Raw genomic sequence first — 72089 nt, 5'->3', positions numbered from 1 at the left:
ACATAGATAGATCTAGTGGTGAACTGGTGCCTTTTGATAGTTTGGGATTTTTAAAAAAGTTATTTTTTGAGTTTCCATGGCAACGACTTTGATTTAGACTGAAATTGGCAGTATTCCTCGTTTCCGGAGCAGATTTTGAAAACCTACCATTTTTCTTCACCATATTTTGCACATTGATAGGTCTAGTGGTGAACTGGTGCCTTTGGATAGTTTAGGATTTTTTTTTAAAGTTATTTTTCGAGTTTCCATGGCAACGACTTTGATTTAGACTGAAAATGGCAGTAGTCCTCGTTTCCGGAGCAGATCTTGAAAAACGTACTATATTTCTTTACAAAAAGGCCCAGTGAACATAGTTCACAGGAGCTAATGCATTGCACACACCCGACATGTCATATTGGCGGGGGATGTGAGTATTTCATGCTTGTTGAGAATGGTTTGGTGAATTCTGTGTGTGATGGAGAGAGTGTTGGTCATGAGTAGAAGTGTGTTGTATGATGTACCAATCCTGGGGCCAGTTGCTATTTTGAGTGCTTTATAGTGTATGGATTTTATTTTATTATAGTTAGTGGTTGAAATGCCGCTTAAGACCGGAGCGGCATAGTCAATTTTAGATTGTATAAGTGTTTTGTAGATATTTAGTAGGGTTTGCTTGTCCGATCCCCAGTCGTTACCTTTAATTGATCTCATTAAATTTAAGTCTTTTGCACAAGAGGCGACCAGATTTGAAATATGGGGACTCCATGTTAGATGTTGGTCAAATGTTATCCCTAGAAATTTGGCTTGTTTTGGGAAAGTGATTATTTCGTTGTTAAGATAGGGTTTGGGGGAGTAGTTTTGCATGTGTGGTTTTTTTAATAATATGCCGATTGTTTTTATGGTGTTTATTTGGAACCCCCATTTGGATGCCCAGTTTTGAATATTATTTAGTGCAGATTGTAATTTAGCTTTAAGTAGCGTTATTGAATATGATGAGGCCCAGAAGGAGATGTCATCTGCGAATTTGGCTGTAGTGATTTTGTCTGTTTTAGTGTAGTTTGGGAATATATCATCGATCATGAAATTAAAAAGAGTGGGCGATAGTATGCTCCCTTGGGGGGTTCCGTTTTGAATGGGGAATGAATCCGATAGCGTGTGGTGGGATTTGACTGTAATTTTTCTGTCCTTAAGAAAAGAGTGTATGAAATTTAACATTCTACCACTGATATTTGAATTTTGAAGTTTTTGAAGTAGGCCGTCATGCCAATTAAACCATGTCGAAAGCTTTGCTGAAGTCATTTACTACCTTGATATAGCTTTCTAAGCCATATGAAATTTTGTAAAGAGAGTAACTTTGGGATTTAGTGCTAGATGAAACAGCTGCATGCCAATCTTGCTCAGACGAGGCTTTTAAACGGTTTACAAATTCCAAGATAAAACTTCTACTATTATTACTAAATTGCATCACCCATATGTAGCCAAAACCAAACGAACAGAGAATGTGTTTGATTTTAGAGACCCAGTTGATCTTACCATTATTAACATCCAGTAATAATAATCTATAACATTTCTTAACTACGGTAATCTATTTTCAGGCAAATGTAAAATTCTGTACCAATCAGTAACTACAGGCTTATAAGCACATATGTACATAGGATACCTTCCGCATTCCCCCCTAACCACATGATTTGATGAAGATTCTTTAACCCCAAGAAAGCGTTTACATGCTAGTATCTGGATTTGCTCTAATTCTTTGTAGGTATCTACACCCCAAATCTTGTCACCGTATAAAAGAATTGGAGATATTTTAGAATAAATTTTTTTGAAAAACAAGTCATAAGGAAGAGGTTGAAGCATTTTTTTAGATTTAATGACGCCAAATAGGACCTTTTTAGCTTGTAAAGCAGCACTATTAACATGCAAAGACCAGGAGAGAGTTTTTGAAAGAATGGTACCGAGATATTTATAAGAACTTACACACTGAAGTTTTTGACCCTTGAAATACCACTTTTCATATTTTGATAAAATACCCCCAATTTTTAAATACCACTACCTTAGTTTTATCCAAGTTGACTGTTAGATGATAGTTACTACAAAAACTTTCCAGAGCTTTTATGCATTTTTGAAGGCCATACACAGTATCAGCAATAAGTGCAACATCATCAGCAAACAACAATAAAAAAATCTGTCCAGTGTCAGGGTGTAGCTGTACACCTGGAGGGCATGTTGATTCTCTATACAAAGCTAAGTCGTTTATAAAAATAGAAAATAAAAATGGACTCATTACGCAGCCTTGCTGAAGTCTTAGAGGGCAATCAAAACATTCTGTAAAACAATTTCTGATCTGAACACAGCTTTTAACACAGGAATAGATAAGATAGACACAATATTTTTATGGATGACAACTTCTTTAATACTGTGAAAAGCGACGTTTCGGTATAGATCCTTATACCGTTGTCAAGCAAGACTGTCTTGCTTGACAACGGTATAAGGATCGATTTTCACAGTATTAAAGAAGTTGTTATCCATAAAAATATTGTGTCTTTCTTGTCATCCGTCAACTTCTAAGTAATGCCTATCAAACAAGTTACAGGAATAGATGGATTCTAATGCATTTAACATTTTTGGGGACACACCTCTGGATTTAAGAACTAGCCATAGTTTAGATCTATTTACAAAACCGAAAGCCTTTTAAAGTCAACAAAAAGAACATATAATTTACCACGCTTCTTAGACAGATAATGCTGGATTACAGACTGCAGAATAAATATATTATCAATAGTACTATAACCTTTCCTAAAACCAGCTTGAGAGTCACAAATATATCATACGCATCAGACCAGAACGTAAGTCTTGAATTAAGTACAGATACATAAAGTTTACAAAAAGTGCTGAGCAAGGAGATACCACGGTAGTTTTTGGGGTTTGAGTAATCGCCCTTCTTATGCAGAGGTATGATAACACCAGTACACCACGACTCGGGAAACGAAACATTTTCAAATAAAATGTTAAACAAGGTTGTTAGGTATGGTACTATTAAATCACTTGATGCTTTGAAAAATTCAGAAAGAAGAGAATCATTTCCTGGCGACTAACAGTTTTTTAATTGATTGATAGCTTGCAACACCTCGTCTTCAGTTATACGGCTGTCAAGGATAGAACATGTGACATCATCAAAAGGATAATCTACACCATCTTTTGTAGTATCACGAGAGAAAACGGTATGCATATCTTGGAATAAGTTTTTAAAATGCGAAAACCAGTCACTAATGGGGATAGACGATTTCCTTTCTTCAACACCAGTTTATTTTCTTAACATTTCCCAAAATGTTTTGCAATTATTGATATTGGATGAAAGACTCTCACGAATCAAATCATTAAAAGCTCTTTTCTTACACCTTACGATATCCATATATGTTTTACGCTGCAGTGAATAGGCTTGTAATGAAACATTATCCCTTTTCCTATTAAAAACATCTAGTAGTCGGAAGGCTTCTCTTCTGTGATAACCACATTCTTTATCAAACCACGGCCTGTCGCGTCCATGACGCTGAACAATCATACGCTTTGTAAAATCTGCTGCCTTCAACAAAGCGTCCGTAAATTTACTAATTGCTGCATTTATGTCTGTTAATGCTAACGTAATACAATCATCAAACAAATGCTTAATTTCATCACATGAGACATTTTCTCTTAACCGATCACCAAAGTTATCACGCCAAGTATACTTAATACAAACTTCCGGCTTCACATTCTCACCCAACATAGCATTGTCAATTTCAGTATCACGTGACTGAAAGGTACAATTGATTGGCGCGTGCGGAGACTCGATCCGAGATCCGATGTTACAAATTCTTACACAATGTAAACAAATCACCTGCTGTGATAGCATAGTCAATAACGCTTGCACCTGTAGGGGAAACAAACGTAAAATCTCCCACACTGGCATCAGATCCACAACGACCATTAAATATCGACAAGTTTAGAGAAGCACACATATTAAGCAAAATTCGCCCAAATTTGTTCACAGTCTTATCGGATGAAAATCGCTGTGTGCAAATACCCTCACAGAGAAAATGACACTTGTCAATGTGCAGAGCTCTCATTATATTGTCCTCAACAAAATCAAAGTTTAGTTAAGCCGTTTAGATCTTCAATATTGAAGGGATTAGTTTTGGTGTGGTAAGCGTTTATGATTCTGAGGTTAATATTGTTAATGCTGGTATCAATGGCTAGTGTTTGAAGATTGGGAGTGGGTATAGAAATAGTGGTATAGTAGGGGGAGTCGGCGATGTAGATGCCCAGTCCTCCATGCGGGGGGCCGGGTTGGTTGGGCAATTTGGGCCTGTCTTTACGGGATTGTGAAGGCTTTTTGGGGAGATAGACGAGTTTCTTGGAGGGCTATGTTTTGGGGTTGAATTTTACGTGTAGAAATTAGTGCTTTTAGTTCATGCCCATTGGGTCTGAGTCCGTTGCAGTTCCACTGGATTATAGTCATGATAGAGGTTGAAGGTTAGTGGATGTCGGCTGTGGTTGTTGTTTTGGTAGTTGTTTTGGTAGTTGTTTGGGTTTGGGGATTGTTGATTTGTGGTTTGTTTCTGGTTGGTCTTTGTTTGGAGGGTAGGGGTGCGGGTGCGGGGGGAGGGGCGACTGAGTTGAGGGATGAGTTTAGTGAGTGGTCTGAGTACGGGTAGGGCGAGTCCTCCTGGTCATCTGAGTAGTATTGAAGTAGGGGGATGATGGCGGGTTTGGGGAGGTCTGATTGTTTAAGATTTTTGTTGAATTTAAGAATATGTTTTTGTTTGGTGGGGCAAGTGTTCTGGTTTGATGTGTGACCTGCATTGCAGTTTAAAACAGTAAGGTGACCAGGAGCATTCTTGGATGGTGTGGTTTTCTGAGCCACATCTGGGGCAGAGTTTTTTTCGCATGTTTTGGGGGACTTTGTTGGTGTTCTGCTGGAGAGTTGTAAGTTCTTTTGTCGTTTTTGGCAGGGTAAGGCTGTGGGGTGGGTTGGGCTTGGCCAAAATTGGGGGGAATGATGTTGATGTTGTGTGATTTGGGGAGTCCGGGGAACTCTTTTGGGTCGTGAGTGGAAAAAATAGAAGTTGAGAGTAAGGGTGATGTGAGGTCCATGTTTGGGGAGTATGAACAATGGCTTGTGTTCAAATGTCCGAATACCAATGTGGTTGAGTGCTGGTGGATGGTGACGATCGAGGAGTTTGTTGGTTAGGGGTGACTATTGAGGCATTTTTTACTATTGCGATACTATTGCGATAGTTAAAACAACTATTGCGATACTATTGCGATAGTGGCCCTACTATTGCGATAGTTTTCACTTGCAATTATAGCAGGCTTTAGCAGCATATATTTCAGCATTTTGACTGACACCATCAAAATAATTATAACTTTCTGATACTATTTGTAAAGAAAACAAGATATGAGAAGAAAACAAGTTCAAATTGACCTCTCAAAAACATTTTAATACAAAATTTCACTTCATGTAACTGGTAAAGTCTTAGGTTACTGCAGTGTTTTAGCACCAATGTGAATGAATGTGATTGAATGACTAGTATTTGACTATACAAAGTGTCAACCTCTTTAATTGTCACATTGGCATTCCCTGAATGACTAAATGCGATTCAACATATCAATTAGGAAACAAAGTTGACAAAAACTGACATGAGGCGTCCGCCATCGTGTCAATGTTGCCTAGCAACGAGTAGCTAAGGGACGTAATTCTAAATCAAGCAGACAAAGTAGTGCAATCAAAACGAAAGCACGACAGAGGTTAGATGATCATAGGAGTTGTTTCTATGTTTTTTAAGAAAGTATATGTACCAAACAAATTAACTATCGAAACTATCGATAGTTAGACAAACTATCACCAATAGTATCGATTGTTTCAAGTTGCAATCGATAGTGTACTATCGTGAGACAAGCAATCGCAATCAATCGATAGTTCGATGTATCGTTACACCACTATTGTTGGTGGTTTATGAAATCAGCTCATCAGGTTGTATGCCTCAGGGGGTGTTGTTACCTTGCCGGAAAGAAGATACGTGCTCTCATCTCCAACTCTGATAATTGAATGACCAGACTCTGAAAATTGAATGACGACGAGAATGTCAGTGTTGTTGTTCTTGTTGCATTGAGTGTTTAAGAGTTGAGAGGGTTTCCAACACAGCTCCACCTGTTGCCCTTGGTCCGATAATTGTGTTTATTCGTATAGAATATTGTTGACTGTGTTTGGCCTGGAGTTTGAGTTTCTGCCACTGATGGCCTGAAGTGCGCTTAGCAAGTCTGATAGGACGACTGCTTTTGCTTCCAGGAGTTCCGGTATGAGTTTGAGTGCATGATGAATTGCCTCCCATTCAGCCGTGAATACTGACTGACCATCAGGCAAGCGAATGTCAGTGTTGTTGTTGCATTAAGTGTTTAAGAGGTCGCCTTCTGCCTACGCAATTTCGGCTGACCTGTCCCTCTTTGGGACTCCTGTGTGTGAGAAGGGTACACATATCTATTGTGAGTTCAGTGTTCACATAATTTCTGTTTTTGCATTGATATGATTTCTATTTTCTTATATTGATATGATTTCATTTTTATCCTTGGCTGCTCTGTTTATATACGTTCGAGTAGCTGTCCATCTCTCAGAGAAATAGAGTTTGTTTGGCCTTCGCTATTGCATCTCTTGGCTTTAGGAGATCTATGACAGATAGCGGATCTAACTGCAATTCTTGTTTTAACCTAGCCAGGGCTGGGGCATGGTCTTGACATTCTAGTAACGCGTGGTCAATGGTTTCAGCCTGATTGCAAGATGAACAAACCTTGTCATAGTGCTTTTTGTGACCAAGTCTGAGGCGTGAGATAGCAATTTCAATTTTCCTTTCATTTGAGTATGAGTTTGGCTTTTGTTGGACCTTGGGTTGAATTTTGTATAGCCATCTGCCAATCTTACTTGCGTCCCATTGGGCTTGCCATCTTTCTGCTATGGAGGCTTTGATTTTGCTTTTATATCTCTAGTTTACTAAAGGGAATAGGCTGTATATCCGCTTTGTCTAGAGCTAGAGTCTGCTTTTTCATTTCCATGAATATCTATGTGAGAGGGTATCCAACACAGCTCCACCTGTTGCCCTTGGTCCGATAATTGTGTTTATCGTATAGAATATTGTTGTGATATTGTATAGAATTTTGTAGTGATATTGTGTTTGGCCTGGAGTTTGAGTTTCTGCCACTGATGGCCTGAAGTGCGCTTAGCGAGTCTGATAGGACGACTGCTTTTGCTTCCGGGAGTTCCGGTATGAGTTTGAGTGCATGATGAATTGCCTCCAATTCAGCCGTGAATACTGACTGACCATCAGGCAAGCGAACTGAATGTGCTTGGGGTTTGGAGCTGTGGATATGGATCCTGAAACCAGCACTGTTGTTGATAGGATTCTTGGATCCATCAGTGTATATATGGGCCCAGCTGTCCCAGGTAGTTCGAATTTTAGTGATAGCTACTGATTGTAGTGGGGTTGGGTTTTCTCTTTTAGTGACTTCTGATGTTAAAGCAGTGTCAACTTTGGGAGTTTTAAAAGTCCAGGGAGGGTGTAACCCTTTGTAGTGACTTTCTGGAAGCTGAATGTCATCGCAATTGTGACTTCGAATGAGTTCACGTACTAATATCCCAAATGGCTTTAGTGAGGGATTTTTTCGAGCTAGGGCTTCATCTCGAGTGTTTTTGTCTTGCCATATCTTTTTAACCAAAGGGTTTGATGTTCGTCCCCAGAACGATAATATTGCCTGCTCTCTTCTTAGTTTCAATGGGAGTTCTCCCGTTTCTACTTGTAGTGCTTCTAGAGAGGTGCCTGTTGCTGCGCCTGTGGCCAGCATTAGGGCTTTGTATTGTATTCTGTCTAGGCGCCTCAAGACAGTATTTGATGCTGAATGAAAAGCCTCACAACCATAGTCAATTTTTGATCTGATAAGAGATTGGCAGAGGTCCAGCTGAGTGTGCCTCGATGTGCCCCAAGATGTGCCTGAAATTGCCCGTAATACGTTCAGGTCTTTTTGACATCTGTTTTCCACATATTCTATATGCTTGCGCCAAGTGAGGTGTTGATCAAGGATCACCCCAAGAAATCTTGCAGATTTTTCGAATTTGATAGGTTTGCCTTTTATGGAGACACGGGGTATCATAGCATCTTTCCCCCGGCGTTTGAATAGAACTCCAACAGTTTTTTCACTTGAAAGGGTGAATCCCCATTTATTGCACCATTGATGTACTCCGTCCAGTGCTGACTGGAGTTTTTTTCTGATTTGTGAAATATCTCTGTGCTTTACCCATATTGTTCCGTCATCAGCGAATTTAGAAGTTTGGGTAGGAGAGCTGACATGGTCAAAAAGATCATTGATCATGATATTAAACAGGGTTCGGCTTATAATGCTGCCTTGTGGCGTGCCATTGTCCAGTGCCATAGGATCGGATCGATTGTTCCCTATTTTAACTGATAGCGACCTGTCTTGCAGGAAGCTGTCTATGAAGTTTGCCATGTTCCCTTCTACTCCATTTTGTGCTAGTTTTGAGAATGTCAGTAAAAATATACCAACTTTTATACCCCCCTTTATACCACTATTGTATGTTAATCCAATTGAATTAAATAAACTATAAACACATTGAATGACCATCACTTACTCACAGGCTTGTCCAGTTTATTAAACTAATCCCTCGAAAACAAAGGAATTAAGACCCTACTCCAAACACGATCGCTAAGCACCTACAACTTGAAAATGTTTGTGTAAACAACATGACAATACCAATCGGCCCGTTATTATCTGTGCTCATTTCCTTGTGTACCGTGTTGCTTTTTAAACAACAGGAAGCAATCACAGTGGTCACCGTTTGTGACGTCACAGGAAACAGCTGATCACATGTTTTTGCAAATGGCGAATGGAATAACTTGCCGTTACAGTTGTTTATTTGCCTCTTTCAATAAGGTAGACACTTGTTAACTATCAATTTATGAACTTTGCAAAACGTACATAAAAGCTATTGGCGATTTCATCTGGGGATTAAATATTATAGCTGTGAATTACGTGTATTGTTACATGTAATTGAAAACTTATCATCGGAAGTAGTAACATACATAACATTTTTTTAATATTGACAACATCGGTGTATAATAACAACTTTATTGATAATTTATAACAATAATGGCTCTGGTCGTGTCAACTTCCAAACTTTCGGGAAGTTGTATTCGATCGGACCGTCATTCAGGCGATATCTGATGGATCACAATCTGAAAAATACTATCATGAAAGTGTATCCCGTGGATAAGCCGACCCCTTTCTACAGAATATATTTTCTGGTCCTCAAGTTGCCACTTGCCTCAGTTGCCACTGGCCTCAGTTGCCACCGGCCTTAGTTGCCACCCTCCTCAGTTGCTGCTAGCCTAAGTTGCCACCGGCCTCAGTTGCTGCCAGCCTAAGTTGCCATCGGCCTCAGATGCCAACGTCCTCTTTTGCCACCTGCCCCAGTTGCCACTTGCCTCATTTGCCACAGCCTAAGTTGCCGTCAGCCTCTGCTGCCACCCTCCTCAGTTGCTGCCAGCCTAAGTAGCCACCAGCCTTAGTTGCCACCTGCCTCTTTTGCCACCTGCCTCAGTTGCCATTTGTCTCAGTTGCCACCAGCTTCAGTTTCCACAGCCTCAGTTGCTGCCGGCCTCAATTGCCACTTGCCTCAGTTGCAACCAGCTTCAGTTGCCGCTAGCCTCATTTGCTGCCAACCTCAGCTGCAGCCAGCATCTATTGCAACCATCAAGTTGACGACGATGACATTTAACACATCCAATCCATAGTGGAATTGGTTGTTTTGTTTAGCTACAACCTGGTCTGTATGTAAATGAAAGCCACAAAAACCATTTCATAATCACACAAAATCTTTACTAAAAGCAGAATTGATTGTATGTATTTAGTGATTCATAAACACATGCTTTTGATATGGTCCGAAATATGAAATGGACTCTTCTTTTAGTAGAGATTTCTTATGATTATGGAATTGATTTTGTTGCTGTTATTTACATTCAAGTCATCAACACATCAGGGTCCCTCCACATTGTAATTTCGCCGGTGGAGGGAGTTCCATGAAGGTGTGTTGATGTCTTGACATCACCTCAGGGGTCCCTCCACGTTGTAATTTCGACCGTGGAGGGAGTCCCATAAAGGGGTGATGACAATAACTTGAATGATCCAGGTCTCCTCCACAATGTAATTTCAATGGCGTAGTAAGTCTCTTCCCACCTGTCTCAGTTTCTACCAGCTGCCTTCCTCAGTTGCAACCAGCCACCGCCTCAGTTGCCACCAGCTTCAGTTGCCACAGTCTCAGTTGCCGCCTGCCAGCTGCCTCAATTGCCACCGGCCTCAGTTGCCACCAGCTTCAGTTGCCACAGCCTAAGTTGCCTCCAGCTTCAGTTGCTGCCTTAGTTGCCACTTGCCTCAGTTGCAACCAGCTTCAGTTGCCACTAGCCTCATTAGCTGCCAACCTCAGTTGCAGCCAGCATCTATTGCAACCAACAAGTTGATGACAATGATATTTCACACATCCAATCCATACTGGAATTGGTTGTTTTGTTTTCGTTTCGCTACAACCTGGTCTGTATGTAAATGAAAGCCACAAAACCATTTCATAATCACACAAAATCTTTACGAAAAGCAGAATTGATTGTATGTATTTAGTGATTCATAAACACATGCTTTTGATATGGTCCGAAATATGAAATGGACTCTTCTTTTAGTAGAGATTTCTTATGATTATGGAATTGATTTTGTTGCTGTTATTTACATTCAAGTCATCAACACATCAGGGTCCCTCCACATTGTAATTTCGCCGGTGGAGGGAGTTCCATGAAGGTGTGTTGATGTCTTGACATCACCTCAGGGGTCCCTCCACGTTGTAATTTCGACCGTGGAGGGAGTCCCATAAAGGGGTGATGACAATAACTTGAATGATCCAGGTCTCCTCCACAATGTAATTTCAATGGCGTAGTAAGTCTCTTCCCACCTGTCTCAGTTTCTACCAGCTGCCTTCCTCAGTTGCAACCAGCCACCGCCTCAGTTGCCACAGTCTCAGTTGCCGCCTGCCAGCTGCCTCAATTGCCACCGGCCTCAGTTGCCACCAGCTTCAGTTGCCACAGCCTAAGTTGCCTCCAGCTTCTGTTGCTGCCTTAGTTGCCACTTGCCTCAGTTGCAACCAGCTTCAGTTGCCGCTAGCCTCATTTGCTGCCAACCTCAGCTGCAGCCAGCATCTATTGCAACCATCAAGTTGACGACGATGACATTTAACACATCCAATCCATACTGGAATTGGTTGTTTTGTTTTCGTTTCGCTACAACCTGGTCTGTATGTAAATGAAAGCCACAAAAACCATTTCATAATCACACAAAATCTTTACTAAAAGCAGAATTGATTGTATGTATTTAGTGATTCATAAACACATGCTTTTGATATGGTCCGAAATATGAAATGGACTCTTCTTTTAGTAGAGATTTCTTATGATTATGGAATTGATTTTGTTGCTGTTATTTACATTCAAGTCATCAACACATCAGGGTCCCTCCACATTGTAATTTCGCCGGTGGAGGGAGTTCCATGAAGGTGTGTTGATGTCTTGACATCACCTCAGGGGTCCCTCCACGTTGTAATTTCGACCGTGGAGGGAGTCCCATAAAGGGGTGATGACAATAACTTGAATGATCCAGGTCTCCTCCACAATGTAATTTCAATGGCGTAGTAAGTCTCTTCCCACCTGTCTCAGTTTCTACCAGCTGCCTTCCTCAGTTGCAACCAGCCACCGCCTCAGTTGCCACCAGCTTCAGTTGCCACAGTCTCAGTTGCCGCCTGCCAGCTGCCTCAATTGCCACCGGCCTCAGTTGCCACCAGCTTCAGTTGCCACAGCCTAAGTTGCCTCCAGCTTCAGTTGCTGCCTTAGTTGCCACTTGCCTCAGTTGCAACCAGCTTCAGTTGCCACTAGCCTCATTAGCTGCCAACCTCAGTTGCAGCCAGCATCTATTGCAACCAACAAGTTGATGACAATGATATTTCACACATCCAATCCATACTGGAATTGGTTGTTTTGTTTCCGTTTCGCTACAACCTGGTCTGTATGTAAATGAAAGCCACAAAACCATTTCATAATCACACAAAATCTTTACGAAAAGCAGAATTGATTGTATGTATTTAGTGATTCATAAACACATGCTTTTGATATGGTCCGAAATATGAAATGGACTCTTCTTTTAGTAGAGATTTCTTATGATTATGGAATTGATTTTGTTGCTGTTATTTACATTCAAGTCATCAACACATCAGGGTCCCTCCACATTGTAATTTCGCCGGTGGAGGGAGTTCCATGAAGGTGTGTTGATGTCTTGACATCACCTCAGGGGTCCCTCCACGTTGTAATTTCGACCGTGGAGGGAGTCCCATAAAGGGGTGATGACAATAACTTGAATGATCCAGGTCTCCTCCACAATGTAATTTCAATGGCGTAGTAAGTCTCTTCCCACCTGTCTCAGTTTCTACCAGCTGCCTTCCTCAGTTGCAACCAGCCACCGCCTCAGTTGCCACCAGCTTCAGTTGCCACAGTCTCAGTTGCCGCCTGCCAGCTGCCTCAATTGCCACCGGCCTCAGTTGCCACCAGCTTCAGTTGCCACAGCCTAATTTGCCTCCAGCTTCAGTTGCTGCCTTAGTTGCCACTTGCCTCAGTTGCAACCAGCTTCAGTTGCCACTAGCCTCATTAGCTGCCAACCTCAGTTGCAGCCAGCATCTATTGCAACCAACAAGTTGATGACAATGATATTTCACACATCCAATCCATACTGGAATTGGTTGTTTTGTTTTCGTTTCGCTACAACCTGGTCTGTATGTAAATGAAAGCCACAAAACCATTTCATAATCACACAAAATCTTTACTAAAAGCAGAATTGATTGTATGTATTTAGTGATTCATAAACACATGCTTTTGATATGGTCCGAAATATGAAATGGACTCTTCTTTTAGTAGAGATTTCTTATGATTATGGAATTGATTTTGTTGCTGTTATTTACATTCAAGTCATCAACACATCAGGGTCCCTCCACATTTTAATTTCGCCGGTGGAGGGAGTTCCATGAAGGTGTGTCGATGACTTGACATCACCTCAGGGGTCCCTCCACGTTGTAATTTTGACCGTGGAGGGAGTCCCATAAAGGGGTGATGACAATAACTTGAATGATCCAGGTCTCCTCCACAATGTAATTTCAATGGCGTAGTAAGTCTCTTCCCACCTGTCTCAGTTTCTACCAGCTGCCTTCCTCAGTTGCAACCAGCCACCGCCTCAGTTGCCACAGTCTCAGTTGCCGCCTGCCAGCTGCCTCAATTGCCACCGGCCTCAGTTGCCACCAGCTTCAGTTGCCACAGCCTAATTTGCCTCCAGCTTCAGTTGCTGCCTTAGTTGCCACTTGCCTCAGTTGCAACCAGCTTCAGTTGCCGCTAGCCTCATTTGCTGCCAACCTCAGCTGCAGCCAGCATCTATTGCAACCATCAAGTTGACGACGATGACATTTAACACATCCAATCCATAATGGAATTGGTTGTTTTGTTTTCGTTTCGCTACAACCTGGTCTGTATGTAAATGAAAGCCACAGAACCATTTCATAATCACACAAAATCTTTACTAAAAGCAGAATTGATTGTATGTATTTAGTGATTCATAAACACATGCTTTTGATATGGTCCGAAATATGAAATGGACTCTTCTTTTAGTAGAGATTTCTTATGATTATGGAATTGATTTTGTTGCTGTTATTTACATTCAAGTCATCAACACATCAGGGTCCCTCCACATTGTAATTTCGCCGGTGGAGGGAGTTCCATGAAGGTGTGTTGATGACTTGACATCACCTCAGGGGTCCCTCCACGTTGTAATTTCGACCGTGGAGGGAGTCCCATAAAGGGGTGATGACAATAACTTGAATGATCCAGGTCTCCTCCACAATGTAATTTCAATGGCGTAGTAAGTCTCTTCCCACCTGTCTCAGTTTCTACCAGCTGCCTTCCTCAGTTGCAACCAGCCACCGCCTCAGTTGCCACCAGCTTCAGTTGCCACAGTCTCAGTTGCCGCCTGCCAGCTGCCTCAATTGCCACCGGCCTCAGTTGCCACCAGCTTCAGTTGCCACAGCCTAAGTTGCCTCCAGCTTCTGTTGCTGCCTTAGTTGCCACTTGCCTCAGTTGCAACCAGCTTCAGTTGCCGCTAGCCTCATTTGCTGCCAACCTCAGCTGCAGCCAGCATCTATTGCAACCATCAAGTTGACGACGATGACATTTAACACATCCAATCCATACTGGAATTGCCCTGTTGAAAATTTGATGAATACTTCATGAAATATTCACGAACATTTCGTGAACACTTCACGAACAGTTTTCATGAACTTTTCATGAAGTTTTCGTGAACACTAAATGGCCACTTTTCACTTCACGAACTTTTTCGTGAACTAAGTTAACGAACAAGTTCATGAACTAGTTCACGATTTGTTCGTGAATAAGTTCATGAACTTTTCACGAACGAATGCATGAACAATTTCATGAACTTTTCATGAAGTCAAATGGCCATTTAGTCTTCACAAACATTATTCGTGAAGAGTTGACGAATCTTTCATGAAGAGTTCCTGAACTTTTCACGAACTCTGCAGCTGTAAAGAAACACAGTTCTGTACCATTTTCAAAACAGAAGTGTGTCTAACAATAATTTAACCAGTTGAGGGATGAAACAAGTGGCAACTTGGTTTTGCCAAGAATGATTTAAAGTGCACTTTCAAGACATCTAAAAAAGACAAACAAAAGGTATAAAATACAATCATTTATATTGTCAGCAGTACTTCAAACTCTGACATCAAGTGAGCTAATTAAGGATTGACTGTATATTTGTTTCGGTTCATTGAGGTATGAATCGAAAAACCGATGTGCAAACTGTATGAATCTGCGTAGCGGAATTTTTACAAAAGTTTGCACATCGGTTTTTCGATTCATACCTCAATGAACCGAAACAAATATACAGTCAATGCTTATAATTAAATTCGACAACGTAAAACATGTTTAATCTGCAATAGTTTAACCCAAAACAGTTGCATATATCAAAACAGACAAAAATGACGACATTGATAAACATTCCAGGTGTAGTTATACATACAGTGGCGTGACATGAAACATGTGATCGTTAATTTATGCACATAACTTGACACGCCTACAGTCAGTAGCCAATCAACGGAGAGTGGGATTAAAATAATGTTCATTGGACCTGTCAATTAAGGCAAGAGGCAAAAAGAACTGGAACAGTCAGACTGTAACGAACCGGAAGAAATATGTCCGAAATATGTCCGAGAGAAGGCGGCTGTTTCAAATAACATGGTCATTTACTGGTCATTTACTGTGTGATTCAAACATTCCTTCCCTGATTACGGTAAAACACAGATGGAGAAATGCTAGTTATAAATGAAACCCGAAGACATGAAAGTTAAACCGAGGCGAGCGGGGAAAAAAACAGTCGGGCGAGCTTGCACGTTTTTCTGTTTCATTCATTCTCGGCCTTCGGTTTCAAAGGGTAGTTTGGACAATGAATATGCATGAAGTTTCTCAATGTCCTGTGCATGACGATACACTTGAGCAGAAAGGGAATTCCCTCGACTGTAATATTGGCATTCCCCGACATTCTGCAGTAATAAAAGTAGTGCGCCGCGGTGGGCGTGGCTTATTTTTTTACATTCATTGGGAAATGAATGCAATAACACGTGACCAATTCAGCTAATCATACTGCAGGAATTTCAATGAACACAAGGAAAAGTTAAGTCACATAAACTTGGTTTTGATGGCCATTAAAATGTCACAGAAAAGTATATCACAAAAGTGTTGCATTTAAAAATATTCTTTACACAATACATTGGGAGATGATTATTTTGACGATCCCCACATTCCAAAGTTTAGATTTAAAATTGATATAAAATAAATTTATCAAAGTTCACAACTTTACTATCATATGAGAATAAAAAAATCAAGAAAACATTCTGAGTGGTCCAGATATTTACAAAGTTGATAGTTATTGAGACATTTATCAATACAAATAACTGTGAAATGGTTTCCAAAAATCTTAACTTTATTTTAATAGCCAAATGTTAAAAATGTCACTCCATACTAAATTTCTTTATAAAAATTGCCTAGGTTGACTTTGATTTTTGACTTCTTTTTTGTTTTTGCACGTTCTGAAATTTTTCCCTTATTTGGTTCCACTCGGTACCTGGCATGTGCTTCATTGCAGCTTGCTTAAATGCGTCAACCTTTGTATTATCTAACGGAGGTCTAGCAATTTCTTTGGAATGTGGGGACTTTTTCCCACTCAAAGAGCAGTCCCTCAGTTCTTCCTCAGTGAAGACAAGATGAGCCAGCTCTTTCACACACAGCTGTACATTTGTCTTTGGTAAATGTGAGATGCTGGTCACCAGTGAGTTGACTTGTGAGTTGACTGCTTCACATGGGGCACATGGGGAGGGTGTAACGGCCGACAGGTTTGCTCCTGGACTGGCCACTGGCGAAGCTAGGGGTGAAGACATTGGCGATGCCACAGGAGACACAAGTTGGGCAGATGTCTTCTGCTTCTCTGCCTGAAGCTTCTTGAAGGCTTCCTCAAGATGTCTCACTCTTTCCTTTAGTCTTGAAATGTCTTTGCACCTGTAATTGAAAAGAAAGACATGTTAATACTTTACTTTAAAAAATAGTCAAGTGAAGTATTAATTGCTCTTTCATAAATTGAAAGTGTCCTATTTTTTAATAGGACTAAATTAATATACAAGCAGAACTAAAATTGCAAGAAAAGTAAAATTTAAATTCATTCACTTACATTGTTCTTTTGAAGTAATACTGATAAGATAAATACTTAGCATATCATTTTTTCTTTTCTTTCTGAGACAAAGTTTGCTCACATTTTGAACAATTTCCAATGGATGCTTTAGAATCTAGTAGTTGTGACATACACATTTGCCACGATACAATACATATTGTGATACATGCTTTACGATATGATTCCATTATATACGTATCATGATACACATTTCAATGCTGAACATGCCTGTAAGTTGAGAAATAAAATCAAATATGCAAAATTATGCAGTTTGTTTTTTGTTTGACATTTACTGTCATGTTCATTACTTCATATCAGTAGGAAAAAATGAACAAGATCTCAATTCTGTTTTATTGTGGATAATTAAAACGAGTTTATAACCAAATATTACGCATCAAAACAGGTAGATTCAATTAATGTAATGTATCGTAAATATATCGATAAATAGAAAACGTATGGTTGTATCGTATCGCATGTTCTTGGATCGTGATACGAATACATATCGATCTAACGTCACAACTCTATTTAGAAGACCATTTCTTTTTCAAAATCTGCATGATCTATTCACTATTTGACATCCCTATTATATTGCTAGTAATTATGCATACTTTTATCCAGGTTTGTTAATGAAAATCAAAATTAATACTTTTAATAGTAAAGCTTCACCTACCGACATTGATATCTACATCTGGAACATTTTCCTGTCATGTCCAGAGATCCTTGAACACCTGAAAACAAAAAAATCCATGAATTCCAATGTAAACAACTGAGTCAGACAACACAAAGGGTTTACTGTAATACCAGGTTCTGCAACATTTTGATATTAAACCAACTGCAATGATAAAAGATAAGTTAAGGACCAAAGTCTCCGACATAAATTTTGAATGCTGAGTTTAAATAAATTATCTCAGTGCTAACCTATCAGCACTACTATCCAAAATCACTGTGCTGTTTTATTAGTTCATTTAGCCAAATATAATTTTAGCATGCAAGACACTAACAGTACTTTACACAGTGGTGCATTATATGTGATTTTATATACATTTCAGGTCATCATTTCATGATTTGGCTGCGGTTATATTCTGCTACAAAAAGCAGAATCATGGTTTCAAATTACATACATATTCTGTACATCTAAGTTTATAATCAGAGGGACAATTAGATTGCTCCTGATATCTGAATATTGATGTCATTCCACTGACTGTCTCAGGGGTAATTTAAATTAAAATCTCACCAAATGGAATCATGACTATTGCACAAAATTCGACAATGACAGTTACTGTTGCTATTACAGATAAAGATAAAAATAATGTAACTTTTATCTCCTGGTTTCATTAAGTTTAAGAGTTAAAAAGTAGGCAGCAGAATAATTTATTAATTAATTATCAATGGGTTCTCTTGTTCCAAAAGTAGGCAACTAAAACTCATCAAGAAATGACAAGTAGGTAATAATCTGTTTTGCTGGCTGCTTGTGCTTATTGAAGTCGCTGCCCATGGACTGATAATAATACTGAATTTCATCATAATTTTGACTCAACTCACCTTGGGTACTTCCAAGACTTGTTGCTTCTTGTGTGTGCGAGTCTGTCATCTAGAAGAAATGAGGTGGAAAGATAAGATACTTGGTATCTTTGCAATAATTTTATTTAAATTAAAGAATTAGTAACTGACCACATTATAGAGAATATAAGACTGTGTGTCACATTATGTAACAATATCATGATATATCAGATAGTCGTTGAAACCGCTTCCCTATTCCAATCCATTATGAACTTAATATAAATTACTGTCAAGTGATGTGTAATTGCCCATTAATTATGATGCAACGATGAACCCACCTAATGCCAGCTACAGACGTAGACTGATTTATAACTGCAGTTAGTGGCAACATCTGGTGTATTTGAAATATTCTCGCCAGAAAATTATCTAAAAATAGTTCCATGGGAATTGTAGCGACACCTGGAATACTGTGTAGTATGATACTAAACATAACAAATTTGACTTCATCTTTGCAAGCTTTCAAAATCATATAGCTGCCGTATCGGCCATTTTGAATTAATAGATAACAACAAAATAAGCAGTATAGACTTAAAGTTGTTGCCTTCATTATCCTTACAAAGTTTCAATTTCACTGCAGAATTTTCCAAGAAAAAAAAGGTCCATATTACAATATACATGTGAAATTGTGAGTGCGGCTAAGTACCAAATCATTGTAAAATTTCAAAATACACCGAACAACATCAGATATATGTTGCTTCTCAGTACAAACAAACCATGTACCAAATTACACATTATTTTCTACAAAAATGGCAAGAAATAGACTTTCCAATATGTTCAATATGGTTGCTATTGGCAACCACTTTTAATTATCTGACTGCAATTATATTCAGCATATGGCTAAACTGTTGCATCCTTGCAAAGTTTGAGCTTCATAGCATTTTGATAGCTGCAGAAACTTCCAAGAAAATGTACTTAAGGGGCTGCTTATTGGAGCAGGGTGTTTATTATGTTGAATACGGTAGGCGATTTTGAGAGCAAGGCCAAAGTGCAAAGGTCAAAATTACAGAAACCATTTGATATATGTTTAGCCCAACTACTTACTACCCAGATGCTAAATTTCACTTCAGTAGCTGCCAAATTAGCAGACTAATGCCCTAGCTTGGATTTTCAATATGGCTGCTGTGGCGGCCATATGGAAAATCGGATCTGAACCTCTTGAACAAATCTAGGTGTCATCATTGCTCGAACATGCATGCCAAGTTCTAGCTCCATTGGCCCAGTAGTTTCGGAGAAACTGTTTAAACACGACAACAGACAAGCAGACCATGGCATAAGCCCACCGGACCTTTGGTCCAGGTGAGCTGAGAAAGGGCTAAATGACAATGTAATATTTGTACAACCTCAAGAATCCTTGGTATCTTTCTTGAAGGTTCTTGTCCTTCTTGTGCCTGGCTTGATTCTTGGGCTTCATTTCTAGAACAGCTCTTTCTTTTGACACTGTCACCTACCAAAGCACACAAAAACATCTAGAAAAGAATTCATGTCATGAATACTCCCCCTTCCCACTTAACACAAAACATTTTTCCCAATTCATCTGCCATGGGCCCTTCGTAAAAAATCCTAGATAAATCCTTGTCATAAGAATCATCAGTGAACAGATATTTTTACTAAACAAAACATAAAGAATCACACTGAATATGAAGTATTACATGTATCACTCAACACTGCTCAAAGATGCATCATCACATGATTGTGATAAAACATTATTTGACGAATCTGCAAAATTGTTGATTATAGTACTGAAGATTGGCAGAGGAAAGCTTTAGAAGGAAGTAATAGGTGTATTATTCCGAGATGACCATCTGCGACCATAATTTCACAGTTTAGAAACAATTTTTTAAACTGGATTGAAGAAAACAAAAAGTCCAAATTTTTAAACAAGAAACATTAAAGCAAAAAATTACATTATTTCTGCAAAATGCTGAAAATTTTACTGAACTGATTGTGTAGATTTAACATTGTTGAATTAATATTATGTACCTTTCTTCACTTGGGTCTTCTTTAGCTCCTTAATCACTTCTACATGTACCACTTGTACATCCTCAGAAGATTCAGGCAACTGAATGTTCTCTTGAAAAAGAAGAAGAAATCAGTTAGAATTTCAAGAATTTACAAGAACATACTGCCATAATGGATATCATGATAGTAACATTAGTTACTGAAAGGCCTAATTTTAAGAAAAATGACAATTTTGATTTTTTTAAAAATATCATTGTAAAATTAATATCCTATAATATTATCAAGTTTAAGCACAAATGGATAAGTTTCGAGGATGTCAAGTAATGACCATGTTAATGGAATACACACCTGCATGGTTGTTTGCCTCTTTTTCCTTCCTAATTCTCTCTACAACTGCTTCCGCCTCCTTCGCCAATTGCACTTTGTCATCTTGAAGAGAAAATAAAAGTAGATATAGTTCAAGAAATTTCTTTAAAATCAGGCCCTACTTCTATGACATCAGCTTGATCAAATATTTCCTACATAATATGTTACAGCTGATGAACTAAGCATGCCATTGTTTCACTGGCACCAAAGGGTTTGTATATAAACTGACAAGGTTACAATTTAAAATCCATAGTGAAACGATGTAGGCTTACACCAGTAACAAAAGTGCTATCCTGTAGGCAACCTTTTTCATTTTCTATATCAAATAGCAAGTGATGAATGATTTTTCAAAATATATAAATTACAGTAAGTATTCTTAGATGATTCTACACTTCATGCCAAACATCATCAGCCTACAGATTAAAAATGAAATTCACAGAAATCTAGACATTGCGTCATAAATGATATGCGTGAAAACATCTTGCCGAAGTTAAGCTGAATCTAAAGTCTTTAAATTATTCCTTTTTTTTGGTTAGCCTATTCCATTATTCGGCCCATTATTAAAGCCATGCTGAACGGCTTACAATTCCAAATTTCGACCCCGTATTTCAAGTACATAGAGTAGAATATAAAAACTAGTGAGTTTGTTTTACATACCTGACACCCGAATAATTTCCGCGGGGAAAAGCTTTCCACGATGTTTTGCCTGGACCCTGTCCCCTTGTTGGTATTCCCACGCCTCTCTCCTTGGCACAGTGATTGTGCTGACTGACTGGACGCTGAAAGCATCTTCCAGATACCACAACAAAGCTGCGTACTGTGGTTGTGAAGACATTCTTTCTTTGAGATTCGGGCGCGTTTTAATTGTGAAAAATACGAAATACTTTATCTATATCGTCGTGTCGAGAGCCTGGTCTATGGAACCGCCAAAACTTGAATATACCGGAAGTTGCGCAGGAGACTTTAGGTAATATTAGATCCGTGGTACCGTATCCAGGTTCCAGGGTACTTCTACCTGGAATATTGGCCCTGACATCCGGTTGCCGTTTATCATTTTTTTTCAACAAAAAAGACATAATTTTATCAAGTTGTTTCTAAATAAATATTCAAGAGTTATTTCAATACTTTTGATAATGAAATATTGGAATTATTTTGAAGACAAATATATTTTTGACACAACTCTTTACACTGCCTCCGATTGGAATCCTGCAAGTGCTCTGCCAGCGATGCCTCTACTGACCATGCAAGGAACTTTTACCAATCATCGCCCGCCATTTTCGTCGACAAAGAAGAAATCTGAGACGTTTTAGTACACACAAGAAATGCCGCTCATTAAATAGTCTTAGTGACAAGAAGAAATGCGAAAATGCAGCGAAACAAAGATCATTCCTACGTGAAAACGGACGTTGATGGACAAACGAAGTTTCAGTGCTTGTTGTGCAAACGTCTTCTGTCCACTAAACAAAATGTGATACGACACCTGCACACAGCTCATGAACTCAGTAAGTTTTTTTCTTTTAGATCCAGCATGTTTAATTCTGCACACCTAAACCTGGAAGCATTGATTTTCTTTGCCATTGGGGTATGACAGCATTCAAATCTCTTCTGATAAAACTTTTCGCGAAACCGCATTATCGGTAGTTCGAGAAGGGAGCTAACTCCGTTTTCCTAATCGAAAGTTCGAGGTGGGCCCACATTCGAAAGTTGGTTGGTTGGTTTGTTGTTTAACGCCGCACTCAGCAATATTCCAGCTATATGACGGCGGTCTGTAAATAATCGAGTCTAGACAAGACAATCCAGTGATTGATATCATCAGCATCGATCCACGCAATTGAGATCGATGACATGCATCAACCAAGTCAGCGAGCCTGACCACCCGATCACGTTAGTCGCCTTTTGTTTTACGACAAGGCGACTAACGGGATCGGGTGGTCAGACTCGAAAGTAAACGCATTTGTTGTTGAGAATTTATACTCCGTAAACAAACCCGCATACAAAATAAGATGGCAATACAGCAGAACTCACTTCTTCGAACATGGCCAAATTAGGTCGTAAGGTCATTAATATTCATGAGTTATTCCTTTTATGGAACAAGTTCTGGCAAACGTTTGAGGCTTGTATCATGTACGAGATCAATTCAAGTGTAGACATATTTTCAGGCTTATATCGCCACCAACACTTATGATTAGATTGATGTGTTATATTGGAAAAAGTAGAATGAGTGGTATTGCCTCTGTAAATTTAATTGTGAAGTAGATTTAAGTTTCTTGCTTGGTAGCTATTTTTGTAAAACTAGTGTGGTCAGCTATGAGCAGTTATTCAAACTTCAAAGACTTTTGTGCCTTTCATGGAATTAAGGTCTAACGAAATGATTTATAAAGATATTTCCCATCAATATTACAAATAATGAATAATATATGATGTCACATAATGACAAACGTGAGCCCACTAGCCTAAATGGCTTCGTCAACCTAATGAAACCCATCGATTTAAAAATGTGGGCCCACCTGTTTCGATCACTATAAGACGGGAACAATGTGGGCCCACATTTTAGAAAATGGTTATAAGTAAGCCAAGCTAATGAAGCTAGCGATTTTTTAATGTGGTCCCTCCTTTTGTAATCACTATGACGGAAGAACGTCTGCCCACATTTAGGGAATGATTATCAGAACTAACGAAACAAACGAAGCAAGGCGTAATACAAATGTGGGCCCACTTGTTTCGATCACCATAGATGACGGGAAAGATGTGGGCCCACATTTTAGAAAATGGTTATCACCACTAAACCAATCTTAGAAGATGTACGGATGGAAAACATAAATATATAATGCATTCAAACATTTAATTACGCATACGTTTTACCATAGGGATAAAGCTGGGCATTTAATAGCTTGACCAACAACGTACAGCGTGGGTGACGCCATAACTTGCAAATACGAAAACAACGGAGATAGCTCCCGTTTGAAATTAGAGTGACCTCCCTTTCCCAATATGAACCACTGATAATGCGGTTTCGCCAAAGTTTTTAAATAATATCTGGCTTATGACATGGTTACAATTTACAAGGCATATCTGAAAAGTTGCCATCAAAATAAGGGACGCCAGTGATTACAGATAGCCGGAAGTGTCAGGTAACATCGTGTACAGTTGTAAAACAACAGAAATGTTTGATTTTATAATTATTCTGTGTACGTGACTCATCATGCTCATACCTCAAAACGGCAACCATATTAAATAAGTAGGTCTGAATTTACCCATTGGACTGAGTGTGCAGTTTATGTTATTGATTTTGCCGTCAAGTTTTAAACCAGGTGGTCACAAGGGCCTTGGTTAGCAGCAGTGACATGACATTGTACTTTTTAATGTTGTCATTTATAAATACCAAGTAAACATGTACAGGCATAGTTTAAATAATTTTAAATTGCATTTAGTATTTAATCATGTTAGGTCCAGTGAAAAGAATTAAGAAGAGATACTTGGATGATCCAGATGTCGGTGTTCCTCAACGCACAGCAGCAAGATGGAAGAACAAGAACATGCTTGAGGTTTCCCAAGCTTCCACATCGGATGATGTACTTCTTGAATCCAACATTATCTCGGGTGGTGATGTGTTTGATCATATGGATGGACATGATGAAGCTTCAGCATTGACTCAAACGGATTCAGTTGGTATGTTATTGTTTTTACCTGTCAGCTATGTTTGTATGAATTTTTAAATGTAAGTTTTCTGATGGCTTGGATGCATTTGGGAGCCATTCGGAAATATAAATAACTGTCTGATTTAGGCAGCTCTGACAATTCTGTCAGAAGCTTGGTGATTTGTTAATGGTTATAGGAAAGGTCCCTCTGATGCGACCCATATGATAATGGTCTAACTTTGGTGGCTGGACCATCCACATTTAGCATGTTTTGTTGATCTGGTAACAGATGAGATGTATACTTTATGACTCCATTCTTCTCTTATTCAGGTGTTGATGTTCTTGATCATACAGATGAACATGATGGACAAGATGAAGCATCAACATTGGCTCAGAGAGTGTCAGTTGGTAAGTTTTTGGAGTATTAGGATTGCAAAGGAAACAATCCAAACTATTTTAAATGTTCTTGTTTATTCTGTAGTAACTCAGCAGCACAGTGCTTCAGGTAATATTTTCAACCAATTGTACTCATTTTCATTAGGTTTGTTTGGTATTTCATAAGGTGCTCATTTTGAGCCCAACTGGCCATGGGCAATGCCCAGGAAGGCTTATTCCATATATCAAAGATTTATCCATTACATTAACTTCTCAAACAAGACTGACAAGCTAGGGTGTTGACAGGGACGTGGAACGGAAACTGCTTAATAAATGTGTTTGCCTGATTTTGACCGCTGCCGCCGATTCGTCTTTTGGCTATAACTTCATAAGGTGACTTCTATAGGATATCAAACTTTGGACGCCCCCTATATACCCCTGGGAAAACATTTACACTAGGTGGGGCAGATCTCAAAGGTCAAGGTCACTGTATGCAAATGACCACTCAGAAATCCTATGCGGGACGATTTTTCGCAAACTTTGCATTCTTCCCCTTTTGGTCAAACAGTTAATTTTTCCCAATGCAACTGCCATAGGCCACGGTTGGATTTTCCCAGATAAAACACTTTGTTAAAAGTTTCTGCCAACTGAGATAATTGCTTAAGATTTGAATCTTTTATTTTCAGTTACTGACAGTGTATCTGAAGACAGCTACTCAATGGACTACAACTGTGCATCAAGTAGCGAGTTTGTGTCAAGTGACGAAGAAACTGTGTCCTTTGAATCAGATGATACTGATGAGACAAGTAGTGACTCCGATGCTAGTAGAACTGACACAGTTGACCTCTTGTGTACTGATTCTAATCTTTCAATTCAAGAGATACAGGCTGTGAAACTACTTTCATGTTTCTTAAGGAATAACCTGTCTGCTAGCACATGTAAGGATATTATAGTCACCTTGAGAGAAGTTTATCCAGAATCAGCATCTATTCAGAAACTAACTTATGAAAATATCTGGAAATTTGTTGATGATTCCAAAATGAAGGAATGTCATTACTGCGTTCTTTGCAGCCAAGTTTTTCCTGACAATGAAGACTTTTTTGCCTGTGAAAGAGAGCAATGTGATGGCCTCCGATATAAAGGTCCTTTTTCAGCACAAATGAAAAAGGGACGTCAACCCAGACAGAGTTTTGTTTTTGCTGATGTGAAGACACAGCTGTCAAGCCTTCTTCAGAGTCCAGGTAATTGAAGTTTCTTGTATGAGAAAACAAGTAAAATAATGGAAACAATTCTTCAAAACTAATCCATTTAATGATATTACAACAGCAGTCCTTTGATAAAGCTTCTTGATTTTTTTAGCTCATCTGCCCAAAGGGCAAGTGAGCTTAAGTCAGGGCCTGTTTGTCTGTTGTCACCCGTCATAGTCAGCAATGTCGGCATGTGTAAACAATACTTTCTCTGAAACTACTGGGCCGATGAAGCTGAAACTTAGCATGCATGCTCCCACCCATGAGGCCGTTCCAGTTCAATTTTCAAACTCAAGTCATTAGTCGGCCAGTATGCAGATAATGAAGTGAAATTTAGCTGCAGCTCACCTGGAATAGCTTGCATTATGATACTGAAAAGAACAAATTGATAAAACCTATTTTAAATCAGTGGATGTTGGTATTATATTATATCTGCAGCATAGAGTTGCTCTTATTACCCTTGCAAAGTCTCAGCTTCACAGCTGCAGACATCACTGAGAACATGGAGTATGATTTGACCATTGTATTTTGCTTGACTCCCCCAGTCATTGTATGTATTGAAATATGGAATTTTTCTTGGAAATTTCTGCAGCAGTCAAGCTGAACTTTGCAAGGATATTAGTTTGCACTAAAGATTTTGTTGTGATCAGGGAATTCAAAATGGTTGCCATATCAAGCACGTTGAGAAAGATATTTTTGACCCTTACACTGCCATTTTGGCAGATAATGATATTTAATTTGGTACATGTACATGGTGACTATTGGTGAGAAGTAACAGATGTCTGATGGTGCTTGCGTTATTTTTAATTAGACCTTCATTTGACTTGAAGACATTGTTAATGTAATCAAAATCGCATATAATGCAATATATGGAAATGTAATATTTAAGTCAAAGCAGGTGAGCTCTAGTGTCGTGGCACTTTTTTTTAGTTATACCCATGGAAATATAAGACATTATCGAAAGGCTGTTGCAAGATTGAAAATATGGAAGCTGTAAAATTTGTTCATTTCAGGATTAAGTGTATGTTTTGTAATACTGGTTTCCAGATTCTTTTGTCTTTCAAGTAAAACACCTCAAATTTCACCAAAATAACTTATATTGGCTAATAGCTATAGTAAAATAGCTGTGTAATTTGCTGCAGCGTGCAAAGATAATACCCTGACAAGAACTCATAAGGTTTAAAAGCATCTTTAATGAGGTTTGACTGAGTGTCTTTATATAATCCTTTATAAAAGTTATTAGCTGAATGTTAACTTTAGGATTTCTTTCTTCAGGTATTTGGAAAGATATACAAGAAAGGAAGAAGACTCTAGCAGAAAGATGTGATGACATTCTGCGAGACATTACTGATGGGAGAGCTTATCGCAGATTGCAAGATGAGGGACAATTCCTCTCCGATCCAAACAGCTTGACAGCAGTCCTAAATACAGATGGAGTGAACCTGTACACATCTTCGAAAATAGAGTTATGGCCAATATTTCTTTCTGTAAATGAAATGACACCATCACTTAGATTTGCACGTGATAACATGCTCCTTGTTGGGATATGGCAAGGCAAAGGCAAACCTCCATTCCAACCCTACATTCATCTTCTATCCAAGCAACTCAATCCTCTCTATGAAGAAGGCATACAACTGAGCACAACAGCAGAGGAATGGATTCCTATCAAGTTATCTGTTGTATGTGGTATATTTGACCTTCCTGCCAAAGCTGGGATTCTGAATATGACCTACTACAATGGGACAGAAGCTTGCATAACTTGTGAAGAACCAGGTGTGGTTGTGCAGCAAGGAAGAGGACACTCAAGGTGTTATCCTTTCAGACCTGAGCATGAGAAGCACCCTTTCAGGAATGATACAGATGTTAGATTGTCGATGGAGAGAGGCACAGAAAGAAGGCGAAGTAAAGGATTCAAGGGAAAGTCAGGTTTGCTGTCATTGAAAGGATTTGACTTAGTCATTGGTGTTGTGCCAGACTATATGCATGGGGTGCTGTTAGGAGTGACAAAAACCCTGATGTATAAGTGGTTTTCATCTACAGAAAGTAGAAATCCTTTCTTTGTTGGCAATAAGTTAAAAGAAATTTCCAGTCGACTGCAAAGTATCAAACCAATTGAATGTATTGAGCGACTGCCAAGAGATATAGAGAAACATTATAGCAACTTCAAGGCTACAGAACTACAAGCGTGGTTGTTATACTATGCAGTCCCTTGTTTGCTTGACATACTGCCAGATGTGTACCTGAAACATTTTGCATCCTTATCAGAAGCTGTGATTTTGCTGTTGGGTGAACAGATAACACATGAAAGCCTATGTAGAGCCAGGTGCCTCCTGGAGTCTTTTTACAAGAAGTTTGGTGACTTGTATCCCCCCGGTTCATGTGGCCTTAATGTTCACAACATTGGAGAACATCTGTGCTTCTACGTTAAAGAGTGGGGTCCTATGTGGGCCTGGAGTTGCTTTGCATTTGAAGATGCCAATGCAATGCTACTTCAGTCAGTTCATGGGACAGGGAATGTCCTGAAGCAAGTTATGAGGGCACGACAAGCAAGGGTATTTTTACGTACACTTGACATCACCCAAGGTGAATGTTCAAAATGGAAGAAGTTGCAGGATGCTGCAAACTGTTCAATGGCTGGTTCACTTCAACCCGTTGCTGAAGATGACCTTACTGAAGAGATATTCAGAAGATTACCAGTGACCAACCTGAGAGAAGTGAAGAAAGTTTCAAGAGTTTTGAATGCTGATGGGAAACGACTGTATGCAGAAGCATATACAAGGATGCAAAAAAGGGACTGCAGTGTTGTACTTCTTCAAGATGGAAGCGTGGCATCGATCAAGTACTTTGCACTTTGTCTACATTCAAATGTTGTGTATGCCATCTTAAATTTATACAAAATTGAAGGACGGAATGTAGTTCATGGTTTTCCTTCTGGACTGCACATAATACCAGTCAGTAGAACCAGAGCAACTGATTGTGTCCTTGTTGAACAGATTGTAGAACGGTTGATCTTGATCAGCACAAATGCTGACAGTACACACAATTTATTTGTTGCTAGGCTCCCAAACATTCATGGACACTCCATATTTAAATAAATATCCATCATTTTCTGGACATTAGTTAGCCTACATTGCGGATGTCAGGGAGAACAGTTACTGTAACTGTAGTTTTGTCTGCATTAATTTAGTTAAGAGGCTGATATGACTGATGGTTATTTTTCATAGTTTATTTGCCATTTCTACATTTACAGTGGATGTAGTTTGATACTTTTACAGGGATAATAAGCACTGAGTGCTTTATTCAGTCACAATATTAAAATTAAATAATCAGTAATAATGGAAGTGATTCACATGATGAATACATATTATAGTTCACTACTTGATATTTTGTTTTCATCTCTTAGTTCCTAATCTTAGACACAATAAGATTTCACCTTTGTAAAGCCAAACAATTAGAAGGATAAGTATTACTTTTTTCTCTCATTGTGTTTTCCTACAGGTCATAAAACATGCGAAACATCAAAATACTTTGATGAATAGTGTCTGTCTGTTGAAAGTAATATGGAACTGCTATTCATTAGGAGAGGTTTATTATGACTTAAGTAACAATATATTGATGGCGAAAATGCAAATACAAGTAATTGTAAATTTAGATATGAAATGTTTAAGTATGAACACCATGTTTACATAAAAGTCTTATAAAAATTCCTTGAAATTCACAGTTTTGTTTCACTTAAGGTCAAGAAGTGAGGTCACGAATAGTTCATGAAATGAGTTCACGAACATTTGGTGAATCCAGTAGTTCATGAACTTCAATTATTTCATGAAGTGTATTTAATGTTCGTGAAAAGTTCGTGAACAAAGGTTCATGAACTAGGTGCGTGAACTATTGACGAACAGTTCATGAAAATTTCACGAAGGCTTCACGAACTGTTCATGAACTTTTCGTGAACTCCACTGACTTCGTGAAATATTTTCGCCGGGGTGGTTGTTTTGTTTTCGTTTCGCTACAACCTGGTCTGTATGTAAATGAAAGCCACAGAACCATTTCATAATCACACAAAATCTTTACTAAAAGCAGAATTGATTGTATGTATTTAGTGATTCATAAACACATGCTTTTGATATGGTCCGAAATATGAAATGGACTCTTCTTTTAGTAGAGATTTCTTATGATAATGGAATTGATTTTGTTGCTGTTATTTACATTCAAGTCATCAACACATCAGGGTCCCTCCACATTGTAATTTCGACGGTGGAGGGAGTTCCATGAAGGTGTGTCGATGACTTGACATCACCTCAGGGGTCCCTCCACGTTGTAATTTCGACCGTGGAGGGAGTCCCATAAAGGGGTGATGACAATAACTTGAATGATCCAGGTCTCCTCCACAATGTAATTTCAATGGCGTAGTAAGTCTCTTCCCACCTGTCTCAGTTTCTACCAGCTGCCTTCCTCAGTTGCAACCAGCCACCGCCTCAGTTGCCACAGTCTCAGTTGCTGCCTCAGTTGCCACCAGCTTCAGTTGCCACCAGCTTCAGTTGCCACAGCCTAAGTTGCCTCCAGCTTCAGTTGCTCCTAGCTGCCGGTCTAAGTTGGAGCCAGCCTTAGTTGCATCCAGCCTTAGTTGCAGCCTACCTTAGTTGCCACCTGCATCAGTTGCCACCAGCCTAAGTTGCTGCCAGCCTTAGTTGCAGCCTGCCTTAGTTGCCACCTGCATCAGTTGCCACCAGCCTAAGTTGCTGCAGCCTTAGTTGCAGCCTGCCTTAGTTACCACTTGCCTCAGTTGCCACCGCCCTCAGTTGCTCCCAGCTGCCAGCCTAAGTTGGAGCCAGCCTTAGTTGCTGCCAGCCTTAGTTGCAGCCTGCCTTAGTTGCCACCTGCATCAGTTGCCACCAGCCTCAGTTGCCACAGTCTCAGTTGCTGCCTGCCAGCTGCCTCAATTGCAACCGGCCTCAGTTGCCACTTGCCTCAGTTGCCACCAGCTTCAGTTGCCACAGCCTAAGTTGCCTCCAGCTTCAGTTGCTGCCTCAGTTGCCACTTGCCTCAGTTTCCACCTTCCTCAGTTGCTCACAGCTGCCAGCCTTAGTTGGAGCCAGCCTAAGTTGCATCCAGCCTTAGTTGCATCCAGCCTTAGTTGCAGCCTGCCTCAGTTGCCATCTGCCTTGGTTGCCACCGGCCTCAGTTGCAACCAGACTCTGTTGTCACCAGCATCAGTTACCACTAGCCTCAGATCCCAGCCACCGCCTCAGCCACCACCATCGGGAACCACGTCAGCCTGGTGTTACCTTTCCACATGCAGTAAGTAAAACTGAAGATATAAACAAATAATTTGTTCTATAGTCATATATAGTCATGTTATATCCTTTAGTGTATAACCTTATAGTTTCTACTCTATATTTTAATTGAACAAATGTCATGTTGGTGCCTGCATTTCATTGGTATTCGTCCGTCAACTATCCAACAAAACTTCAAAGAGGGTTACACACACATGTAAATTGATCGGCATGTTATGGAAGTTATTGAATACATTCTTAAATTGACAAAATGCTGTTTCCTCGTCAGGTGTGATGACAGGTTACCTTCTCCATCATCTGTGCCAGTTACACTGCTTCATGTGCAGGATTTGACACCCTCTGATATACTCACCATATTCGTGATCAAGTAATCTGGGTAAGTGTAGATGTAAACAGTTTCATTTTAACTTGGACAAGATACATTATATCTTCCTGAGGAAAGTGAGTTAACTGACTATAAAAGTCAAGTTTCCACCCTTGCCAAACTAGGCTGGAAATTCGTGGCTTGATTGTGGACCACCGGTTGCAGTTACGAGTTATGTCTCTTCTATGTCTCTCATATTGACCAATCAGATTCCACCTCTCCTTTCACTTCCATTTTCTTCAAACAAAATGACTGCGCCCAGTCCAGACAATCTGACCGCTAATCACGATCTTTATTGTTATAAAATGGGTCTTACCTTGCAGAGTACATCAAATCACTTGAGCACCTTGATTAAAAACCTGAGACATGGAAAACATCTATTGATGGCCAGTTGAAAGTATACAAGCTCTGCAAATCCTGCAATCAACTGAAATCTGCAAGGTCGTCACCATGTTGTTTATGAACAAAATGTTGATTTCGTTCCACAATTTTGATTGGACTATACTTAGTCTCGTTAGTCCAGCCAAAGTACAAGTCCATAATTCCAGCCTAGTTTGGCAAGTGTGGAAACTGGACTTTATTTTGGGAAGATGGATACATTGTCCTATCACCAAACTGAACAAAGTATTTAGGAAATCTGCGCATCTCCCGCAAAAGTAAAAGATTACAACTGAACATGCTGGTGTTTTCAGGATCTGGTTTTGTGTGTAACGATCATCCACTTCCAAGTCCCTGATGGTGTCCATGTGTACCTCCTGATAACTCGGCAGCTTTGAGGTGTTGAGGGGTGTTTTATGTTTCATGGCTCATATTCCTACTATAAACACCCGCTAACACCTTCTAGTTGAAGGATGACTCAGTTGTGTTCACAAGCATCTTCTCGGCATCTTCCTGAAGCAAAGGAGTTTAGTGAATTTTTTTTAAAATGGGAAAACTCCAGTTTCCACCTTTGCTGAACTAGGCTGGAATTATGGAGTTGGTGACACCATGTTCGAGGCACGAATTTCCGGCCTAGTTCGGCAAGCAAAATGCAATGTATCTGGTCCAAGTTAACATGAAACTGTTTATATCTACACCTACTCAGATTACTTGATCACGGATATGGTGAGTATATCAGACGATGTCAATTCCTGCACATGAAGCAGTGTAATTGGCAGAGATGATGGAGAAGGTAACCTGTCATCACACCTGACGAGGAAACAGCATTTTGTTAATTTAAGAATGTATTCAATAACTTCCATAACATGCCGGTCAGTTCACATGTGTGTGAGACCCTCTTTGAAGTTTTGTTGGATAGTGGATGGACGAATACCAATGAAATGTAGGCACCAACATAAAAGCTGTTCAAGTGAGATATAGAGTAGAAACCTTGGATATCATACATAAAAATTGGTTCCTATAGTGTTAATGATTCGTTTATACCTTCTCTAAAGTAGGGTCAAATAGGTATCAAAAGGAATCACACGCCTCATGGAAGTTGCCATTTGTTGTCTAAAAATAGGATTTACAAAAACTTATAATCAACAGGAATCAGGTAATCACGAAACGGAATCCGAACCAAGGCACTTTAAAAACTTTCTAACAGCCACCCCCAAATTTTGTTACAAATTTGAGGTGCAAAGTCATTTGACTTTATCTATTGTGTGATACATCAGTTAACATAAACAGTGAATTGTTGTCAAGGTTTGGAAGTTTGACGAGTCTTGACACGGGTCTGGTGTACTCCTTATCATCAACCCGAAATTTTGCTGTTCGAACTCTACCATCCGCGCTCACACAAGTCTCAACTACACGACCAACCGATCGTTGAGCCCGAATCTGCTGAGGGTCAACGATTTGCACCATACCATCATCACACAAGTCACTTCTTCTGGTTCTCCATTTTTGTCGAATTTGAAGAGTGGGCAAATAGTACCTCAAATATCTCTTCCAGAACTTATCAGCAATCACCTGACTGTGCCGCCAGCGTGTGGGGTCAAGCCTCCCAACAAGGAGGGAGTTTGGTGTCACAGGATCAAGGTCAGCCACATCGGTCGGGACATAACCTAGAGATTTTGAGTTCATTATGGCTTCAACTCTTATAAGAACAGTTTGCAGGACTGGCTCTGCCACTGACTGATCTCCGAGGACAACTCTAAGGCCGTGTTAAATAGACTTTATTTCACTCTCCCAGCAGCCACCAAAGTGAGGTGCATAAGGTGGATTATACTTGAAGCGTATCTTCTGCTTGGTCAACTGCTGAGCAATCTCAGGGCTCATTGAGGTAAATGCTTCAGTCAACTCAAGGTCACCATCCTTGAAATTGGTACCAAAATCTGAAAGTATTTCATAGGGTTTCCCTCTGTGGGCTATGAATTGTCTCAAAGACATGAGAAAATCATCACTGTCCATACTCTCCAGCAGATCCAGGTGAACTGCCCTGGTTGTGAGACACTTGAAGAGTTCCCCATCGCTTTTCTCTTCTGCAGCCAATCTAGACCCACATTGGTCCAAAAAAAAACAAGCCCGTCGAGTAGAATGCGGGTTTGTATGTACAGTCGAAGGCATGATGGGGGGGTGGGGGGGAGATCTGCCATCTGGGGTATCTGAGGAGATGCACATGATCTCTGACATGCTGTACAAAGTCTCTGATGACGTCTTGATTGCTTCCCATCCCCTCAGTATCCTGAACTTTCATCGAACTTCTGCGAAGTAGCATACCGGTCCATAATGGTCCAAGATTTCATCACAGTCCTTGATGATGAGTCTTGTTATGGGATGTTTAGGGTTGAGGATTTAAGGGTGTTTGACATTGTCTGGGAGTCCCTCATACTGTCTGAGTCTACCACCAACTCCTACCAATGCCATCAGATGGGTCGTATTCTGGATTGAGTTCTATAAGTCTGCTTGTACGGGTTATTGCTTTGCCTTCTCGTAATGATGCAATTCCATCAGGAAAACATTCCAGCTGAATTTGTTGAAACAACAGTGTTTCTGCTTTCTCTATGAGTTCAACTTCATCAAACTGATCACTTATGGCCACCCCGTCAAGGCACTCCATGGTAGCCTTGACTAGTGATTCCCAGTTGTTGTACTGAGAACAATCAGGAAGGTTCACAGCTGAGATATTGTCACAGAAACTTCTTCAGTTCATCTGCTACGTCAGCAGCATTAGGTATATCACATTTGACTATGAGTGTCGGACGTTTCTCAGGGGATTCTAAAAGGAAAAGAAGACCGTTCCTCCATTGGGAGGCAACATAGAGTTCCTGCAAGGTTACACCTCCTGTGACAACATCGGCTGGGTTATCCTTTGTGTTCACATAACGCCAGCTGTCTGCAGGAGTCAGGGATTGTATCTCAGAGACCCGAGTCCCAACAAACACCTTGTACCAACAGGACTCTGACTGAAGCCATGTCAAGACAGTTGTTGAGTGATTCCACAAAATGGTATCATGGATCGTCAAGCTCAGTTCTTTGTGAAGTATAGCGGCTAACTGTGTACCAGTAAGGGCAGCAGAGAGTTCTAGTCTGGGCATTGAGAGCAGCTTCTCAGGAGCCACTCTACTTCTCGCAGCCACAAAACTGACAGCTATATCACTGTTACTATCTTCACTTCTCAAATAGGCAACTGAACCATAGGCACGCTCTGAAGCATCACAGAATATGTGCAGTTGTTTCTGTGACTGAGAAGGATCATGGTTTCTAGATGTGTAGCCTCTTGGTAGACACACTTGAGGGATATCACACAGTTCAGATTCCTACTTACACCAATGATCATCAAGTTTTCCAATTTCTATCACAGCATCCCATTCATGTTTCAATCTCCTTAGGTCCTGCACCAAGATTCTGGCTCTTGACGTGAACAGTGTCAAGTAGCTGATAGGATCATACTATATGGCAAGGATCTTATACACATCACAGCTTCCTTTCCTGCCTGTAACTTAATATGGTCCGATTTTTCGTAGGAGTGGTGTTGCTTAGTGCTTACCATCGCTAACGTTCACACGCACTGTTTTAGCTTCAAGTTTGGATATAGCTTCTTGATCCTGTTTGGAACGAGTTATTTTTCGCTCATTGAAAGGCAAAATGTCAACTTGCCATAGTCTTTCACCATTGTTCATCACCTGATCTGGACTGGAAACTGCTGTGAAATGGCATTGCATGTCTTTGGGATTCATGAATAGCTGACTTGGTCCCTGGAAGGCCCAGTCCAGCTGGGTATGTACTGCCACAGAGCTTGTTCCGGATCAAACACAATTGGTTGGGTTGGCAATATGAGATCTGCATGATCAGAACCCATGAGGAAAGTAGGGATAGCTTTGTCGATCATTGGCAAAGGTGTATTTCTCAAATGAAGGTAGTGCGTCTTGAGGGCTTCCACTGGATACGAGTACTCTGACAAGCTGCTCCGATGCGAAGGAATCTAACATCTGGTCTGTCTCTGGATGAGATCAGTAAATGAGTAGGCGTTATACTGTTTTGAGATATCCTTATTCGACATCACAAATGATGGAGATCTGGAACACAGAACAGGAAACATAACTTAATGTAACACATGATTCTATCATGCAAATGTACATAATCCTCTATCCCTACCCAAGTCATTGGTAGATCTTGCAAAAGGTATGACAAGGACTAAATAAGGTAGTCAAGTCTTGACTGAGTTTTAAATGAACTGAAATGTCTTCAAGTGTGTTGATGTCATATATTATGAATGTTCCATATCTATAGAAGGGAAGGATGACAGGAATGTCATATAACACATGCATGTCTGATAATCTTTTTCAGATTTACAGCCCTTCAGTCCAGGGGTTATTCCACCCAAATAGCATGAATATAGTCATTAAGCCACGAGGGTGCAATCTTTTTCCGAGTGGAACGTCTGGGTTCAAACCTCCACTGCTGCAAGACATGGGGGTGGTAGCGTTCTTGTATTTGGTGTTGTTGTCAACGACGGTACGGCAGGTGTTAAAAGCTTGGCAGTTCCGATGACACGTCTGAAGGACTCATAGTAGTCGTTGCTGGCACAGCTTAGGATGATGGTTCCATCAAGTTTAATTCCTTCTGCAAGGGGGCAACAGGCTGATTACTGTTGGCATTGCTGGGCCTGGATGAGGCCTTCTGCAAGAAAGGACGGTATTGTGTACCATTGAGACGAGCTGGTGATGTTGAATGGATATGGCCTGGCAAATGATCAACAACTGTGACTGTTTGTGTGGGTGGATATACAGGAGTGTATTTGCGGAGGAATTTCCTGTCACTCTGCCTGAGCCATTCACACGTACAACATACTGGTCGAATTGGCGAACTTCGATGACACATCCAGTTTTGTCCCATTTCAGTGGGTGAGGGCCTGTTTGATTTTGGATTGGGTCGAGATTCCCAACAACAAGGGGTGGTAGCTGTTTGGTGTGCTCAGTAAGCCGTTCAGCCGTCGGTTTCTCAAAGCATCCTCTCTCATGGAAAGGGTATCGCGCCATGTGTCATGTGGTTTATAGCAACCAGGTAGTATGGGTATAAAGTCCTTTACCGGTCTACCGAAGACACACATCGCAGGGGATAACTTGGTGTCTCTGTCTGGAGTGTTCCTGTATTGTAGCATTGCACGTTGGAAGGCCTCAGTGTCAAGTTCCCCATTAGGTCCAGTGTTGTTCGTAATCAATCTTTTGACAGTCTTGACACCGACCTCTGCTCGACAATTGCTATGTGTGAAGGCAACAGATGATAGGCGATGATGCACACCCCATGTTCGAAGGAACTCTCTGGTAGCTGAGGCTGTGAATTCAGGGCCACCATCAGAGGATAGCTCATCCGGAATGCCAAAGGTGACAAATGTTCGGCGTAGATAATCAATCAGGGCAGGTGCACCACTGGAGGTTCTTTCAACTATAGGCCAGTTGGAGTATCTGTCGACAACCACTAAGTAGTTGATCCCTTTGTGATGAAAAAAGTCAGCACACACACATTAAAATGGGTAGACTGGGTAGACAGGTGGCGTGGGTGGGCCACAAGGTTGGGAGGGTGCAATACGGTTGCAGTGATTGTAATCGTTTCTGAGGGCTGTGATAGCTGGAGTGATTCCAGGCCAGAAGACAGATGCTTGAGCTCTTGACATCATCGATGACACGCCTTGGTGAGCGCAGTGGAGTGCAGTCAGGACATCCTGTCGTAGTGAAGGGGGAATCACGATACGATCCTTGTACATATGACAACCCCATCGACCGTATGAAGATGTTCACGCGATTGATGGTATTCACGAAGTGTTGCTGGTAATTCATGGCGGTATTCGTGCATCCCTGATTCAATCATCTCCCCCAGCTTCACCATATCCTTGTCACTACTTGTTGCTACCCGAACCTTGTCCCAGGTGATGGACTGGAGGGAGCTGATCGACGACACGGCTGAGTGTATAACTGAGTCCTCAATGCTGTCATCAGGCTTCTCGCTGCATCTTATTGAGGCTAGGATCATGTGACTGATATTTGAGAAAGCTGGGAGGTCAAGCAAGTAGTCATCATGGCAGATGGCTACGACATCATCTATTAACACCATTTTCTGAGGGTGGCCAGTTGGATGGCGGGACACAGCATCAGCAGCACGGTGTTTTGCACCTGGTACATGAACCATCTGGAATTTGCAGCGCAGTGTTTTTTCCTTTAGGTTTCGGAGTCGAGCATTGGAGATATGTTCAAGGGATCGATCGCCCAACAGCTTGAGGAGTGGTTTGTGGTCGACCGCAGCGATGAGATCGTTACAGCCGAGAACGAAGTACCTGGCTTTGTCCAGTGCATCAGCAACTGCCAATGCCTCTCCTTCCACAGGGGCGTAGCGGGATTCAGCTGCATGGGTGAATCGACTGCCAACCAGAGTGATTTTCCAACCATCGTGACAACAGAAAGGCACTGTCTTGGGGCATTTGCAATGTTTTTGGAATAGCCAAAATCCAATTCCACCTTTTAACCAGTAGTAAGGCATGTCAGCTTGCGTTTGTCAAATATTCATACCCCCTCCTCAATCTCACTGACAATGACTGCCTTTGATTCCTGAAACAACATGTCTAAGTGGTCATCCCATCGAAAAGGTGTCCCAGTCTTCAATAGCTGATGGTATGGTGACATCCTTTCTGCCATGGTGAAGGCATAAGATACCTGGTTGATTAGGCCAAACCTTGACCGCATGTCTGTAATATTTCTCGGTGTGGGAAAGTCTAAGATGGCTTGAAGGTACTTTTTACTGGAGCGAACAGTAATGTGTTATCTCAAAGCCTGCCAATTCAACCTATCCTGAGCAAAGACAAACTTCTCAGGGTTCAGTGTGATGCCGTTTCTACCACTCTGTAATGTCATCAGCCCAGAGGAGTGCATCATCTCCGCACTTGGTTTTGTTAGGTACATCAGCAACAATCTCATCGAAACGCTGGGTGTTACCATCTCCTGATGCAATGTATCCTTGGGGGGCAGTGAGGTATCTGTATCTTCCCCAGGGTGTGATGAATGTCGTCAGATGTTTGTCTTCATCCCGAATGGGTACGCTATGGTAACCATTCCAAGCATCAAATACAGTCTTCTTTTTGTTATGCGGTACAGATCTGGCTTGGTGGAATGGGGACTGTGTGTGGTGTGTTTCTCTGATTGCATGTGCGTTAAGAGCTTGAAAGTCAACAGTGCGTCTTGGTTTACCATTCTTCTTGGCATTACCATTCTATGGCACCATGTGACAGGTTCACCTATTGGTACTGGCTCGATCACACCTAGTCGGACGTCTTGATCCAAGCCAGCTTTGACATCATCTTGCCAGTGGAGAGGAACTGGTACAGGTGTGTGGTAAGCAACTGGTGTAGCATCAGGGTCAACCATAAGCTTAATGGGAGGGCCCTCCATTAGGGGGAGTGGTTGGTGCTCACAAGTGTTGAATGTGCTTGACTTGTAAAGGTCAAGAAGGTGCTGCTCTAATTTGTCTCTGTTTGCTTCGGTTGCAGGATAGGGCAGTTTAGTAGGAATGGGGGGTGGTAACTTGCGTCTTGGACACTCACATTCTACACTAAGGCAGTTCTCAATGTGTGCCTTAGTCGTAATCCCCTCAGTGTAGTCAACTGCTTCACTCATGCTTCCTCTAACTTCACCGATCATGGGGAAGTTTCTGGTAATCATGCCGAGAGCATTGAAAGCCTCTCTGCTAAGGAAGAATTTGTCAGCGTTGTCTGTAATGTATACAAGCTGGCGAGTCTCAACTGAAGTACCATCAGGGTCTTTGCCTGATAGTCGTATGATGATTGCACCGAGAATAGTGAAGTACCATCAGGGTCTTTGCCTGATAGTCGTATGATGATTGCACCGAGAATAGTGATGCCCTTGTAGTTCGCAGCATGCATCTTCATTGTCACAGGAATGAGGTCATGCTTTCTGAGCCCAAGTTGATACATAACCTTGATACCTCTGACAACTCTGACAGCCAGTATCAGCCATGACGGCAAGGGAAGCTGATTTTGGTTTAAATGTGAAGATGTGTCCAAAGTCCAGTTTCTCATAGTCTTCCACAAGAACTTTTGCAGTGAGATGAGTAAGAGGCTGGGGTCGAGAGGCTTGTCTTATCCATGTGTCAAGACAGTTGGTCATACAGGTGGTGGGCAAGGGTGATGGCTCTTTTACCACGATGCCAGCCAAGGTTTATGACTGCACATAGTGTATCAAAGATTGCACCTTCATATTCCTCTGGTATTTTACTGGGTTTCTCCAATTTTTGCTTGTTTCTGCTGCGGCACACAGAATCAAAGTGATTGGATCGACTGCACAGCGTGCAAGTATGGCCAAAGGCTGAGCATTCTTTCTTTCTGATTTTGGGGGCTGCAGACTTTCCGTGACTATGAACCGAATGGCGGCTTTTATGACTGGGGCGCGACTGATTGGAATCTTCATCAGAACGTCTGCTGTGTTCACCTGAGTGTTCACCTGGTCGTCTATTTTCTGATCTAGATGTGACTTTATGAGAATGCACTAAATGTCTCTTCGATTTTCACCATACCATCACCACACAAGTCACTTCTTCTGGTTCTCCATTTTTGTCGAATTTGAAGAGGGGGCAAATAGTACCTCACATATCTCTTCTAAAACTGATCGGTAATCACCTAACTGTGCCGCCAGCACTTCCTATCCAAAAGCCCCACTTCTGGGTACACTACCTGTGGCAGTGCGGGGTCAAGCCTCCCAACAAGGAGGGAGTTTGGTGTCGCATGATCAAGGTCAGCCACATCGGTCGGGACATAACCTAAAGGTTTTGAGTTCATTATGGCTTCAACTCTTATCAGAACAGTTTGCAGGACTGGCTCAGCCACTGACTGATCTCCGAGGACAACTCTAAGGCCATGTTTAATAGACTTTATTTCACTCTCCAAGCAGCCACCAAAGTGAGGTGCATAAGGTGGATTCTACTTGAAGCATATCTTCTGCTTGGTCAACTGCTGAGCGATCTCAGGGCTCATTGAGGTAAATGCTTCAGTCAACTCAAGGTCACCACCCTTGAAATTGGTACCACAGTCTGAAAGTATTTCATAGGGTTTTCCTCTGCAGGCTATGAATCGTCTCAAAGACATGAGGAAAGCATCACTGGCCATACCCCCCAGCAGATCCAGGTGAACTGCCCTGGTTGTGAGACACTTGAAGACTATTCCCCATCGCTTTTATCTTCTGCAGCCAATCTTGACCCACATTGTTCCAAAACAATCCACGCCAGTCGAGTAGAATGCGGGTTTGTACATTCGAAGGCATGATGGGGGGGGGGGGGGGGAGATCTGCCATCTGGGGTATCTTAGGACATGCACACGATCGCTGACATGCTGTACAAAGTCTCTGATGGTGTCTGATTGCTTCCCATCCCCTCAGTATCCATAACTTTCATCGAACTTCTGTGAAGCTGCATTCTGGTCCATAATGGTGCAAGATTTCATCAAAGTCCTTGATGATGAGTCTTGTTATGGGATGTTTAGGGTCGAGGACTTTAGGGTGTTTGACATTTTCTGGGAGTCCCTCAGCCTGTCTGAGTCTACCACCAACTCCTACCATGCCATCAGATGGGTCATATTCTGGATTGAGTTCTATAAGTCTGCTTGTACGGGTTATTGCTTTGCCTTCTCGTAATGATGCAATTCCATCAGGAAAGCATTCCAGCTGAATTTGTTGAAACAACAGTGTTTCCGCTTTCTCTATGAGTTCAACTTCATCAAATTGATCACTTATGGCCACCCCATCAAGGCACTCAATGGGAGCTTTGACTAGTGATTCCCAGTTGTTGTACTGAGAACAATCAGGAAGGTTCACAGCTGAGATATTGTCACAGTAACTTTTCTTCAGTTCATCTGCTACCTGAGCAGCATCAGGTATATCACATATGTCTGTGAGTGTTGGTCGTTTCTCAGAGGATTCTAAAAGGAAAAGAGGACTGTTCCTCCATTGGGAGGCAACATAGAGTTCCTGCAAGGTTACACCTCCTGTGACAACATCGGCTGGGTTATCCTTTGTGTTCACATAACGCCAGCTGTCTGCAGGAGTCAGGGATTGTGTCTCAGTTACCCGAGTCCCAACAAACACCTTGTACCGACAGGACTCTGACTGACATTTGTTGAGTCACTCCACAATATGGTATCTTGGATCATCAAACTCGATGCTTTGTGAAGTTTAGCGGCTAACTGTGTACCAGTAAGGGCAGCAGAGAGTTCTAGTCTGGGCATTGAGAGCAGCTTCTCAGGAGCCACTCTACTTCTCGCAGCCACAAAACTGACAGCTATATCACCGTTCCTATCTTCACTTCTCAAATAGGCAACTGAACCATAGGCACGCTCCGAAGCATCACAGAATATGTGCAGTTGTTTCTGTGACTGAGAAGGATCATGGTTTCTAGATGTGTAGCATCTTGGTAGACACACTTGAGGGATATCACACCGTTCAGATTCCCACTTACACCAATGATCATCAAGTTTTCCAGTTTCTATCACAGCGTCCTATTCATGTTTCAATCTCCTTAGGTCCTGCACCAAGATTCTGGCTCTTGACGTGAACAGTGTCAAGTAGCTGATAGGATCATACTATGTGGCAAGGATCTTATACACAACTTTCATTGTCAGCTTATCATACGTAACTGGTAGATAGTGGTAGCTAAGTTCATCAGTGTTACATTTCCAGTGCAATACAAGAGCAGGTTCTTGCTTATCATCATGTCTAAGACTTGCCCACAGCTAGAAGGTATCTGACTTGGCCTCTGCAGGCAAGTCTTCAAGTATCTCAGGTACATTGCAAGCCCACTGACCGATGTCAAAGCCACCTTCAGCAAGCACCTTTCTGATTTGTAACTTGTTTCTTTGCTTGGCCAGGATTCATCAGACTATCCAGGCAGTTGTCTTTGTAGAAAGCCTCACCAACACACTTCATAACTTCAGGGTTATGTAGGCTTCAGTAGGGCAATGGTCACACAACATTGACTGCAAGAAGTCCCGAAGGTCAGTACCTGCCATTCTAGACATCTGGATCCACATTATTGTTCAAATTGCGCCACAGGAATCTGAGAATGGGTTTGTCTTCAGGTAGGAGTTGAATCTGGTGAAACATACCCTATATATCACCTGATATTCCAACTTGGTATTGTTGAAATCTCAAGAACACACCTTGGAGGGAGGACCCAAGGGTAGGACCCACTAGAAGCTGGCTATTGGGATCTTGGCCCTTGTACTCGTAAGAGCAATTGAAGACAAAACGATGCTCCCCATTGTGTTCAACAAGGTGATGGGAGATAAATCATGATACATCGGTTAACCTCCCCTGTTCTTCACTTATGATTAGCACAAAACCTGCATCAACTAGTCTCTGAATTTGATCATTGTGGATCTTTGCAAGCTCTTGGTGATTCGGATGGTGTTTCTCAGTTCGTCTCAGGTTCGACATCACAGCTTACTTTCTGCCTGAAACTTAATATGGTCCGATTTTCACAGGAGTGGTGTTGCATAGTGCTTACCATCGCTAACTTTCACTCGCACTGTTTTAGCTTCAAGTTTGGATATAGCTTCTTGATCCTGTTTGGAACAAGTTATTTTTCGCTAATTGAAAGGCAAAATGTCAACTTGCCATAGTCTTTCACCATTGTTCATCACCTGATCTGGACTGGAAACTGCTGTGAAATGGCATTGCATGTCTTTGGGATTCATGAATAGCTGACTTGGTCCCTGGAAGGCCCAGTCCAGCTGGGTATGTACTGCCACAGAGCTTGTTCCGGATCAAACACAATTGGTTGGGTTGGCAATATGAGATCTGCATGATCAGAACCCATGAGGATAATAGGGATAGCTTTGTCGATCATTGGCAAAGGTGTATTTCTCAAATGAAGGTAGTGCATCTTGAGGGCTTCCACTGGATACGAGTAGTCTTACAGAGATAGATTCTCTGATTTCCAACGCCTTCGCCTCAGGGCAGCTAACATCTGGTCTGTCTCTGGATGAGATCAGAAGGTTCACGCTGTGACCTTTGCAGTTGAAAGGTCCTTCATGAGTGAGTGAGTGAGTGAGTGAGTAAGTGGTGCTTTAAGCCGCATCAGCAATGTTCCAGCTATTCGCGGCTAGAAAAACAAAATTACCTTCAGACAACATTATCTAAAAATGATGACGAAGATCACTAAAACTTCAGTCCTTTATCACAGTAAACAGTTAAAAACTGACATTCAAATCTAAAATCTACAGCTTGTCATACAGTTTAATTTCTTTCAAATATGCTAAAACTAAGTGGTTAGAAATGGTATTAAAAAGTTCAGAAACAGTTTGAACAGTATAAAATCGTTGCCAAATAAGTGCAAAATCCACACATTCCAACAAAAGGTGCTTGATAGTCAAAGGACTATTGCAAGGAATACATTGAGGAGGGTCCTCTCCCTTTAATTAAAAAGCATGAGTCAAATGACTGTGTCCAATGCGACATCGTCGAATAACAACTTCATCTTGACGACTTAATCCAGTAGGTGCATGATTTCCAATCAAGGGCTGTATTGCATGAAGCTTATTCAATATTTGCTTATTCCAGTTTTGTTGCCACATATTTCCAACATATTGGCAAATAGCAGGTTTTAGGTCTGTGTATGGGAAAATACCCATCGAGAACGATTTACCAAGAGCAGCTTTAGCTACAGAATCTGCTTTGGTATTTCCACTGATGCCAACATGACTGGGGAGCCAACAAAAGACGATGTCATTATTAGCCACGGACAAATTCAAGGGACATTTCAAAATTTCAACTAAAAAGGGATGGTCAGTTTTACGGTTGTTGATTTCCTGTAAACAGGATAAACTATCAGAAAAAATGATAAAGCTGGTCTCTTTCGAACATTCAATTAGTTGCAAGGCTAACAGTATAGCCTTAGCCTCTGCTGTAAAAATTGAACTTCCATCAGTTAATCGTACTGATAGAATACCGTCATGCGTGACAGCTGCAGCTGACGCCTTCTCATCATGTTGGGATTCATCAGTGTATATACTTGTGTATCCATTATATTGAAGTTTAAGTTCATGGAATGCTTGTTGATATGATAAAGAGTTCGTATCTGCCTTTTTCAAGTTTGTTAACTCCAAATTGACATTAGGCTGTATTGACTGCCATGGTGGCACTTCAGGTAGTTTATATGGTGCAATGGAAGAAATATTTAGATCCGCATGTAATATGTTGTTGAATACGGATACCAAGGGGAGGAATTGAATTAGGTTTCTTGTCATACAAAGTCTGATAAGGGGGATTAAAAACAATGTTTAATGCCGGATTTGATTGATTGGAATGAAGTTTTGTTACGTTTTGCAGTTCCAGTTTTATCTTTCTGATAGCAAGACAAGGTTCATTAGCTTCAACATATTAACATTCAGCAGGGGAAGTTCTAAATGCCCCCAGACACAATTTTAGACCTTGATGGTGAATGGTGTTAAGCTCTTTAATGTACGATTTACGGGCTGAACCATATATGAAACTGCCATAATCAAGTTTGGACCGAATCAATGTTCTATAGAGATGTAACAGAGTTTGTTGGTCTCCACCCGATTTAGCACTTGATACCACCTTAAGGATATCAAGTGCTTTCAGACATCTAGCCTTAAATCTTTTATATGAGGTATAAAAGATAACTTATTATCAAAGGTAAGACCCCAAAACTTGGTTTCTTTGACCACTTTTATTGGAGTTTTATTCAAAGTCGATTCTGGATCTTTATGTAATTTCCGTTTATTACAAAAATGAATACAACAAGTTTTAGTGTTAGAGAACTTAAAACCAGTTTCTAGAGACCATTTATGTATTTTATTGAGACAAAGTTGTAATTGTCTTTCAATGGTAGTCATATTTCTCCCATGGCAAGAAACATTGAAATCATCAACAAATAATGAACCATCAATATTATCATTTAAAACTTTTGCAAGGCTATTTATTTTTATACTAAAAAGTGTCACTGATAATATACTTTCCTGAGGGACCCCCATTTCCTGATCATATACCTCAGATAATGTGGAGCCCACTCAAACTTTAAATTGTCTATCTTCTAAACAGCGTGTGATAAAATCAGGCATATTATGGAGATCTCTTAAAATGCCATATTTCTATGTTGTATCGTACGCCTTTTCTAAATCAAAAAAGATTGATACAACATGTTGTTTATTAATAAAACCGTTGCATACAAATGACTCTAATCTAACGAGATGATCAATGGTGCTCCTCTGATGTCTGAAACCAGACTGAATATCAGTTATAAGATTATTAGATTCCAAATACCAGACAAGACACCTGTTGATCATTTGTTCCATGGTTTTACAGATGCAACTTGTTAAAGCTATTGGATGGTAATTCGAAGGATTCGTGTGATCCTAGCCTGGTTTTGGCACAGGAATGACAGTAGCCTCATGCCAAGAAGAAGGGAAATTACCCAATTCTCAAATATTATTGAAAATGTACAAGAGGGTTAAAAGAGATGACTCAGGTAGATGTTTCAATAATTGATAATGGATATCATCTGGTCCAGATGCTGTATCATGAGCTTTATGTAGTGCCTCTTGCGGTTCACTTAAGGAAAAAGATTCGTTATAATCTTCAGAATTATCGGATCTGAAATTCAGAATCTTCGCTTCCTGCTGATTTTGGTAGGTTTGAAATTTGGGGTCATAGTTGGTAGATGATGAATTTTGACTAATTGTCTCTGCAAGCTTATTAGCTATGTCCTTTTTGGATGTTAGTGTATCAGTATCAGTTTTCAAGTGTTGAACACTGCTAGAGGACCCTCTACCTTTTATTCTTCTGACCATATTCCAGACCTTATTGAGGGGAGTACGGGTATTCAATTTGGAAACAAAATGTCTCCAGCTGCTACGTTTATTGTTTTTAATCGTTCTACGAGCTTTTGCTCTTGATATCCTTAATTGGTTTAAGTTTGAGTCGGATGTTTATTGAAAACTCTTTCAGCCTTTTTCCTTTTTTCTCTAGCTGTTTTGCAATCATCATTATACCATGGTGTATTAATACGTGGAGTTGCCGAGGTCTTAGAGATAGTTTCAGTGGCAATATTTAATAAGGTATCAGAAAACAGTTTCATTTGGTCCTGGCCTTTTATGAAATGATCAACGTTCAAATGAGTGCTACACTAAGAGCTAAAAGATAGCCTATCAGCTTTTGAAAATTGCCATTTGGAAATGGAACTATCCTCAAAGGGAGATATAACTTTAAGCACGGTAGGAAAGTGATCACTGCCGCATAAATCACCATGAACTGACCATGAAAATTCATTAAAAAGTGATGGGTCAGAAATGGACAAATCCAAAGCTGAGTACGAGCCTGTTGCATGAGGGCGGTAGCTGTTACTTCCATCATTAAGAAGGCATAGACTATGCTTATCTAGTAACTCTTCTAGTACTTTTCCTTTATCATTATGATGGGATGAGCCCCATAAGGGATTATGACCATTCACGTCTCCCATAACCAAAAATGGTTTGGGAAGTTGATCAATAAGATTATCCAGATCCCTGAGTTGAAGAGCACATGATGGAGGAATATATAAAGAACACAGAGTTATTGTAATGTGCAATGTTATACGCACTGCAACAGCCTGTAAGGAAGTATTTAGTGTAATAGGGCTATGAAGTGTTCCCTGTTTCACTAGTATACTTGTGCCACCAGATGCCTTACCATTCGTCACCCTTGCAAACGAACTATAGTTGTTATACTGACGTAAAGCACATAGTTGATCATCTCTTAATAATGTTTCTTGGAGGTTAAATGCGACAGGGTTATAGTCTTTAGCTAAAAGTTTGATTTCATCAAAATTAGCTCTAATTCCTCGACAGTTCCATTGTATAATATTATTATTCATGGAGGGTGAACAGGTGATCTACCTCTACCCTCTTTCTTTTTTGAAGAGTGGCCATGTATAAGGCCACTTTTACCTGGTTCAGGAGTCACTTCCATGTCTTCCAGGAGACCAAAGCGGTTGAAAATTTGCACAGGATCTTGTAGTCCTTTTGGACATCTGTCCGTTTCTGGTTTGTTTTGAACCCTTTGTTTAATTAAAGGGCGTACTGCTTATATTGAACAACAAGCATGGCGGGTTCATAGAATAGTTTACTACGTCATCCGGTGTGGTACATGCGTGTTACATCATCAATTACGTACATGTGTATGATGTCACAGTTAACCCTTTATCTTACATCTCCCTTCCTCTGAAATTGAAAACAAACGAAATTTAACACTTTAGTGTCTATAAACATGACGTCACTGTTGACGATAGGGTTAACCCTTTATCATACATATCCCCTCTTCAGAAAGTGAAACAAACTAAATTTTAACACTTTAAAGTCCATGAACATAGAATGTTGAACTGGTAACTGAGAACATAAACAGTTCAATCTTGATATCTTCTGGGAATGTTGACAGGTCTACCAGAACTGGTCGTTACTGGCTTTGTGTTTTCCATGGCATTTTCTTTTGGACTGTCTTGGGTTTCAGACTTTTAGTGTCATCTAACTCTGGAGTGATTTCTTGCTTGTCCTTCATGTTGCCAAAGTCTTCCGCTGTTGTTCTGATGTGACATCTATTTCGTCTGTATGCTTTGCCACTGTTAGTTGTCACCTTGTATGATCTTGGTGAAGGGTCGACTGCTGTCACAACAGCAGGATTCCACCCGCTCTTCTCCTGTACTCTGACATAGTGTCCCGGATTCAGGGGAGACAACTCTCTGCTCCCTTTGTCATAGTAGTACTTTTGTAGATCTTGCCTGTATTCGAGTTGTCTTTGAAGCAGGGAGTGATCTTGTGCTTGTGGTTGGAGGAGTGCTTTTGACACAGGCAAGCGGCTCTTCAGGCGCCGGCCCATCAGCATCTGTGCTGGCGACAAGTTCACTTTGTCCACAGGTGTATTTCTGTACTCAAGCAGGGACAAGTAAACATCTCTTCCACTTGCCTCTGCCTTTTTCAACATCATCTTGACAGTCTGTACTGACCTTTCAGCTTGACCATTCGATTGTGGATATATGTTGGGCTTGATGTCATGTGGGTGAATTCCCATGCCTGTGAAAATCTGCAAAACTCAGTACTTGAAAATTGTGGACCATTGTCTGTCATGATTTCATCTGGTATTCCGTGTCTAGCATAGACTGACTTCAGTGCTGTGATAGTAGTTCTGCTTGACAAGTCAGTTAGTTTCACAATTTCTGGGTACTTTGAAAAGTAGTCCACACACAACAGGTAGTCACTGTTTTTGTATACAAACAAGTCTGCACCAACTTTAGCCCATGGTCTTTCTGGTATGTCATGGCTTTTCAATGGCTCCTTTGTGTTGCTCTTTTTTTCATTGCAGATTGTACACTGTGATACAAAATCTTCTATATGTTTGTTCATTCCAATCCAGAAGAGTACATCTCTTTCTCGTTGCTTGCATTTTGTTATTCCCAGGTGTGCTTCATGAATTTTCTGTAGCATTTCTGCTTGCAGTGCCCTTGGAACAACTAGTTTGTTTCCCTTGAAGACCAGATCCCCAACTACAGTCAGTTCATCACGAATATTCCAGAAGTCTTGTACACAAGCTGGAACATCTTTCCTGTCCGACGACCAACCAATGAGAATGACAGATTTCAATTGCTGTAGTTGTGGGTCATCTGCTGTGGCCAACTTGAATGTCTCCACCCTAGATGAAGTAAACGGTAGCTGTGATATAAAGTTCACATCAAACTCTGTCTCATCGAACCAATTGTCATTAGCTGGGAGGTATGCTCTGCTTAGAGCATCAGCAACGATAAGTTCTTTACCTGGACGGTAAGTAACCTGTAGATCATATTTCTGCAGATGGAGCCACATTCTCTGCAATCTTTGTGGAGCCTGGCACAATGGTTTTCGAAAGATTGCTTCAAGGGGCTTGTGGTCTGTTTCTACAAGGACAGGTTTTCCACATATATATTGATGGAATTTCTCACACCCATTCGGGATTCCCAGCATCTCCTTCTCGATCTGTGCATATCTCTTCTGTGCACTTGTTAGTGATCGTGATGCAAACGCAACTGTCTTTTCAGCTTGTATATGAGCATTGCTCCTAGTCCTTCGGAACTGGTTTCAACTGACGATGTTACTGGTTGAGTGACATCGAAGTACTGAAGTACCGGAGTGTCTGTCACTTGTTTCTTCAAATTCTTGAAGCATTTTCTCTGGGGTTCTTCCCAGTGCCATGCAATGTCTTTTGACATCAACTCCCTCAGAGGCGCAGTTTCACTGGAGAGATTTGCTATGAATTTTCCTAGGTACTGAATCATGCCCAGGAATCTCATCAAGTCATGTTTGTTTTCCGGCTCTGCCATTTCTCTAATAGCCTTCACCTTTTCAGGGTTTGGTCCATCTTTTGTCAGAAGATGTCCAACATATGACACTTCTGTCATTCTTAACTTGCACTTTGATCTGTTACGTTTCAGACCACTTGACTGTATCCTATTCAGGACTGCATACAGTCTCTCATTATGTTGCGGTACATCTATACCCCACACTAGCACATCATCAACGATGCATTCTGCACCATTAATGCCCTCTAGTAGCTGAGACATTGTTCGCTGGAACACCTCTGGAGCTGATTTAACTCCGAAAGGTAGTCTTGTGAAGCGATACCTACCATATGGTGTGTTGAAGGTGCACAGTTTGGAGCTTTCTTGATCCAATTTGATCTGCCAGAACCTGGACTCAGCATCCAGAACAGTGAATACTTTAGCACCAGGTAAGCGTGACATGATTTCTTCAACAGTTCTCATGGGATAGTGTTCTCTTTTCACAGCCCTGTTTAGATCTTTAGGATCTATACATATGTGTGTCTTGTGTGGTTTGACTACAGTAAACATGCTGTTTACCCAGCTGGTTGGTTCTGTCTGTTTGACAACGACACCAAGCTTCTCCATTCAGTTTTTACTTTACCCATTATTGCTGCTGGCACTTTTCTTGGTGAAGTACAACAGGTGTAACATCATCCAAAAGTTCAATGTGATGTTCTCCAGGCACACAACCCAGTCCATTGAATAGTTCTGGAAATTCTCCCAGAATATCTTTATTCACCTCTGGACTTGGTAACACAGATCTCTCAACTGCATGTATGCGTTGCACCAAGTTAATTTCTGTACATGTTTTCTTTCCCAGAATGCTAGGTCTGTCGTCTTTGACAACTTGGAACAGTATCTTGTAACCAATTCCCTTGTGTGTGCACTCTAGCTTTGATTGTCCAAGTGGGGCCGTCTTATATCCAAAATACGAAACTAGTCTTGTTTGAGATTCTGACAACTGTTCATCTACTAGTTTCAAACTGTCATACACTCGTTTGGAGATGCCATTACACTGTGCCCCTGTATCAAGCTTGAACTCTACCTGTTTCTTGTTTATTATCAGAGTTTCTTTCCAGTCCTCATTATCACAATCTGACTCCAGCATTCATATGAATAGTTGGTCAAAATCCTCAATTTCAGACTCTGAATTCTCCACAACATGTACATGTCTGTTTTTGTTGTCAGGGCGGTCTTGTCTATCTGACATAGGCTGTCTTGCTTTGCACATACTTGCAAAATGGTGTCTGCCACCGCATTTGTCACAAATTCTTCCTGCAGCTGGGCATTTATCCTTCATGTGATTATAGCCACATGCCCTACATCTTGGAAACTCTGCATTTCGCCTGTCTTCATAATGTCCTCTTTGCTTTTTGTCCTTCCATGTCTCACGTGTGCCTCCTCGTGCAGGGCCTCGTGCATAAATGGCATGAACGTTTTGACTCCCTGTTTGTTCTTCACTCAGTACTTTTAATTGTTGTGCACTTGCCTCAGTCGCCCTGCACAGGTCAACTGTACGAGTCAAAGTTAGGTCAGGTTCTCTCAATAAGCGCATCCTCATACTGTCACTTGTACACCACAGACAATTCTGTCTTTAATTAACCCTTCGGTTAAGTCATCAAACTCACAGTTTTTAGCTTTGTTTTTCAAATTTGTCACAAACTGGTCTATATTTTCCCTGATTTTCTGTGATCTCGTGAAGAATGCATGTCTTTCTATAATCAAGTTTTTCTTCGGTTGACAATATTGTTGAAACTTCTGTTTAACTCTGTCAAACTTTTTATCATCACCTTCATTCGCCCATTCAAACGAATTGAATACCTGCACGGCTGATTCTCCCGCCACGTGTAGCAAGGTCGCACACTTCACGGCCTCTGACTTCGCAGCGATTCCGCTGGCAGTTAGGTAAAACTCAAACCTTGGAAGCCATCGTTTCCAGTTCTCGGCAAGATTGCCTTCAAAACTCAGTTAATTTGGTGCTCGTAACTGCTCCATTCGGCCCAGTTTTCTGTGTTCACTTCTGACACCATGATATATATTGAACAACAAGCATGGCGGGTTCATAGAATAGTTTACTACGTCATCCGGTGTGGTACATGCATGTTACGTCATCAATTACATTCATGTGTATGATGTCACAGTTAACCCTTTATCTTACACTCGTGTTACTTCTGGTTTGGGTATACCTTCTATTGGTGATATTTCTGTTTGTTGCTGTGTTTGGACATTTGTAGGGGATGTTTGAACAGAAACCGAAGATACATTGTTAGATTGATCTGTGTTCAAAGAAAGATATGCAGGAATGTCTGCCTTGACCCATGTACAGTCTGTTTGACACATAACAGAATTTTTTGTAGGTTTTAGAGCTGATGCATAAGTTTTTGTCGTTGGTCCTGCAGGAGAATTGCCACTTACTATCTTCCTTGCATCAACGTAGCCAAGATTTTGTTCTGACTTGCACTGCTGACTCAAATTTAAACACAGGGCATTCAAGGGAAGATGCCATATGAGCTTCCTGGCAGTTAGGACATTTGATAATAGCATCACAAGCAGAGCCTTCATGGTCTCGATCTCCACAGCAATAACATACAACATGATTTCTGCATGAAATTTGACCATGACCAACATTTTTGGCATTTGAAGCAGCGGATGGGACGTGGTATGAACAAATCAATCCTCATAGCAAAGCAACCTACCTTTAAACGTTCTGGCAGTTTAGGTGCATCAAACGTCAAGAGGTAAGTGTTTGAAGGCGAATTTTCCCATCTTTCTTGAACATGAAACGTTTTGCTTCAATAACGCCCTGATCTCTGAGCTCAGAAACAATGTCATCAACTGATAGGTCATTTAAAATTCGATCACAGTCGCGGATGATCCCTTTGCAGAAGTTGAGCGATTTATGAGCGTAACTTTTGATCCTACTATCTGCCAGTTTAGTGGATTCAAGAAGGGTAGCAGCTTGTTTACAAGATTTGCATTCCACTAGAAGAGAGCCAAATTTCAGTTTCTTTACATATAGTGACTTCACCAACTTTACCTTTTAAACCAAGTAGAAAGGGTGAGTAAGATGTTAATTTGCCTTCTGGGGCGGTCGGGTAGCCTAGTGGTTAAAGCGTTCGCTCTTCACGCCGAAGACCCGGGTTCAATTCCCGACATGGGTACAATGTGTGAAACCCATTTCTGGTGTCCCCCACCGTGATATTGCTGGAATATTGCTAAAAGCGGCGTAAAACCATACTCACTCACTCACTAATTTACGTTCTTCAGTGGCCTCAAGCACAATGAACTTGGGCCAAGTGTCTCTCTCTGAATAACACAATCGACCGACTTTTTCTTCATCCGAGGAGTCAAGTTCACTTTCTGAATCAGAATGTGTTCTTTTCACCTTTTTAGAATTTGTTTTGGGTGCCATGGTTGAGAGAATAAGTTTCATCAATCCTGTTCCCAGCCCACCACGGAGCGCCTATACTGGCGATGTTAAAAGTCAGTGGATCTCCATCAGACTAACACCAAGAGGTTACAGGATAGATATACTCCAGTAGTGTAACATACTAGATTGGCCCATGAGCCTCCGCCTTCTGGGCATAAGACTCGAGGCAGGTCCTTCATGAATTGTCGTGAGCATGATATTATCTGGCGTCTTCGGAAGGTTCAACTGCTTCACCACAGAGGTCAGTATCATTGTCCTCATCGAACCAACATCTAAAACAGCATAGCTTTCAATGGCTCCTTCAGGGCCATGAAGTAGTACAGGAATAACCTTCAACATTATACTGTCAGGGCGTGTTGGATGATCAAGGTATAGTGACTGTTCCTTAAGGACTATTGAATGAATCTGAGCTCCCCCTTTCTTGGTGTCATCATGCAGGATTGTCAAATGTAGTTTCCGACAAGATAGACAGGTCTTCTCCAGGTTACACTGTGCCATCTTGTGTGCACGACCACATTGCCAACATCGCCTCTTATCCTTTATCCAGGCGATAACTTCTTCTGTTGACAGTTTCTTGAAGTCGACACAGTTGCTGACATGATGTTCACCACTGTTGGAGTATGCACAAAACCCTGTGATACCAGCAAATGACTTAGGTTTAGCAGCCTGTGTTGAATGTTTGGACTGTTCAATCTTGGTTGAGAATACTGCAGTTGGAGGATTTCGCTTCTGTGAAGGGTGAGAATTATCCTTTGCTGATCAGTTTGAGTTTCAGGTCTATACACAGCAACAGCTTGGTGTGCGATCCTTGTCGCCAGTGCTTTCATTCTCAACCAGTCGGAGAAGTGAACAAGGGTGTATCTCTGATCTTTATCAGTACTGAGGATGTTCTTGTTGATGCAGTACTCAATGAAACTATCGCCAGCTGAAGGTGGTAACTTTCCCAGAAGGCGATGAACATGAGAGCCACATCGGAGTTCATACCCATTTTCTCCTTCAAGGGATTTCAGCATTCCCACTAGAGAATGAACAGACAAGGCAAAGTTCTCGAATGTGTCACTTTCCCCAAATCTGACTGGAGCCATGTGTATAATTGTAGCCATTTCAGACTGTACAAGCTGCCACTATTTGTAACATTTGCAGTGCAGTCATTGGAAATAGGCTCAAATTCTGGGTCATGAGGATTCAGTTTCTTCGGTGACTGGGATTCAGGTGGTTCATCATTCTCTGTCAGCATAGATTCAAGAGCTTGGCTTCATGTAGTTCTCTTTCCAAATTCCGAATCTTCCTTACTTGTTGTAATTCAGCATGCATTCTCTCTCGCCTTTGGGTAGCCTTTCGTTCAACCATCTGCACCCGAATATGTGCTCTGCGTATTTCTTCTTCGGCTTATGTTGGGCTTCAATCACCTCATCTTTAGTATGCTTAAGACTTCATCTGCCTCCTGTTCCTCATGGCGCCTATGGCAAAGTTCATTAAGTTGGGCTTGCTCCTTCATACATGCAAGTTTGGCAGCCTGATGATCTGACAGCTTACTGGCAGCTGATATGTGACTACGAACCGAATGGCGGCTTTTATGACTTGAGACATGACTGGTTGGAATCTCCATCAGAATGTCTGCTGTGTTCACCTGAGTGTTCACCTGGTCGTCTATTTTCTGATCTAGATGTGTGACTTTATGAGAATGCACTAAATGTCTCTTAGATTTTCTATCCAAATTATGGGCATCAGAATGACATAACACTGAGCGATTGGAATCAGAATTGTTCGTGTAACCTACCTTACTCAAATGTCTATGGCTCTGAACGGATTTGTTTCATCCATATCAACTTGTGCCGTCTTAATGAAATGGGACTACTTTGATAACCGAGTCTGACATGTTTAGGCTGTTGTTCTCAGTTACTTGTGTTTGGAGAACGTCTTTTGTCAGGAATTGATTGAACGATTTTGAAACAGGAAATTCTCACTCGTTGAAATGAGTGTGTCAAATCTCACTGGTGTGTCTGAAGGAATATCATATTACATTTGGTTGAAGGGTCAAATTATTTCAGTTCATATTCTTGATACACGGAGTTAAGGACAGACATTCATAATCATGTGTGGTGCTCTGGTAGGATGTTGGCAGTATCAGGCAACCACTGAGATGGATGTTGAACAGAACTAAGTGACAAGGTGAGTTTCAGAGTTCATTTATTTGATGATTAAAAGATGTGAGACTCAGTTGTAGGCAGACTGTTCCAAACAACTGTCTTAAGAACTATAAGACCTCCATGGTCTAGTGGATAGAGCGTCTGCCTGGAGAGTGGATGGTTGGGGGTTTCAAACCCCAGCTGTTTCATACCAAAAGACGTTAAAAGATGGTCCTTATTGTTACCCTGTCTGGCGCTTGGCATAAAGGGGCTAAAACAAGGACTGGTGGGCTCGAAGTCAGTATACTGTGTCTAGGTGGGGTATTCATGTTAAAACCTGCTTCATGGTATCTCAGTGGGCTAGCACTTTAAAATCGGCATTAATATGAGCGTGACGTTAAACCCCGTTTCACCTCACTGCACCTAATTAATTGTTCCTGTGTGCATGCAATCTGCATGTGTACAGGTACCCTTGCTGTGATGCACACTGCATCTGTCTCCGCGCTTGTCAGGGTGAGTGTCTGCACGCTCGGCCAATGCAGCAGCATACAGGATGAAGATTACAAACCTCTAGGACACTGCTATGGTGCACAACACCATCATATATCCATAGGCAAGTAATCATATCAACATAGTAATATAGCAAATTATCAATTGGGGCAAGGATATCTGTACAAAATCCAGCAGTCGTCGTTCAGTGTCATTGCATTATGTGTTAGAGAATGAGTGACCCAACTATTTCATTCTCTACTGATCTAATTGCACACTCTCTGGGGTAGAATAGGTCTTCAGCAACCCATGTTTGCCGTGAAAGGTGACTATGCTTGTTGTAAGAGCGACTAACGGGATCGGGTGATCAGGCTTGCTGTGTGGATGGATGATCATGATGTCAATCACTGGATTGTCTGGTCTAGACTCGATTACGGTCTACTCCAAAACCAAGGGGCTGGTGGGATAGCCTGGTGGTTAAAGTGTTGGCTTGTCACACCGAAGATGCGGGTTCAATTCCCGACATGGGTACAATGTGTGAAGCCCATTTCTGGTGTCCCCCGCCGTGATATTGCTGAAAATTGCTAAAAAGAGGCGTAAAATACAACTCACTTACTACTTCTAAACCGGCATAAGAAATTTATTTAAATATATATAAAGCGTACATAGATCAAGCATTAATGGTTTGGAATTTTAGTATAGTTTGGGAATTCAAAGCCACACTGATAAAAGTTTAGTGTTTATAGCTGTGAGGGTACACATTTGTTTCTGCCATGTTTCAAATTCAGTCTGCATTTGTCATATTAATTTAATCAGGGCTCGAAATTAACAGTAGTTTGCGTGCCATCGCACGCCTAAAATGAAAATGGCACGGCTAAATCATGATCTTCGTGCCTCGATGGCACGCTTGGAAAATAGGAATTAATAACCTAACTTTGCCATATAAGGCATATTTTAATGATAAATATAAATCTCGTCAGCAATAAATTAACTCTTACAACACCGTAGGCCGGTTTTCTGGCCAAGAAGCATCGAGTCCCCAGACACCGTAGGCCGGTTAACCGACCAAGCCGTAGTCACGTCAAAATAGTATATATTTTTATGGACCTATATGTAATATCAATCATTTAATCAATCTATCACATTTCAAAATGTCTGAAATACATATTCCATTTTGTATTTTTTTCATTTTTTATCGATAAATTAAAAATTATTCACTATTTCCCGCGATGTTATTGAAAATAAAATTCTCGGACACACATTTCGACAACTGGTCCACATCGAACATGTCAAAGAGCAAAATAAAGTTGTTTTTAACAAATCTTTTAATATATTATAGAAAGTAATAAATAAAATCAACAAAAATATATCTAAAAGTAATCAAAATTACATCTAAGTTATTATTTCCATTCTTTTGTGCGATCGTGTGTAATGTAAGTCAAATGTCATCTCGGCTTTCGTCGCCTTGAATTCTCGGCTCGAACACGATGTTTAATGTAAAAATATATGCATGAAAAATCTTTGTCACTGCTCGTAACCTAGCACGATACATTCACGAAGTTCCATATTTTTAATATATATCGTGATTTCCTGCTTAAAACTTTCAGAATAACACGATTTAACAAAAATATTTCGCCAACTTCTGAAATTTATCAAACACGAACTTGGTATCACAGCTGTAATTTGATTGGCTGCCTTATGTCACATGCTCAAAATTGACCAATCACGAAACTTGTAGCAGATTTCGGCAAGAAAGCGTCATCAGAAACCAATTTTAATCTAATGAAATCTCTTGTTATAACTATGGAAAAAGACCAGGCGATGTTACGAGCGTGTAGATGAAGGAATAAGATTTCCAGCGATGTGTCATATGCCATTCTTCGACAAACGTGTTATTCATACGAAGCCTCGAAAACGGGGGTATTTCTTCATGTTACTGAGCGGTCAGAGGCTGTTATCGGGAAATGGGTGATGACAGAAACTATTTATAATTCTTTTAAAAATGAATTTCCAATTATGTAAACAATGAAAATAAAACAGAAATAGGTAGATCTAAGTGGATTTTACTTCAGATGGGGCTTGTCTGTCATAGTCATTAAATGGAAGTCAGTAAAGTAAGTTTGTAACTCACTTTAACTTGAATAAATCACTTACTATTAAGATCACAGTTGTCTCACTTACTTACAATAATTACATGAATTTATTAACATTTTGATTGAACTACTGACAGAGAGACACAAATAAACAACAAACACTTTAATGGTTGTTAAAAAATTTAATGCTGAAATGTAACAAATAATTGGCTGGGCACCCCATGATTTCCCAAGGCACACCTAAATTTTATACCTTGTGCCTTGTGGCACACTTGGCAAAAATTGCATTTCTAGCCCTGAATTTTGAAAATCTATTTCGGCCTGTCACGAGAATGGATATATACAGATGTGGTTGAGCCATGCTGCTCTGGATGTATTCATTTGATACCTAATTCTAAACAAGCCTAGGATTCTTCAAAGTAGGAGTATAGACAGTATTTTGTTAATTTAAGAATTTATTCAATTACTTCCATTACATGCCCAGGGCTAGAAATGCAATTTTTGCCAAGTGTGCCACAAGGCACAAGGTATAAAATTTAGGTGTGCCTTGGGAAATCATGGGGTGCCCAGCCAATTATTTGTTACATTTCAGCATTAAATTTTTTAACAACCATTAAAGTGTTTGTTGTTTATTTGTGTCTCTCTGTCAGTAGTTCAATCAAAATGTTAATACATTCATGTAATTGTAAGTAAGTGAGACATCTGTGATCTTAATAGTAAGTGATTTATTCAAGTTAAAGTGAGTTACAAACTTACTTTACTGACTTCCATTTAATGACTGTGACAGACAAGCCCCATCTGAAGTAAAATCCACTTAGATCTACCTATTTCTGTTTTATTTTCATTGTTTACGTAATTGGAAATTCATTTTTAAAAGAATTATAAATAGTTTCTGTCATCACCCATTTCCCGATAACAGCCTCTGACCGCTCAGTAACATGAAGAAATACCCCCGTTTTCGAGGCTTCGTATGAATAACACGTTTGTCGAAGAATGGCATATGACACATCGCTGGAAATCTTATTCCTTCATCTACACGCTCGTAACATCGCCTGGTCTTTTTCCGTAGTTATGACAAGAGATTTCATTGGATTAAAATTGGTTTCTGATGACGCTTTCTTGCCGAAATCTGCTACAAGTTTCGTGATTGGTCAATTTTGAGCATGTGACATAAGGCAGCCAATCAAATTACAGCTGTGATACCAAGTTCGTGTTTGATAAATTTCAGAAGTTGGCGAAATATTTTTGTTAAATCGTGTTATTCTGAACGTTTTAAGCAGGAAATCACGATATATATTAAAAATATGGAACTTCTTGAATGTATCGTGCTAGGTTACGAGCTGTGACAAAGTTTTTCATGCATATATTTTTACATTAAACATCGTGTCCGAGCCGAGAATTCAAGGCGACAAAAGCCGAGATGTCATTTGACTTACATTACACACGATCGCACGAAAGAATGGAAATAATAACTTAGATGTAATTTTGATTACTTTTAGATATATTTTTGTTGATTTTATTTATTACTTTCTATAATATATTAAAAGATTTGTTAAAAACAACTTTATTTTGCTCTTTGACATGTTCGATGTGGACCCGTTGTCGAAATGTGTGTCCGAGAATTTTATTTTCAATAACATCGCGGGAAATAGTGAATAATTTTTAATTTATCGATAAAAAATGAAAAAAATACAAAATGGAATATGTATTTCAGACATTTTGAAATGTGATAGATTGATTAAATGATTGATATTACATATAGGTCCATAACAATATATACTATTTTGACGTGACTACGGCTTGGTCGGTTAACCGGCCTACGGTGTCTGGGGACTCGATGCTTCTTGGCCAGAAAACCGGCCTACGGTGTTGTAAGAGTTAATTTATTGCTGACGAGATTTATATTTATCATTAAAATATGCCTTATATGGCAAAGTTAGGTTATTAATTCCTATTTTCCAAGCGTGCCATCGAGGCACGAAGATCATGATTTAGCCGTGCCATTTTCATTTTAGGCGTGCAATGGCACGCAAACTACGGTTAATTTCGAGCCCTGATGTCGATCAATTCACATGTGTGTGAGACCCTCTTTGAAGTTTTGTTGCGTAGTGGATGGACAAATATCAATTAAATTTAGGAACCGACATGACAGCTGTTCAAGTGAGATTTAGAGTAGAAACTGTAGATATTATACATAAAAATTTATTCCTAAAGTGTTAATGATTCGTTTATACCTTCTGTAAAGTAGGGTCAAATAGGTATCAAAAGGAATCACACGCCTCATGGAAGTTGCCATTTATTCGTCTAAAAATGGGATTTAGAAAAACTTGGAATCAACAGGAATCAGGTAATCACAAAATGGAATAGGAATCAAGGCGCTTCAAACACTTGAACAAAATTTGGGGGCGGCTGTGAGAAAAATTTGAGGTGCAAAGTCACTTGACATTGTCTATTGTGCGATACATCAGTAAACACAAACAATCAATTGTTGTTAAGTTTTGGAAGTTTAACTAGTATTGACACGGGTCTGGTGTATTCCTTATCATCAACCCAAACTTTTGCAGTTCGAACTCTACCATCCGCGCTCACACAGGTCTCAACTACACGACCAACCACCCGAATCTGCTGAGGGTCAATGATTAGCACCACATCATCACCACACGAGTTTTGAGTTCATAATGGCTTCAACTTCTATAAGAACAGTTCACAGGACTGGCTCAGCCACTGACTGATCTCCGAGGACAACTCTAAGGACATGTTTTATAGACTTTATTTCACTCTCCCAGCAGCCACCAAAGTGAGGTGCATAAGGTGGATTATACTTGAAGCGTATCTTCTGCTTGGTCAACTGCTGAGCGATCTCAGGGCTCATTGAGGTAAATGCTTCAGTCAACTCAAGGTCACCATCCTTGAAATTGGTACCACAGTCTGAAAGTATTTCATAGGGTTTCCCTCTGAGGGCTATAAATCGTCTCAAAGACATGAGGAAAGCATCACTGTCCATACTCTCCAGCAGATCCAGGTGAACTGCCCTGGTTGTGAGACACTTGAACACTATAATTCCCCATCGCTTTCCTCTTCTGCAGCCAATCTTGACCCACACTGGTCCAAACCAATCCACACCAGTCGAGTAGAATGCGGGTTTGTACAGTCGAAGGCGTGATGGGGGAGATCTGCCATCTGGGGTATCTGAGGAGATGCACATGATCTCTAACATGCTGTACAAAGTCTCTGATGGTGTCAGATTGCTTCCATCCCCTCAGTATCCATAACTTTCATCGAACTTCTGCGAAGTAGCATTCTGGTCCATAATGGTGCAAGATTTCATCAAAGTCCTTGATGTTGAGTCTTGTTATGGGATGTTTAGGGTCGAGGACTTTAGGGTGTTTGACATTGTCTGGGAGTCCCTCGGCCTGTCTGAGTCTACCACCAACTCCTACCATGCCATCAGATGGGTCATATTTTGGATTGTGTTCTATACGTTTGCTTGTACGGGTTATTTCTTTGCCTTCTCTTAATGGTGCAATTCCATCAGGAAGCCATTCCAGCTGAATTTGTTGAAACAACAGTGTTTCAGCTTTCTCTATGAGTTCAACTTCATCAAATTGATCACTTATGGCCGCCCCATCAAGGCACTCCATGGTAGCCTTGACTAGTGATTCCCAGTTATTGTACTGAGAACAATCATGAAGGTTCACAGCTGAGATATTGCCACAGAAACTTTTCTTCAGTTCATCTGCTACCTCAGCAGCATCAGGTATATCACATGTGTCTATGAGTGTCGGCCGTTTCTCAGAGGATTCTAAAAGGAAAAGAGGACTGTTCCTCCATTGGGAGGCAACACACAGTTCCTGCAAGGTTAAACCTCCTGTGACAACATTGGCTGAGTTATCCTTTGTGTTCACATAACGCCAGCTGTCTGCAGGAGTCAGGGATTGTATCTCAGAGACCCAAGTCCCAACAAACACTTTGTACTGACAGGACTCTGACTGACATTTGTTGAGTCACTCCACAATATGGTATCTTGGATCATCAAACTCAATGCTTTGTGAAGTTTATCGGCTAACTGTGTACCAGTAAGGGCAGCAGAGAGTTCTAGTCTGGGCATTGAGAGCAGCTTCTCAGGAGCCACTCTACTTCTTGCAGCCACAAAACTGACAGCTATATCACCGTTACTATCTTCACTTCTCAAATAGGCAACTGAACCATAGGCACACTCCGAAGCATCACAAAATATGTGCAGTTGTTTCTGTGACTGAGAAGGATCATGGTTTCTAGATGTGTAGCATCTTGGTAGACACACTTGAGGGATTTCACACTGTTCAGATTCCCACTTACACCACTGTTCATCAAGTTTTCCAGTTTCTATCACAGCGTCCCATTCATGTTTCGATCTCCTAAGGTCCTGCACCAAGATTCTTGCTCTTGACGTGAACAGTGTCAAGTAGCTGATAGGATCATACCATGTGGCAAGGATCTTATACACAACTTTCATTTTCAGTTTATCATACGTAACTGGTCGATACTGGAAGCTATGTTCGTCAGTATTACATTTCCAGTGCAATACAAGAGCAGGTTCTTGCTTATCATCATGTCCAAGACTTGCCCACAGCTCGAAGGTATCTGACTTGGCCTCTGCAGGCAAGTCTTCTAGTATCTCAGGTACATTGCAAGCCCACTGACAGATGTCAAAACCACCTTCAGCAAGCACCTTTCTGATTTGTAACTTGTTTCTTTGCTTGGCCAGGATTCATCCGACTATCCAGGCAGTTGTCTTCGTAAAAAGCCTCACCAACACACTTCATAACTTCAGGGTTCGCCGCTGATCAGCAATTGCTTCAGTAGGGCAATGGTCACACAACATTGACTGCAAGTAGTCCTGAAGGTCAGTACCTGCCATTCGTAGACATCTGGATCCACATTATTGTTCAAATTGCACCACAGGAATCTGAGAATGGGTTTGTCTTCAGGTAGGAGTTGAATCTGGTGAAACATACCCTATATATCACCTGATATAGAAATGAAGTTCATAGTTCTATGTTCACCACTGTTGGAGTATGCACAAACCCCTGTGGTACCTGCAAATGTCTTAGGTTTAGCAGCCTGTGTTAAGGTTTGGACTGTTCAGTCTTGGTTGAGAATACTGCAGTTGAAGGATTTCGCTTCTGTGGAGGGTATATTCCAATTGGGTATTGTCGAAATCTCAAGGACAAGACTAGGAGGGAGGATCCAAGGGTAGGACCCAGTAGAAGCTGGCTATTGAGATCTTGGCCCTTGTACTTGTAAGAGCAATTGAAGACAAAACAATGCTCCCCATTGTGTTCAACAAGGTGATGGGGGATAAACCATGATTCATTGGTTAACCTTGCCTGTTCGTCACTTATGATTAGCACAAAACCTGCATCAACTAGTCTCTGAATTTGAACATTGTGGATCTTTGCAAGCTCTTGGTGATTCTGATGGTGTTTCTCAGTTCGTCTCAGGTTCGACATCACAGCTTCCTTTCCTGCCTGTAACTTAATATGGTCCGATTTTCGAAGGAGTGGTGTTGCTTAGTGTTTACCATTGCTAACTTTCACTTGCACTGTCTTAGCTTCAAGTTTGAATATAGCCTCTTCATCCTGTTTGGAACAAGTTACTTTTCTCTCTTTGAAAGGCAAAATGTCAACTTGCCATAGTCTTTCACCATTGTTCATCACCTGATCTGGACTGGAAACTGCTGTGAAATGGCATTGCATGTCTTTGGGATTCATGAATAGCTGACTTGGTCCCTGGAAGGCCCAGTCCAGCTTGGTATGTACTGCCACAGAGCTCATTCCGGATCAAACACAATTGGTTGGGTTGGCAATATGAGATCTGCATGATCAGAACCCATGAGGATAGTAGTGATAGCTTTGTCGATCATTGGCAAAGGTGTATATCTCAAATGAAGGTAGTGCCTCTTGAGGGCTTCCACTAGATACGAGTACTCTGACAAGGATAGCTGCTCTAAGGTGAAGGCATTGGAAATCGGGAATCTAACATCGGGTCTGTTTCTGGATGAGATCAGAAGGTTCACGCTATGACCTTGGCAGTTAAAAGGTCCTTCATGAATTGTCGTGAGCACGATATTATCTGGCATCTTCAGAAGGTTCAACTGCTTCACCACAGAGGTCAGTATCATTGTCCTCATCGAACCAACATCTAAAACAGCATAGCTTTCAATGGCTCCTTCAGGGCCATGAAGTAGTACAGGAATAACCTTCAACATTATACTGTGAGGGCATGTAGGCTGATGAAGGTATAGTGACTGTTCCTTAAGGACTATTGAATGGATCTGAGCTCCCCCTTTCTTGGTGTCATCATGCAGGATTGTCAAATGTAGTTTCCGACAAGATAGACAGGCCTTCATCAGGTTACACTGTGCCATCTTGTGTGCCGACCACATTGCCAACAATGCCTCTTATCCTTTATCCAGGCGATAACTTCTTCTGTTGACAGTTTCTTGAAGTCGACAAAGTTGCTGACATGATGTTCACTGCTATTGCAGTATGCACAAAACCCTGTGATACCTGCAAATGTCTGTGTTGAAGGTTTGGACTGTTCGATCTTTGTTGAGAATACTGCAGTTGGAGGATTTCGCTTCGTGGAGGGTGAGAATTATCCTTTGTTGATCTGTTTGAGTTTCAGGTCTGTACACAGCAACAGCTTGGTGTGCGATTCTTGTCGCCAGTGCTTTCATTCTCAACCAGTCGGAGAAGTGAACAAGGGTGTATCTCTGATCTTTATCAGTACTGAGGATGTTCTTGTTGACGCAGTACTCGACGAAACTATCACGAGCTGAAGTTGGTAACTTTCCCAGAAGGCGATGAACATGAGAGCCACGTCGGAGTTCATACCCATTTTCTCCTTCAAGGGATTTCAGCATTTCCACTAGAGAATGACCCGACAAGGCAAAGTGCATAATTGCAGCCATTTCAGACTGCACAAGCTGCCGTGAGTGTCCATATTTGTCTCTGGTAAATGGATTCACATCATATAGACAGGCTTCTGCTAGCCTCCTAGGTGAGCCTTCTAGTTGGCCAATAAGTAACTGATACTTATATTCCTTGGAAAGGTAGGGGTGCACATTGACTGGGCTCTCTATCGCCAATTTAAGAATGTCAAGAAAACATGGGCAATGTTGGTTTAGGAATACCATATGATGAAGCAATTATCAGTTCAGTCATATCAGGCATTGTGTGTGTCATAGGGGATGGATTCCTTTTACATTGGTTTATCACATGAGTTACAGCCTCTTGTTGGGAAACAGGGTTGACTGTAGGATACGTGTTCTGGGGATCAACTGTTGCGAGTACAGGTACACATCCTGGACGAAGGGGGCTCTGGTCTACACAAGATTCACTGACCGGTTACCCATGAGTAGATTTCTGGTACGTACTTCTACCTTGTATCTTGGGGGCTTCAGTGTTATCACTATTTGTAACATTTGCAGTGAAGTCATTGGAAATAGGCTCAAATTCTGGGTCATGAGGATTCAGTTTCTTCGGTGACTGGGATTCAGGTGGTTCATCATTCTCTGTCAGCATAGATTCAAGTAGCTTGGCTTCATGTAGTTCTTTCCAAATTCTGAATCTTCCTTACTTGTTGTAATTCAGCATGCATTCTCTCTCGCCGTTGAGTTGCCTTTTGTTCAACCATCTGCGCCCGAATATGTGCTGTGCGTACTTCTTCTTCGGCTTCAATCACGTCATCTTCTAGTATGCTTAAGACTTCATCTGCCTCCTATTCCTCATGGCGCCTATGGCAAAGTTCATTAAGTTGGGCTTGCTCCTTCATACATGCAAGTTTGGCAGCCTGATGATCCAACAGCTTACTGGCAGCTGATATGTGACTATGAACCAATTGGCAGCTTTTATGACTGAGACATGACTGGTTGGAATCTTCATCAGAATGTCTGCTGTGTTCACCTGAGTGTTCACCTGGTCGTCTATTTTCTGATCTAGATGTGTGACTTTATGAGAATGCACTGAATGTCTCTTAGATTTTCTATCCAAATTATGTGCATCAGAATGACATGACACTGAGCGATTGGAATCAGAATTGTTCGTTTAACCAACCTTACTAAAATGTCTATCGCTCTGAACGGATTTTGTTTCATTTGTTTAGGCTGTTGTTCTTGGTTACTTGTGTTTGGAGAACGTATCTTGTCAGGAATTGATTGAATGATTTTGAAACAGGAAATTCTCACTCGTTGAAATGAGTGTGTCAAATCTCTCTGGTGTGTCTGAAGAAATATCATATTACATTTGGTTGAAGGGTCACGTTATGGTCAAATTACTTCAGTTCATATTGTTGATACACGGAGTTAAGGACAGACATTCATAATCATGTGCGGTGCTCTGGTAGGATGTTGGCAGTATCAGGCAACCACTGAGATGGATATTGAACAGAACTAAGTGACAAGGTGAGTTTCAGACTGCATTTATTTGATGATTAAAAGGTATGAGACTCAGTTGTAGACAGACTGTTCCAAACAAACTGTCTTAAGAACTATAAGACCTCCATGGTCTAGTGGATAGAGCCTCTCCCTGGAGAGTGGATGATTGGGGCTTCGAACCCAAGCTGTGTCATACCAAAAGACGTTAAAAGATGGTCCTTCTTGTAACCCTGTCTGGCGCTTGGCATAAAGGGGCTAAAACAAGGACTGGTGGGCTCGGAGTCAATATACTGTGTCTAGGTGGGGTATTTTCTTCATCATTTTTCATAGAAAATATTGAAAAACATGTATTTGAACTGGACGGGAGTCTGCCCAGTAGCCATCCCTCTCCCACCTGTGTGATTGTCACACTGAAGACGTAACGACAATCAGTATAATTATCGTTAGTAGAATTAGTGACCCAACTATTTCATTCTCTACTGATCTAATGGCACACTCTCCGGGGTAGAATAGGTCTTCAGCAACCCATGCTTGCCGTGAAAGGTGCCTATGCTTGTCGTAAGAGCGACTGATGGGATCGGGTGATCAGGCTCACTGTGTGGATTGATGATCATGATGTCAATCACTGGATTGTCTGGTCTAGACTCGATTATTTACAAACCATCGCCTGAGTGCAACAAACAAACTAATGGCACACTCATACCATGTATTGACTTGATGTTTGTTATCTCCTATATGTTCACTACCATTGCTTTATTTTGATACTTACATCATCAGTATGGACATGGTAGTTTGTTATTCGTGTTTTCCCGGTGTTTAGAAACACACGTTGGTTAAGCGCCTCAGACTATTGTATTCCCCGGCAGTCCAGGAGAGACTGACCTCTACATTAGTGGGTTAAATGGGACACCAATCACCATCACCACATAGCAACCAAACTCTGCTTAAGAAAATGTATCTTCCATGCTGTGTTACTGTCTACTCAAAAACCTAGGGGCTGGTGGGATAGCTTGGTGGTTAAAGTGTTGGCCTGACACACCGAAGATGCGGGTTCGATTCCCGACATGGGTACAATGTGTGAAGCCCATTTCTTGTGTCCCCCGCCGTGATATTGCTGAAAATTGCTAAAAAGAGGCGTAAAATACAACTCACTTACTACTTCTAAATCGGCATAAGAAATTTATTTAAATATATATAAAGCGTACATAGATCAAGTGTTAATGGTTCTAGCTGTGAGGGTACACATAGATTTCTGCCATGTTCCAAATTCAGTCTGCATTTGTCATATTAATTTTGAAAATCTATTTCGGCCTGTTACGAGAATGGATATATACAGATGTGGTTGAGCCATGCTGCTCTGGATGTATCCATTTGATACCTTCTAAACAAGCCTAGGATTCTTCAAAGTATGAGTATAGACAGTATTTTGTTAATTTAAGAATTTATTCAATAACTTCCATAACATGCCAATCAATTCACATGTGTGTGAGACTCTCTTTGAAGTTTTGTTGGGTAGTGGATGGACAAATATCAATTAAATGTAGGCACCAACATGACAGCTGTTCAAGTGAGATATAGAGTAGAAACTGTAGATATTATACATTAAAAAATCATACCTATAGAACAAATTATTAGTTTATATCTTCAGTTTTACTCACTGCATGTGGAGATGTAACACCAGGTTGACGTGGTCCCTGACGGTGGCTGAGGCGGTGGCTGGGATCTGAGGCTAGTGTTAACTGATGCTGGTGATGACAGATTCTGGTTGCAACCAAGGCTGGTGGCAACTGAGGCAGGCGACAACTGAGGCTGGCAACAACTGAGGTTGATGGCGTCTGAGGCTAGTGTTAACTGACGCTGGTGACGACAGAGTCTGGTTGCAACGGAGACTGGCGGCAACAGAGACAGGAAAGCAACCACAGCTGGTGGCAACTGAGACAGGCGACCACTGAGGCTGGTGGCTGCTGACAACTGAGGCTGGCAACAACTGAGGCTGGTAACAATTGAGGCTGGCAGCAACTGAGGCTGGTGGCAACTGAGGCTGGTGGCTGCTGACAACTGAGGCTGGCAACAACTGAGGCTGGCAACAATTGAGGCTGGCGGCAACATGAGAGCTGTTCAAGTGAGATATTGAGTAGAAACTATACATATTCTACATAAAAATTTAATCCTATAGTGTCGATGAGGTAACACCAGATTGACGTGGTCCCCAATGATGAAGCAGGAAGTTCTCTTTCTCTGCTGGACTGTTGACTGTGAGACCAGTGGCCTGTTGACTGTGAGACCAATAGCCTGTTGACTGTGAGACCAATAGCCTGTTGACTGTGAGACCAATGGCCTGTTGACTGTGAGACCAATAGCCTGTTGACTGTGAGACCAATGGCCTGTTGACTGTGAGACCAATAGCCTGTTGACTGTGAGACAATAGCCTGTTGACTGTGTGGCGACTGGCTACTGACACTTGTGCCGTCTTGATGAAATTGGACTACTTTGATAACCAAGTCTGACACGTTTAGGCTGTTGTTCTAGGTTACTTGTGTTTGGAGAACGTCTCTTTTCAGGAATTGATTGAATGATTTTGATATATAAGTGCAAAAGTCTTGAACGCGACGTTAAACCCCATTTCACCTCACCTAATCCATTGTTCCTGTGTACATGCAATGCCATCTGATCACAATCTGTATGTTTACAGGTACACTTGCCGTGGCAGCACACTGCACCTGTCTCCAAGCTTGTCAGGGTGAGTCTGTACGCTCGGCCACTGCAGCAGCATACACGATGAAGATTACAGACATCTAGGATGCCGCTATGGTGCACTGCACCATCATATAACAGTAGGCAAGTAATTATATCAACATAGTAATATAGCAAATTATCCATTGGGGCAAGGATATTGGTACAAACATTTACATTAATTCTCATTGAGCCAGTCAGCATGGATTAGCAATTAATATGTTTTGTAATTCCATTATCCCATTGTTTATATTATTTGCGAAGCGTCCCATAGCAATGCCACTTCCTATCAACGTATTGTTTGCATATAATTAATGACGTCATCCATTGTTTATGACAAGTAGGTTCTCCAAAATTTTCTTCATCATTTTTCACAGAAAATATTGAAAAACGTGTATTCGGTTCTGCTCCAATAATCTGTTAAATGCATGTTCAACAGTCCCATCTCTGGATTAATATAGAACAAATGTATCTTTCTCTCCAACAGGCAATTCCTCCGAATATCAATGGACTAGTTTTGGACTCCGATTCTTTCATCCACGACGGACTGAAGTGTCCCAATAGCCATGCTGCTCCCACACTGAAGACATAACGACAATCAGTATAATTCTAGTCAGCACGTTGTAGTTAACTGTATCACTTCATATCAATGTCGTCATTATCCTTGGTTACTAAGTCTTCAATTCAAATCCCTCTTCCTTGATCAGTTGTAATGTTCTTGCAAAGTCAGCTCCTGTATGTTCGCTACCTTATCCAATGTTATGAAAATGTTTTTGTAACTATGATTTTCAAACATTAGGGGAATTTATATGTACACACTGATATTTCTTATGTATTTATGATCATTGTTGCCTCCCCAATAATTGTACACAGCTTGTTGGAATCTTTAATGATACCGCTGAATAGCTTATGCTCAGTGCTTTATTTTGATATTTCGTCATCAGTATACATATGGTAGTTTGTTATTCTTGTTTTCCCCAGGTTTTGAAACACGCGTTTTTGGTTTGTTGTTTAACGCCGCACTCAGCAATATTCTAGCTATATGACGGCGGTCTGTAAAATAATCGAGTCTGGACCAGACAATCCAGTGATTGACATAATGAGCATCGATCCCGGCATTTGGGATCGATGACATGTATCAACCAAGTCAGCGAGCCTGACCACCCGATCCCGTTAGACGCCTTTTACGACAAGCATAGTCGCTTTTTATGGCAAGTAAGGGTTGCTGAAGACCTATTCTACCCTGGAATCTTCACGGGTCCGTTGGTAAAGTGCATCAGACTATTGTATTCCCTGCTGCCGGCAGTCCAGGAGAGACTGACCTCTACATGAGTGGGTTAAATGGGACTCCAATCACTATCACCACATAGCAACCCAATTCCGCTTGGGAAAATGCATCTTCCATGTTGTGTCTACTTCAAGACCGAGGTGCCGGTGGGAAAGCCTGGTGGTTAAAGCATTCGCTTGTCAAGCCAAAAACGCTGGTTCGATTCCCCACATGGGTACAATGTGTGAAGCCCATTTCTGGTGTCCCTCGCCATGATATTGCTGAAAATTGATAAAAAGAGGCATAAAATACAACTCACTTACTACTTCTCAACGGCATATGAAATTTATTACATATTTTTATAAAGCGTACATAGATCAAGTGTTAATGTTTTGGAATTTTAGTATAGTTTGGGAATTCAAAGCCACACTGATGAAAGTTTAGTGTTTCTAGCTGTGAGGGTACACATAGGTTTCTGCCATGTTTCAAATTCAGTCTGCATTTGTCATATTAATTTTGAAAATCTATTTCGACCCGTCACGAGAATGGATATATACAGATGTGGTTGAGCCATGCTGCTCTGGATGTATTCATTTGATACTTCTAAAACAAGCCTAGGATTCTTAAAAGTATGAGTATAGACAGTCATAGAGTTTCAATCGTTCGACAAATCTGGGTCACATTTTGCCTCTGTCATTGCAAATTCCAGTGACAGTAATGACAATACCATTGTATTTCATATCGATAGCCATACATTCACACATGCACTAAGTATTCAATAAGTATAACAGTGTTTTCCTTGAGGTAAGCCCAATTGCATGGATCGATGCACATGATATCAATCACTGGATTGTCTGGTCTAGACTCGATTATTTACAGACCGCCATCATTTAGCTGGAATATTGGTGAGTGCGGTGTTTAACAACAAACCAACCAACCAACCTGGGTTTGCTGGGTTGGGTTCCATTCTTCATGTCCCTGCCTCTGTGGTTTAGTGGACAGAGTGTCTCTCTCCGCAGAGCG

At 40.9% G+C, this 72089-nt stretch overlaps 3 protein-coding genes across 3 annotated transcripts; 1 reads left to right on the top strand and 2 right to left on the bottom strand.

The window, feature by feature from the left end:
• The first annotated feature begins 24206 nt into the window (after positions 1-24206).
• Positions 24207-29218, top strand: LOC125381981. Its single transcript, XM_048399385.1, has 4 exons — positions 24207-24435; positions 24735-24812; positions 25466-26020; positions 27302-29218. Exons 1-4 carry the CDS (start codon positions 24207-24209, stop codon positions 29119-29121), a joined length of 2682 nt encoding a protein of 893 aa, XP_048255342.1. The 3' UTR covers positions 29122-29218.
• A 12338-nt stretch (positions 29219-41556) lies between these two features.
• LOC125381980 lies at positions 41557-49140 on the bottom strand. The gene is made up of 3 exons (XM_048399384.1): positions 48686-49140; positions 42356-42570; positions 41557-42200 (listed from the first exon to the last, which is right to left on the bottom strand). Exons 1-3 carry the CDS (start codon positions 49138-49140, stop codon positions 41557-41559), a joined length of 1314 nt encoding a protein of 437 aa, XP_048255341.1.
• LOC125381979 (uncharacterized protein K02A2.6-like) lies at positions 49137-50012 on the bottom strand. Its single transcript, XM_048399383.1, has one exon. It carries the CDS (start codon positions 50010-50012, stop codon positions 49137-49139), a length of 876 nt encoding a protein of 291 aa, XP_048255340.1.
• Positions 50013-72089: the final 22077 nt, after the last annotated feature.

The sequence above is a fragment of the Haliotis rufescens genome, unplaced genomic scaffold, assembly GCF_023055435.1.
Source record: "Haliotis rufescens isolate VD_foot unplaced genomic scaffold, xgHalRufe1.0.p SCAF_2, whole genome shotgun sequence".
NCBI lineage: Eukaryota > Metazoa > Mollusca > Gastropoda > Lepetellida > Haliotidae > Haliotis > Haliotis rufescens.
This window is presented reverse-complemented; position numbering and strand designations above follow the sequence as displayed.

Bases quoted from the DNA above. Each gene is read 5' to 3' on its own strand.
- LOC125381981 (XM_048399385.1), top strand. From the start codon at position 24,207: ATGTTAGGTCCAGTGAAAAGAATTAAGAAGAGATACTTGGATGATCCA. The intron at 24,813-25,465 runs GTAAGTTTTTGG...TTTTATTTTCAG, and splicing joins GGCTCAGAGAGTGTCAGTTG to TTACTGACAGTGTATCTGAA. The intron at 26,021-27,301 runs GTAATTGAAGTT...TTCTTTCTTCAG, and splicing joins AAGCCTTCTTCAGAGTCCAG to GTATTTGGAAAGATATACAA.
- LOC125381980 (XM_048399384.1), bottom strand. From the start codon at position 49,140: ATGATGTTGAAAAAGGCAGAGGCAAGTGGAAGAGATGTTTACTTGTCC. The intron at 42,571-48,685 runs GTTAGATGACAC...GTGTCTACCAAG, and splicing joins AAGCAAGAAATCACTCCAGA to ATGCTACACATCTAGAAACC. The intron at 42,201-42,355 runs GTACACAGTTAG...TGACTCCTGCAG, and splicing joins ACTCTCTGCTGCCCTTACTG to ACAGCTGGCGTTATGTGAAC.
- LOC125381979 (XM_048399383.1), bottom strand. From the start codon at position 50,012: ATGTGGCTCCATCTGCAGAAATATGATCTACAGGTTACTTACCGTCCA.